Consider the following 62234-nt stretch of genomic DNA (forward strand, 5'->3'; position numbering starts at 1 on the left):
CGCGGGCTGCCTTTCCTAAATTACTGCTGGAGTTGGCCAAATGTGGGAAACCTTGAGCTGGGGGCATTGGCTGCTAAAGCGCTAAGAGTTCATTCAATCAGCTGGAGCGTGTGAAGCTGGGGCCTCTGGCCTGCCTGCAGCCACAGCCCAGCAGGCTTTGGCTGGACTTTCCACACTTCTGCCAGAGCTGCCCAGCTTCCGTTCTACCCTCCCCCCGACCCCACCCCACCCACGTGGCCCTCCCAGTTTGCACTTATGCAAAAACTAAGGCTTGGACGAATAAGCAAATCCAACCCTATCAGGAGAAACACAGCCTGACCCAAGGCCGCCCAGCAAGTCACGGATTTCTGACTGTGGGTTCCAAGTTCTACCTTTGCATTCGCCATTCCCTGTGCCCGGAACGCTCTTCCCCCAGATCTTTGCTTGGCTCGCTGCTTCTCACCATGCAGGTCTCAGGTCCAACATCAACTTCCCTGATTACAGCATCCCAAGAACACCTCTACCCGCTTCCCCGGAAGTTCCACCTCCTTCCCTGTTTTATTTCCCAAGGGCACGTGTCATCAGCTGATGTCATCTTGTCTCCCTGCTTCCCATCCGATTCCACTTTTAGACTCTCCGCTGCATGAAGGCAGGGCACCCCTGGCATGCAGTTGCCCCCAATAAATCTTTGTGGGATGAATGAATGAGGGTCTGTGAAGACCCCACTACCTGGAACGTGGGCCTCTTCTTCTGTGGCGATGGCAGGGGGATACCAGGGGACTGGCCCTGCAGGTTGCATCCATCCCACAGCCCAGCTGTGGCTGCAGCCACCTCTGATTAGGCCCCAATTAGCAGAGAGGACTTTCGGCCATCAGCTTCCATTAGTCACTCAGATTTTAGCTGTGAAGTCTGGCTAACAGCCAAGAAGGTGGTCTCCGGAGAGGCAGGCATGGGAGGAAGCTGGGGAGGCCTCAGAGATGTGACTGTCTGAAGCTCCAGCAGAAAGGCTGGGTGCAGTGTGGGGAAGGGGTACAGAGGCTAGGGGCTAGATGGGGCAACACCCCGGGGGTCGCCTAGTCTTCTGTCATAGAGTCTGCAGCCCACTCAACCCCTCCCGTCCTTGCTCTCATTCTGTCTCTGTCACCACCCTGCTGTGTGACCTTGGGCTGGTCACTTGCCTTCTCAGGACCTCACCTCCGTGACTGATAAGTGAGAGGACTGGCCACTTTAGGGGATCTCGCAGTGGAGGGTTCATACATTGTCTGCACGTTCCGGGGCTTCCACAGCCCCCCCTGCCTCCCCTCGCATCTCCCTGACCCAGCCTTCACCCTGCAGCCAGAGTCAGAAATCCGTCTCCTCTGCCGCCTCGTCCCTCCCCACCAGCCCCCCCAGTGGCCACTCTTCCCGCCACCGGGAATGTCCTTCGCCTTCTGCATCCTCCGTACTTGGTTTGTCTGTGATGCTTTTCCCAGCGCCCCCAGGCTTCCTCCTGCTCCCCAGATGCAGACAGACAAAGCAGCTCCCTCCTCTGGGCTCCCAGAGCACCTCGTTTCACCATCCCCCCAACTTGTTACCCTGTTGCTCTTGACTATTATCATGAGCCCATCACAGTCTTGACATAACTCATTTCTGCATCCCCAGGACCCGGCAAAGGGCCTGACAGATGCAGACGATGGTAACAGTAAACTCTGGTTTGTTGGGCATCTACCATGTGCCAAGCACTCTGCTGGGCTCTTTATGCAAAATAGTTCATTCAGCCCTCACAATAACCCTATAAAGGAAGAGTCTTCTTTTTTTTCTCTTTTTTTTTTTTTGTCTTTTGTTTTTTTAGGGCCGCACCCGCAGTATATGGAGGTTCCTAGGCAAAGGGTCCAATCGGAGGAGCTACAGCTGTCGGCCTACGCCAGAGCCGCAGCAACATCAGATCTGAGCCGCATCTGTGACCTACACCACAGCTCATGGCAACACCGGATCCTTCACCCACTGAGCGAGGCCAAGGCTTGAACCCACAACCTCATGGTTCCTAGTCGGAATCGTTTCCGCTGCACCACTGTGGGAGCTCCGAAAGGAAGAGTCTTTAATTACCCCCATTGTACAAAGGAAGCGAGTGGAGCTCAGAGAAGTAACTTGAGCTCAGAGAAGTTAAGTAACTTACCCAAGGTCCTACAGCAAGGGGAGGGCAGAGCCAGGATTTAACCTCCGAAAGGCTGACCATAGGTTAGGATCTCCTCTTGAGAATGCTATAGTCTTCCCTGTGCTCTAAAACAGTTGCTGCCAAAGAGGTTATAGGAAAATTGCGGAGGTTAGTGTGACAAATCTCCATTAGGACAATTGGGTGATGTGCAGCAAAGCCTTAAAAGTGGCCCACGCTCTTTGATCCAGGAATTTTCCTTCTGGGATTCTGTTCCAGAGGATGGGTGTGCCCCGTGGACCCATGACTTATGCACAATGATGTTCATCACAGCCTTATTTATAACAAGACTAGGAGAGAGAATGGTGGAATTAAATATGCTAAAAGGTTATGCAGTCAGTCACCAATAAAGTTTACAGAGAGTTTGCAGTAACACGGGCAGCAAGGGCTAATGTTAAGTGCTGGGTAAAAGATCGGGATTGGGGATGGCACATCAGCACATGGCAAGAGGTTCAGCCTCACTGGTTATTAGAGAAATGCAAGTTAAGACCGTGACCCGATATCATGACATGCCTATGAGAAGAGCTAAAATAAAAAATAGTGACAATACCAAATGTTGGTGACGATGAGGAGAAACTGGAGCTCTCACTTAGGAATGTAAAATGGTATAACCACTCCAGAAAATAGTTTGGCGATTTCTCAAAAGGCCAAACACATACACGCCATGCAATTCAGCAGTTACCATCCTGGACATTTATCCCAGAGAAATAAAAATTGATTCCCACACAAGAACCTGTACTTGAATGTGTATAGCAGCTTTGTGTGTAATAGAGCCAAAGGTTTAAAACAGCCAAGAGGTCCTTCAATCTGTGAATATTTAAACAAATAACAGTACATCCATACTACAGAATAGTACTCAGAGATAAAAAGGAATGAAATATTGATACATCCAACAGCTGGATGAGCCGCTAAAGAATGACGCTCTCTTTAAAAAAAAAAAAAAGACCTCAAAAGGTCACATATTGTATGATTCCATTTCTATAACATTTAAAAAATGGCAGCACCCACAGTCTATGAAAGTTCCCAGCCCAGGGACCGAATCTGAGCCACCTCTGTGACCTGCACTGCAGCTGCAGCAACGCTGGATCCTTTAACCCACTGCATGGGGTTAGGGATTGAACCCATGCCTCTTGCAGCCACCCAAGCCTCTGAAGTTGGATTCTTAACCCACTGCACCATGGTGGGAATGCCACCATTTCTATAACATTCTTAAATGATAAAATCCTGGAGATGGAGAACAGATTCCTGGTTGTCAGGGGTTTGGGCTGGTGGGGGAGAGGAAGGCAGGCATAGCCCAAGGGAGAGCCTTGTGTTCTGTATCTTGACCGCAGTGGTGGTTACACACATCTGCACATGTTATGAAACGGCAGGGAACTAAGTAACACATTGTACCGTATCAATTTCCTGGTGTTGCTATTCCACTACCCTTACAGGAGGAGTAACCATCCCGGGAGACTGGGCAAAGGGTGCACAGAACCTCTCTGTATTATCTTTGCAACTTTCTGCAGATCTCTAATTATTTCAAGATAGAAAGGTCTTTCAAAAGCAGGATTCAAAGTATACACAGCATGATCTTCATGATGGAATGAGAACGGTGGTGGAGCAGAAGCCACCCGTCCATAAAAGCAAGCTGGTAAATTTGACGCCCTCTCACCCCTGCTCAGACATCACCTGAGCCTCATAAATCTTCCCACGACGGTGAAAGGGGTCCTTACCCCCCACTTTACTGAAGAGGAAACTGAGTCACAGAGAACGTGAGTGGCTGTCCCAGGGGCAAAACGGAGGTATGAACCCAGAATATCTATCTGACTTTTGAGTCCTTGCCACTGCCTCCACCTCAGATGGGGTTCATTTTCTTCTTTATGCGTCTCTGTATTTTCTCTAATAACCATGTCTTACTGTAATAATCAGAAGAAAAAATAAGCAAACACTAGAAAGTGTTCCTTGGTGGGTTGCCTGTTTGTTCTGGAGCCCGTGGCACTGCAAGTCTACAGTTTCTGTCTCAAAGACACTCTATCCTGGCTGCTGGTGCACGGAGACCCACCTCCAGGGCGCTGTGGCCCAAGTCCCACCGGCTTCCCCACTGGAGACAATGAGGTCTGCAGGCAGAACCCTAGGGCTGCTCTACCCCAGCCCGGAGCCCTTGGGCGAGACTATAACCTGGGAACCTCGGTTTTCTTGTCTGCAAAATGGGAATCAAAAGCATTTACCAGTTGTCAGGGGAATTACAAAGATCTAGTGGAAGAAGACCAGTTCTTGAGGACCTGCTACCTGAGGGCATTTGGTTGTTTGCGAAGCAAAAGATCCCGAATTGTACAAGCTGAATCAAATCCCGCCCACAGCCTGGAGGGGGAGATGGATACACAGGGCTGGAAATGGCTAAGCAAACAACATCAAGGGCTATTACTCTTATTGTCTCTGTCGAGTTGGCCGCAGCCTTGTGCATCCAGACGGGCGTGGTGCCTTGGGAACTGGGTGGACCCCGACGGAACGGAGCCTTCCTGGGCATGGCGGGCCCCAGGGGACCCAGGGAAGCGGGCCGTAGCCCGCAAGCTCAAAAGACCCCGAAAGACCCTGCTTCACCAGTCGGTTTTCCACACTGAGAATCAATTTTCAAGGGTGTTTCCCAGAAGTGGTCTGGCCTCTTTGGTGGTGGTATGCATTTTTCCCTGGCCACCGGCTGCCTCCCGGCCAAATCCTCTGCTCCCTCACCGCCTCTCGCATTTAGGGCTTCCATCACCACGGAGGCGGGAGGGCAGCTGGGCAGGAGGCTGATTCCCGTAAGTATCCCCCCTGCCACCCCCGCTGGGTCTGGATGCCAGCACCCCACCCACCCACCCGATATCCTGGCCTTCACCAGCAGAGGCCCTTGGCAAGGCTGGGCCAGGAATGCCACACTGGGGCCAGGAGTGCAGTTCCCAGGCTGGGGCTTAGCAGAGAGCGGTCCAGGCCAAGTGGCCCAAGCTGGCAGGGGGAGAGACTTCCTGCCCCCACGGGGGAGAGGAGACCACTGCCAGCTTCCCATGCCCATCCCAGTTGACAGATGTTCCAGGGAGTGTCCAGGGGAAGCGCAAGGATTAAGGGGGGGTGGGGGCAGGGAGACATGCCCTGGGAAGATGGGGTAAGAGCCCTGGAGAGGCCACAGGGGACAATGGGAGAGGTAGGGACAGAGGACACGGGCGCTTCCGGCCCTGACCTGCTGTGTGACCCCAGGTCACACATGGCCCTCTCTGGGCCTCACGCCTCCATCTGCCACCCAAGAGGTTTGAAAAAGATGGTTTATTTCACAGTATTCACTGAGCACCTACTACGTGCTGGGTCCCAGGGACAGAGCAGCACCAGAGACAGGCTCCCTCCCTGCCCTCCGCAGGGAAGGCAGGCACCCAGGACCTCAGTGAGGAATGTGGCACCTGCAGTGAAAGGAAGGCGTGAATGCCAGCAGGCAGGGCCTCCCCCAGGGGACCAGGGCAGGCTCTCCTGAGGAAGCCAAGAACTGGAGGAGTAGGAGGTAGCCCGCTGTCCCGGGCGGGCGACAAAGTGAGCCAGGGGCAGCTGGTGTGCGGTGAGGACCAAAGGCTGCCAGGGACCAGACGCACCCTGTAGGTCAAGGTAAGGACTTTGATCTTTATCTTAAGGACACCCAGTAGCCACTGAAGGGGAAATGGGATATGATCTGCATTTTGAAGTTTCTTCCCAGAAACCAGGTGGATAGATTGGACCAAAGAGGTGCTGCTGAGCCTGAGATGCCCCCTCAGTCCCCCTCTTGTGCCCATAGATGCCTCCATGGAACCCCAGGGTTCCAAGGAACCCAGGTTTGGAGCCACTGGGTTGGCTGGCCTCTAAGGGCCCTTCCTCCACTGACACGGTAGGCCCCAAGAGGGTTTGCGGCATCCCCAAGTGCCTCTCTGCTCCCTGCTAACACTCACAAGCAAGGCTTTGACTAAGTCCTCACCCCACCCACACCAGCCCAGGGGGCAGCTCACCAGCCCTTAGGCCCAAGATCTCCTCTAAGTCTTGAGAGGTGGCGATGGAGAAAGGAGGCTGGGTGGCCCCAGTAAAGGCTGTACTTCCAACTACAGAGCACATCTCCCTGCCCTCCTCTTGGTGACATTGCTGGTCCCTTATTCTCAGATGAACTGGCACCTCTTAGGAAAGCCTAAGGAAGGGAGGAATCCCTCCCTCCCTCAGGCTCCCAGAGCTTTGAGGCCACTCCCGCTACACCTGCTCATCACCTGCCAGTCTGAGGGCCCCCCGAGAAATGGGAATTTGTCTGTGCATTCATTCATCCATCCAGTCATTCAACAGGAGCTGGGAACACTGATATGCAAGCTGGACAAGTTCCCTGCTTTCAGGGGACTCATGGTCTAAAATATGTTTTGTTCATCCCAGTGCATCAGGGGCCCTCCAGAGCCTGGCACCGAGGGTCCCCAGGGGAGTCTTTGCTGAATAAGCGAGTTTGAGAATAAGCAACGGTGGATAGAAAGAGGGAGGGAAACAGGAGGCTCTGAGGGCCCGAAGGAGGGGGCGGGGGCAGGGAAGCCCTGAGAGGAAAGGCTTTGTGACCCCACCTCCCCAATTCTCACTCCACTCCTCGTTGCTTCGTTGCTTCGTTTCTCTTTCCAACCTTGCCAGACACCCCGATCCCCTCCCTCACCGCCCCCCAGACTGGGCAAATGCTTTTTTCCATCCAGGCTGGAGTTTTTCAAAAGGCAAACAAGGAAAGGCAGAGAAAGCCAAATGCCAAAATGCACATGGGTGTCTGCAGAGCACAGACTCCTTAAGGAACTTCTGGCTGGAGCAGCTATGAAGAGTCATCGGCCATGGCCTTTCAGTTTCAGTCCTGCTGGCAGGCCCTGGACCCTGAACACAACAGCATCCCCCCAACAACGACAACACCAGTGACGACATCAGCACCAACACCACCCAGACCAATAAACACGTTAGAACCACCGCCAGGAACAATGTTAGTAACCACGGGACACCAGGAATCACTCTAGCACCACCACCAACAATAACACGGATATCACCATCACATAGGCACCATCACCATCGCCGCCAACACCTGCAATCACGTCAGGACCGATACCAACACCCCAGTAAGAACATCAGCATCACTGCCGCAAACCTCAACACCAGCACCGCCAGTAGCTATGCTGATATCAGGACACCAATACCGACATTATTAAGCGTGTTGGTGCCACCATCCTCAACACCATTAACTCCAGTGATCACATTAGTACCGAGACTACCATCGTCTACACTGCAAGAGGATTAACACCGATACCACCACCCTCCACACCAATAGCACTAATGATAGCATCAACGCTAACATCATTGATACCACCAGGAACCATGTTAACATCACCACCGTCAATGCCAGTAATGCCAGAAATGACACTGGCACCAACACCGCCAACTCCCAATGCGTGAACATGACCTCGCCCAATGGTGATAAAAAGAACAAGCTCAACGCCAACTACTTCCCTATTGCCAAGGGCAACAATACCACCTAGAAGGACCATAAGAGTCCCTACCCCAACCTCCATACCACCATCAAAGCATTAACACTACCACCAACGCCAATGACCTTCTCAACGCCAACACCAATTATTTCCACAGCGCCAATATCAATAAGGCTCTTCCTCTCTAACGACACTGCCACCAATAACAAGCAAATACTTACACTGTCAATGTCAACACCACCGCCCCCACCAATTCCAAGGCCAATAACGAGAGCATCACCATTGCCAAACCCTACCACCAATCACCAACACCGTCTCCAGTAACACATCACCACCATCCACAACAGCAGCATCAAGAATCCCAGCAACAGCCAGGCCGACTGCCTCAGCCCACTACCACCAACCTCTACACTGAGAGAAAAGCCAACAAGGCCATTAAGATCAACAACACAAACTCTCTACCAACACTCCATGACCAGCAGCACTCACTTTGTGCCAGGCACTGTGCCAGATCCCCTACACATGTGACTTCACCTAATGCTCATCCCAGCTCCACGGGGTACCTACTAGCATCACCTCTTCTTTACAAGACTGAGAAGGCTTAAACAATGTGTTAGAACAAGAGCGGTGGCTCCTGCCTCCCAGTCCAGTGCTCTTCCCACTGTCCCTCTGCCTGGAAATCCTCCCTGAGCCTACGCCTGAGCTCCGGGAGGTTGGCCTGAAATCTCCACCCCCTGGCACTTCCGGGCTGTGAAACCTTCAGTGAGTCGCTACAGACCTGAGATCTTTCTTTCCTCACCTGTCAAAACGGGACTGGAAATCATTACAGCCCTGCTTGATGGGCCGACTCTCTAGATAACACATCTAAGTCATCAGGCAGGGGCTCCAACAACCAAAGTCATGATGTGGGTAACGGCTGCTGTGGTTACTAGGAATGGCAAGAGAAAAAGAATGTTCTCATTTCTGTGGATCTGGGCCCCAAGTATCCATGGGTGTTGGTAGCAACAATTGTAATAATAACAGCTAGTGCTCAGGGAAGGCGCGCAGGCTTGCCAGGCAGTGTCTCAAGTGCAGCCCATGAGGAAACTAATGCTCAGGAATGCTAATTGATTAACCGAGCCAGGAAGTGGCAGGGGTGGGATATGAACCCAGGAAGTCAGCCTCCACCTTTGCTCTTAATCACTAGCCTACATCCCCTCCAGTAATGTAATTAGCATTTACTGAGCACCTACTATGTGCTGTGTTTCTCATAGAGTATCTCTAATCTTCACAACGACCTTGCAGAGTAGATAAGACTGACCCTGGGATGAACTTGAACTTGGGCTCCCCGCTTTGGTCAGCTCCGAGGTGGAGCTCTTGCTCTGTCATGGGGCCCCACCTCCCTGTCGCCAGGTCTATGGCACCCTGGCTACCCAGGCGAGAAGTCGGCACCCCAGGGGCAACACCCTCAGGCCCCCACCAGGGCAGGTCTATGCCAGAGGTTGTTCAGACTCAGATGGTGAAAGATTCCACATCTGCTCCCCTGGTCCCCAAGGCTGTTGGGGATCCAAACAGCCCCCTTAACCCTGTCACAGGCCCAGGGGAGCCCAGGGGCTGGGCCAGTTGGGTTTTTGGCATCTTCACGAGCAGCTGCCCAGGCAGAAGGGTTTCGTCTTTCTAGGCTGGATGGGAGACTCCAGCCCCCCTCCTGAGTTCTTGTTCCCAGCGAAAGACCTTGGCAGGACCCCTGATCCTCTCTCCTTCTCTGGGACGGATGGCTTCCAGCTGCCTGCTGCCTGGCCTGGGAAAATTCCTAGGAGCTCCGCAGGGCCCAGGGTCTCTGAAACCTGAGTGGCCCCTCCAGAGCCCCAGCCCCTCTCCCTCCGCCCCACCCAGGGCTTCTTCAGGCACCATTTTCCTTCAATGCCCCAGCAAACCCCCAACAAGGGTTGTCACAGAAATAGAGCAATTCCTACCTGGGAGGGGCTTAATGCAGAAGAAACTCTCCATCCTTGGTCACCTAGTATGTGCCAGGCCTGGTGCTAGGCACCTTTCAAACAGTGAGTTGGTGCCTCCAACTCGCTTGTGAGTTTGGTGCTTTACAAACCAGGACACAGGCTCAGGGAGGTGAGATGCATGTGCCCAGAGCCGATAAATGGCCCAGCTGGGGGTAGCGTGGGTTGGTCCAAACTCCTCCACACATACCTGTCCAACCCCCTCACTACCAGGGTGGGGGGAAATAAGCTAGAGGAGAGGTGGCTTGCCGAGGGGACAATGGCCACGGGTATCCGGATTGGGCGTGAGCCCGGGGGCCTCTGACTCTATAGCCCATTTTCAGTTTCGACCATGTCCCTGCCTGCCAGTGGGAATGTATCTGTGGCCTCATCTCTGTCGCTCAACTCGGTCTCTGCCCTCCTCGGCCACCTTCAATGCCTCCTCCATCCTGGAAGCAGAGAGGTCCTCTGTGGAGTGCAGATCTAAGCACGTCCTCTCCCGCTCTAGAACCCTCGGTAACCTGCATCGCTTTCAGGATCAGTCCAAGTGTGTGGTCCTGGCTCCGTCATAGAGGCTGTTCCTACATTTCCAGCCGAAATTGCCCCCTTCCTGCCTCACACCCTGCACAAAATTCCCCAAATGCACCCTGCCCCGCCGGGCCTCTGGGCCGTCGCAGATGCTGTTCCTTCAGCCTGGCACCCTTCCCTCACTGCCTGTATGCCTCACTGCACCCTAACTGCCAGCCAACTGGTCTACCTCCCCTACCTGGCCAGGGCTGGCTCCCTTCCCTCTGGTGGCACCCTGGGGCCTGCCACCTATTCTGGGAGGAAAAGAGCCGCTGAAAAGCCCAGGCTTCGGACAGACCCTGACTCTCATGGCAGGCACTGTTGGTGGTGCTGAGTCTTCAGTGGTGACAGAAGTCCCCCCAGGGCCCTCCCCCATCACGGCCTCCGCAAAGGGCTGAAACAGCCAGCTTAGGGAGACTGAGAGTAACAGGTGGCACTCCCCGCCCGCGGGTCCTTTCCCACACGCGGCTGCCAGCTGGGGAAGATGGATGGGCCCTCCCCAGCCAGGGCTGCTGAACAGGGGAGCTCATGTCACCAGGGGCTTCATAGCTCTGGCTGGAAAGAGTCATAAAATGTTCTGGAGCCAGACACAGGATTTGGGCCATTTTTCCAAGTTGTAGGAGATCCAGGATTTTTTTTTTTTTTTTTTTTTTTTTAAGGAAGAAAAGAGAAAAAGAGACAGGAGAAAGAGAAAAGACTTTCACAGTCTGTCCCCCATCCCTTTTGCCTGTCCCTGGGCACGGCCAGGAGACACCCACAGCTCCCCACGGTGGCTTCCTGCTCAGGGTTCGTAGTGCCCTGCGCTGTCCCTCCCGGACTCTGTCCGCCCCTGGCCAAGCGGAGGTTTCTGGGCTTTACTTACTCATCTGCCAAATGGATCCATGGGCCACAGACCTCTGAGACAAGCTCCTTCCCGCTCTGTTTTCTGTAAGCCTGGATCTATCAAGGGCAGAGTCAGGTTCCAATGGAGTTGCTGACAAATCTGGTCAAGAGCAGAGAAATTAGGCAGAAAGGGAGGAGGGCTTTTCCCTGCCACATGTGCCACTGAGTCAAGGGCTCAGTTAAAGACTACCTAAATTCTTCTTCCTGGGACTCACTTTTCCCCACTGAGGTATGGGTATGAATGTGCCTTGGATCCTTGAAAGCTTGACCGCTGAGTGCAAAGTGCCCGATCCGATGCCTGTGGAAGGGTTCCACGTGGACCCCTGGACCTCTTGTTCACACCCCCTGTGGGGTCACAGATGGTGTGAAAGGGAGAGGAACAGCTGGCCCCAGGGTCACCCAGAGCGACTGGGCTGGGATTGAAACCTGGGCATCTCGGGCCAGATGCTCTGCCTCCTCCCACCGCCCCGGGAAAGAAGGAACTCAAACACCACCAAAGGCTCTGAGGGAAAGCCGAAGACAGCCCGGGCTGAGTTCCCACCACGCCACTGCGATGCCCATGCGGCTAAAACCCGAGGGGCCGAGAGGCACAGACCACCTTCCCCGCAGCCCATCCCCGGCCTGGTCACTGCTTCAGAATCCAAGTGTTTTGGGAACACAGGACACCCCCACCCCCACCCAACTCTTGGCTCCTTGAAGACAAAAGCCTGTCTTTGCCTTCTTGAGCCTCTCGAGCACCCAGCAGAGGGCCTGCCACTGATTCTTTCCTTCAGCAATCATTGACTGAGGACCTACTATGTGCCAGGCAGGCCCTGGAGACACAGCAGCATCTCCTTTGACCTAGCTCTCTTTCCCCGACAGAGCTTACCTCCTGATGGGAGGGGCGGGCATGGATAAAGTCCCTGGGTCTGTGCTGAGAGCCAGGGAAAAGCCAGCAGGCTGCTGAGGACGAGGGATCTTGGGGACATCATGCCTTAGGGTGGTGGTGGGGCGGGGGGCATTTCTCTAAAGAGATGATGTTGAAGTGGAGACCAGCAGCACAAGGAAGAGCCGGCTCACTGTTTCCTGGGAAGTGGGGGAATTTAGCCCAGTTCCCTCTCTTTACAGATGGGGAAACTGAGGCTCAGAGAGCTCACCCAGCCAATCAGAAGCAGAGATGGGACTAATTCAGGATGGCTGGACCCTCCCTTCAGAACCAGCTTTCTTTTTTTTCCTATCTTTCTGTTTTTGGTCTTTTTAGGACTGCACCCACAGCACACAGAGGTTCCCAAGCTAGGAGTCTAATCAGAGCTCTAGCCGCCAGCCTCTGCCAGAGCCACAGCAACATGGGATCTGAACCACATCTGCAACCTACACCACAGCTCACAGCAACGCCGGATCCTCAACCCACTGATCAAAGCCAAGGATCAAACCCTCATCCTCATGGATACTAGTCAGGTTTGTTACTCGCTGAGCCACAATGGGAACTCCAGAACTGGCTTTCTTTTCCTCCCCAGGAGCCCAGAAGAGGGGGCAGGGGAGCGTCTCTAAGCCTGAAGCTCAGCCCAGTGAAGAGGCAGGGAAAATGACCCCTGGGAGGGCCTGGGGAGCTGCAGGTAGGACTGCACTCCACCTGCTGGACACAGGGGCCCACAGCACATGCCCGTCTGGCGAGGCCCTCCAAAGCCCGCCTGCCCACCCTACTGCCCAGGCTTCTTAAAATTGATTTTCTAACAGCCATCCATCAACCCGGCACGTCCAGCTGTTGGTGTGATACCCGCGTCCCCAGAGCCTCGTCCACCTGAGGAAACTGCCCTTAGAGTCCCCCCCCCCCCCGCCCCCTCCGCAGCACCAAAGTGACCTCTGTGATTCCAGAAGCTGGTAACTGGACACCTGAGAAAGCACCTCCCCTGCCACACACCCCCTGCTTCCATTAGCACTGAAAGGGGCCTTCGGGTCACCTCATTCAGCCCCTCCCCCAAGATGCAACCCCACCTTATAACCACTAGTCTGCTTGAATACCCCTCAGTGACGGGGCGCTCTGTCCCTGTGGGGCAGCCCTGGTGACAACTTAGGGCCCAGCGAGTGGGGAACAAGTGGGAGTGGACATTATTTTAAGCTTCAAAATAACTAGGCAGGTTGATATTATTCTGATTCTATCTACAAATGGGGAGCAGACATGTGGTTGCCGGGAGGAGGGTGGAGGAGTGGGATGGACGGGGATTTTGAGGTTAGTAATGCAAACTAGTCCACTGAGAATGGACAAGCCATGAGGTCCTGCCGTACAACACAGGAAGCTCTAGCCAGTGTCTCGGTTCTACTCCCATGATAGAAGATGGTATGAAAAAAACAGAATGTGTATATATATGTGCGACTGGGTCACTTTGCTGTTTGGTGGAAACTGAAGGAACATTGTAAATCAACTCTAATTTAAAATTAGAAAAATGAGAGGCATTCCCGTTGTGGCGCAGTGGAAACAAATCTGACAAGGAACCATGAGGTTGCAGGTTCAACCCCGGACCTCGCTCAGTGGGTTAAGGATCCGGCGTTGTCGTGAGCTGTGGTCGCAGAGGCGGCTCGGATCCGGTGTTGCTATGGCTGTGGTGTAGGCCGGCAGCTACAGCTCTGATTCAACCCCAAACCTGGGAACCTCCATATGCCGCAGGTGCAGCCCTAAAAAGACAAAAGACTAAATAAATAAATAAATAATAAAAATAAAATTTGAAAAATTAGAAAAAAGAGAGAGAGGGTGAAATTGGGCTCTAAGGTCACCGAGCCAAGGTTCCACTTGAGGACAGGTCACGTCAAAGCCAGGTGTGGGTCTCTCAACAGACCTTCATAATCTGAAAACGCCCCTTCAACCTGGGGTTTCTCCTACCAGCCTCAGTTCATTTTGTTGTTGTTGTTTTTCTTGTTTTTTTTTAGGGCTGCACCGGCGGCATGTGGAATTTCCCCAGGCTAGGGGTCAAATCAGAACTGTAGCTGCCTACCTACACCACAGCCACAGCAACAGCAGATCCTTAATCTACGGAGCAAGGCCAGGAATTGAACCCACATCCTCACGGACACTAGTCGGGTACATTACTGCTAAGCCACAGGGGAACTCCAGCCTTAGTTCTCTGGAATACCACATCAATACTCCCAGATCACTCTGGAGAGTTCTGAGCTGGGGCAGAACCCAGCTAAGATGCAGGCTGATGGAAACTTCTTTCTGGCCTCAGCGTCCCTGTCTGTTATACGGAAACACCAATCCTAAGAGAGCTAAGAGTCTCTTATAATGGATCAACTATTCCCAGTGGGAAGGACCCTCTTATAAAAATGGTGGGGCCCAAGATCAAGAACCAAATTTCACCCCTATTTAATACAATAAGGGAGTTCCCAGTTCCTGCTGTGGCTCAGTAGGTTATGAACCCGACTAGTATCCACAAGGACACAGTTTTGATCCCTGGCCTCGCTCAGTGGGTTAAAGATCCGGTGTTGCCATGAGCTGTGGTGTAGGTCGCAGATGCAGCTTGGATCTGGCATTGCTGTGGCTGTGGTATAGGCCAGCAGCTGCAGCTCTGATTTGACCCCTAGCCTGGGAACCTCCATATGCTGTAGGTACAGCCCTAAAATTGAAAAAAATCAATAAGTAAATGACAATAGGACAATGCCTAGGATGCTGAGCAGGGAGCTGTTGGGATTCACAGACTAGAACTGACAAGGGAGCCCAGAGAGGGGAGGCAACCTCCCTGAGGTCACACAGCTTCCAATGGGCAGACTTTGGGCCAGAACCATTCTCTAAGCCACAGGCCTTCCTGCAAGTCCCTGGGAGTAGTCGAGGCCCCAGAACACCTACCCCCTTTTCCTTAAGTCCCTCCATTACCCAGAGGGACCTGGTTTGGCGGGGTACATGGAAGAGCTGTGCCCACCGCTGGCAGGAACAGGATCACAAAGGGTTAAGGTTCTGCCGGGGTCTGCCTTGATCCTCGCAAGCAGGCAGGACCCCAGGCGGAGTGGGGGCTTGGGTTTCATGCCACTCCCCACCCTGGCCTGGCTATAAAATACGATCGTGTCTTGCCGCTGATTGATGGTCTGGGGGAAACCTTGGGGAGGTGGGCTGGGTGAGATCAGATTTTCAAGGGCTCAGCCACTGATATTCTATCCGAGGCCTTCGGGAGCCCCCCACGGGCCCATAGCCACAAGCCCTGTAAGTCCTGGAGGAGGCTGGGTAGTGTGAAAGCCAGACACATTGTCCTCCATGGCCAAGCCACAATACAAACTGTCCCTGGGCCCAGCACAGTCTCCTCCAGGACCCCTCGGAGGCTTGGCCTGGGTGGCCATCCATTCATCCATCCATCCGTCCTTCTATCTGTCCATCATTCATTCATTTTTGAAGTGCCTACTATGCCTGATAAAGAGGCTCCTGAGATGAGAAGAACCAGACATAGACCCTGGCCTCATGGAGCTTTCAATCTAGAGGCCCAAGAAAGATTCAAGCGTGAAGTACAGCCTGGGGCTTGGGCTCTGCCTCCTGGCTGATCTAGGCTGGAACCCCAGCTCTGCCCCTTAGGAACTAACCTTACCATGCCCATCCGGAGAATGGGCATGATAATAGCATCTGCCGCTTGAAGTCCTGATGCGAAGCCAATGAGGTAATGAATGTAGCTCTTACCATTGCACCTGACATTGAGTCGTTAAGTAATTAATGTTGCCCATGATGCTCTCAGATCCTGGAAGAGTGCCTGGCGCCCTGTGTGAATGAATTAATGCATGAGGGAAGGAAGGAATGCACGTGGGAAGCTGGTGAGCCCGGCTGCATGAGGGGCTTTCTACCAGAGATCTCACTTAACTCTCACCGTGATGGTGTGATGCAGAGAAAATGAGCCTCCCTGCCTTCTCAGTCCTCAGCTAGAGACTTAGCATCCTCGTAAGTGAGGTCCCCTTCCCGGCCAATCGGGAGTTTCCTGGGGACAGAGGTGGTGCCCATTTGTGCCTGGGCCTTTGGGCACTCATTCAGCACCAAGCCTGCAGGAGGCATGAAAGGAAAGGAGGAGAAAGGAACAGGGTAGGGGAGAGGAAAGGAGAGCGCCTCAAGGCTTGGCAGCTCAAGGGATACTCCAGGCGCAGCTCAGAGACAAACATTCTTTGCAGACCGTGGTGGGTCCTCTTTTCACTCCCGCCCCCCCGCGGATGTCAGCCATGGATGCTTAGGACCCAGCTTAGGACACCAAGGTCAGCGCCTGAAAAGCAAGGCTTGGTCTTCAGAGTGGGCCCTGCTCAGGTCTGCCTCCGAGGAACCGCACTGGGAAAGAGCTCTTCCCACAAACCCTTTACTGAGCTCAGGGAGCTCAAGCCACCATCTTATAATAAACTATAATGGAAAAGAACCAGGGGGTCCCTCCTGGGCCTCATGGACCCCCCCATCACACGGCCTCCTTCATAGCCCGGGCCACACCCCTCTGGTGGTGTCCATCACGCTTGGATTCTGCCCTCAGTGCGGGTCCATGTGAGCACATGTGAGTTAAATGTGCAGGCTTGAGAGTCTGGCTCCCTGGATTCAAATCCCACCATTCCCTCACAGCCTCGGGTGACCCTCCTCCCCTCTCGGAGCCTCATTCTCCCCTCTCTGTTACTTGGGGACAATAACGGTGAGATTGCAAACTGTCCATTTCCTGGTTCCCCTGGCACATAGTAGGCGCTCAGTCAGCATCTGTTGGCTCTGTGATTTTTATCCCCAAGATCCAGTCTGCTCATCTGAATACACCCCCCACAAAGGCACTAAGAAGGAAGAAGAGCCCCCAGCCAGCAGCTGGTCCTCAGCCTTGCCCCAAACTCCCCTCTTCTCAGCACCCCCAATCCCCTGGCCCCAGGGTCCCTAATCCACCCCAGAGTGACACAGAGCAAATGCGCCATCCCAGTGTCTGCCTGCTGCGAGGGGCCAGAGGATCACACAGGCCAGCAGAAACCCAAGCCCCTAGACCCAGTGGAATGTCAACAGCAGATTAGACCTCCCGCTGTTTCCAGGATCCATGAAGGGAGGCGGGGCTCTGTCTCCTGGGTTCTCCCCCACCTTTTGCTGGAGGGGGAGACCAGGTGCCCACCCCAACAAAGCCGGGAAAGCTAGGTCATTCACTCATGTTATGGAGGCTCAGAGAGGGTGATGAGGTTGCCTAAGGTCACACAGAAATTTGGTCCACAGCCAAGGTCAGATCCCGGCTTTCTGCTCCCATGCCTCATCATCGCCTTTCTTTTTCTTTTTTTCTCTTTCTTTCTTTCTTTCTTTCTTTCTTTCTTCCTCTCTCCCTCTCTTACTTTCTGTCTTCTTTTTTCTGTCTTTAGGGCCACACCTGCAGCACGTGGACATTCCCAGGCTAGGGGGCAAATTGGACATGCAGCTGCCGACCTATGCCACAGCCACAGCAGTGCCAGATCTGAGCTACATCTGCAACCTACACCAGATTTTTAACTGAGTAAGACCAGGGATCAAACCCATCTACATGGTTACTAGTTGGGTTCTTTAACCCACAGGCCACAACGGAAACTCCAGGGTTCATTGTCTTTCAATATCACTTCATGATTTGCTCTGGCCGTGACCTTGACCAGGTCAATGAAGTTTTCTCCCTCATTGACTTGTCAGTTGACAGTCTTCTCTACTTCCAACGCCCTGGACTGATCCATCCTCCACCCCAACCTCAGAAGTTTCTCCCAAGTCTCAGGAGCTCAGAGAGGGTTTGCAGACTGGCAGGCCCGAGACCCGTGGGCATTTGGGGAGGAGAGGGGTTCTTGCACTGTAGCTGTGGGAGATTTCACACTAAAATCTGTATTTGTAGCCTCTCTTGAAAAAAAAAAAATTGTTTCGGGTTCATAGTTCCCCAGAGTCCCGCATCCTGGCTGATCAGGCTGCTGGCCACACCTCGAAGTCAGGGTTTCCCGAGGGCGAGGGCGGGGGAGAGAACTGGGGGAGGGGAGAGACTTAGAAAGTGATCACTAGTGAGTGTCTAAACGCCACTGTTCTGGGCACATCACATGCGTTAAGACCTTTAGTCCTCGTAATAATGCGAATTCCTGTATTCTCTTAATGAAGATTCCAGACTCAGCCGTCTGACACACAAAGACCCCCGTCCTGAAATGGCAGAACTGGAACTCAAGGCCTCGCCTTTCCTCCTCACTCCCCCAAACCCCCCGGAGGGACACTGATCTTAGAGAAGACCACCCACCCACCCACCGCCAGGGCGATGAAAGCTGATGCATAAAATACAAGGCTCTCAGAGTTCCTGTCATGGCTCAGCAGGTTAAGAACCCGACTAGTATCCATGAGGATGCAGGTTCCATCCCTGGCCTCGATCAGTGGGTTAAGAATCTGGCCTTGCCATGAGCTGTGGTGCAGGTCGCAGACACGGTTTGGATCTCGAGTTGCTCTGGCTGTGGTGTAGGCCAGCAGCTGTAGCCGGAGAACTTCCATATGCTGCAGGTGCGGTCCCCAAAATAATTAAAATAAAAATTTTAAAATGCAAGGGTCTAGCCCTGGCCATCTCTCCCCCCCCCCCATCTCTCTCCCTTCCTCCTCATGCTGTCCTTTGTCCCCCAGGAAAACCACTCCCTTTGCCATGACTGAGCCATGCATCCCTCCCTCCAACCCCAGCTCCTGGCACCTCCTGCCAGAAACTCCCTCCCTTCCTGCTCCCCCTGGTCGACTCCTCCCCTCCTCCTAGACTCTGCTCAATTGCCTCTTCCGCATCCCAATCAGCAGGACCTCCCACTCTCTCACAGACAGAGATTTCAGAGTCAGATGGACCTGAATCGGAATCCAGCTCTGCCATTTACCAGCTGGGTGCCTTGCGCCAAGTTACCCTCCACTGCCTACCTCAGCCTCCCCAGCCGTAACTCGGAGGCAGAGCCCCCAGTGCTGGGATTTTATGACGAGGTATCCCACCCCCCAAACAGTTATGGATTCCCCGTCGATTCAATGTAACAATGTTAGCAACGCACCTACCACGTAGCAGTTGCTCACTAAAAGCTGCCCAGCTAGGGGCCAAGTTTTGGGAAACGGGTGGCTGGCATCACTCACTGACTCCCGAATGAAATGTGGGGGTGCAGGGGTAGGAGAAGTGAAGGACCATTCCCACAGGGCCGGCAGGGGTACCGGGTCTATGGAGCCTGGATTCCACAAATGTCTACAAAAGTTTGCTGCGTGGAGTTCCCCTTGTCGCTCAGCGGGTTAAGAACCCACCATTGTCTACATGAGGTTGCAGGTACAATCCCTGGCCTCGATCAGTGGGTTAAGGATCCAGCGTTACCACAAGCTGTGGTGTAGATCACAGATGCAGCTCGGATCTGGTGTTGCTGTGGCTGTGGTGTAGGCGGGCAGTGGCAGCTCCGATTCAACCCCTAGCCTGGGAACTTCCAATATGCTGCGAGTGCAGCCATAAAAAGGAAAAAAAGTTCACTGCTGTTGTCTTTTATTTATTTATTTGTCTTTTTGTCTTTTCAGGGTCGCACCCACAGCATATGGAGTTTCCCAGGCTAGGGGTGTAATCGGAGCTGTAGCCGCCAGCCTACGCCACAGCCACAGCCACGTGGGATCCAACTGCACCTGCAACCTACACTACAGCTCATGGCAACCTCAGATCCTTAACCCACTGAGCGTGGCCAGGGATCGAACCCGCAACCTCATGGTTCCTAGTCGGATTCGTTAACCACTGAGCCACGACTGCTGTTATTATTTACCGTGTGACTCTGGCAGGCACTTCCATTCTGAGGCTCAGTGCCCACACCTGTAAAGAACCCACGTGAGATCAGTTCCTCACGGGGAGCATGGTGAGGGCTGCACAAGATAAAAGAGGGGAGGGACTTGGTCAACTATAAAATACTATAAAATAGAAACTAGAAAAACTAGAAACTGTTGAACAAAATTAAAAAAAAAAAAAAAACACAAAATACTTTCAGTACCATCATAGCTACTCTTCCGTGCCTCCCTGCTCCTGCCAGAAATGCCCCCTACCCCCCGCCCACTTGCTCTGGTCCACACCCCTCCTCCTTCTAGACTCAGCTCAACTCTGGTGGACTCCTGACACTGCGGGAGGCACCCTTAGTGCAGCTCAGATGGATCTAAGGATTCTGCATCCAGTCTCCAGTTAAACCCCTGCCCCGTGGCAGGACGGAGGGATCAGGTGGGGCGTGGGCAGTAGGGAACTGCCCGGCTTTGGAGCCAGGAGGGCCTATGCCCTGCTCAGTCACTGAGTCCTGTGTGACTTTGAGCTAGTTGCTACCCCTCTCTGGGCCTCAGTTTCCCCTTCAGTAAAGAGAGGGGTTTGGACGAGATGACCCCCAGTGGCCCTTCTGGCTGTGACCCCATTAAGTTCATTCCCTCCTTCTTTGTCACACTGAGAAGTTCAGTGTCCCAGTGCCGCCCTGGGAGGGCCAGCTGGCCACACCTGGGGAACAGACCTATGTCAGACCTGCCAATTCCCCCACCACCTCGAGCCCTCATCTCGCTTCCTCTCCCACCTCCTGGCTCCAGCTCTGCCAGAGTTAATGGGCCTGTAGCCTCCACCCCGGCAGGAAAAGCAGAGAGGGGGGCCCAGGTTCCTGGAGCTCCACCCCCACCCCCGCTCTACCGGGCACAGCTGTCTCCCCGCATCCCCGCCATCCCCAGGATTACCAGGCTCCCAGGGGCCCCAGAGGAAGCGGAGCACATTCTTGAGGGGGTTATGTCAGGCTCACGGCTTCCCACTCTCGTCACCAGACCCCCCCACCCCCACCAGCTCTCCAGACCCTCCCCTGCATGTCCCTTTGCCAAGGCAGCTCAGGGGACGGGGAGCCAGCTAGACCTGGAGCCAGTGGGACCTGGAGCCAACTGCACCTGAAGCCAACTGCACCTGGAGCCAGCCACACCTGGAGCCAGCCACACCTGGAGCCAGCCACATCTGGGCACGATCTTTCCACCTCCCTTCTCTAAGCCTCAGTTTTCTTACCTGTAAAGTAGGGATGGGGGTGGTAAAAGAGGCAAGTCCGATTCTCGGAAGTGCCAGGCTCACAACAATAGCCACTTTTACCACTGGGCAGCCCTAGGAGCTACATAAAAACTTATTTATTTATTATTTATTTATTCATTGTTTTTTAGGGCCACATTCGTGGCATATGGAAGTTCCCAGGCTACGGGTTGAATCGGAGCTGTAGCTGCTGGCCTACGCCACAGCCACAGCCACGCCAGATCCTAGCCGAGTCTGTGACCTACACCACAGCTCATGGCAACACCGGATCCTTAACCCACTGAGCAAGGTCAGGGATCGAACCTGCATCCTCATGGATACTAGTCAGGTTTGTTCCCGCTGAGCCACAACTGGAATTCCCAAACTATTCCATCCCTGTAAGAATCCTCAGAGATGGGTAGGTCCCATCAGTATTGTTTCCATTTACAGACAAGGAAACTGAGGCTCAGAGAGGCTGAGTGGGATGCCTGAGGTCACACAGCCAGTCTATGGGATTCAAACCCAGGCCTTTCTGGCTCTGGAGTCCAGGCTTCATTACACTAAATTGTCTGCTAGATCAAGGTTAGTCCCCCTTGTCCCTATTTCCCTGGTCTTCACCTGCTCCTTGCCCTTGTGGTCAGTCCAGTGTGGGGAGAGCCTTGGATAAGGTGGGGTTCACACCATGGCTTTCACCTGTGCTCCTTAGGCCACTGCTCAGCCTCTCCCAGTTGTATGGCTTTGGGCAAGGCACAGCCCTTTCTGGTTGTGACTCATATCTTAGACACAAACATCAGAATGGGAGGCGCTGGTGTGCAGAGGCCAGCAGGTGTACTTTTGGGGGCTCATGTGCATACAGAAAGCTCAGCCCCCAGAGATGCAGGCCGAGCAGGGAGGGAGGCTGGCAACCCAAGATGCATCAGCAGATACATTTTAAACATGCAAATGGGAGGAAGGGAAGGATGCTCAAACATCCTGGTGCAATTCCTTGCAAATCTGCTCAACATAACACATACGAGCTTGGAACCCCAAGGATGTCTTCTGCAAGTTCACCTCTTGCTTTGTAAAGTGAGCGTCCAAATGTACCCAGTGTGTCCATCTCTAAAATGAGAGCTAAATCCCCGGGGATTATTTCAATGGAAAGAATGGGTCCAGGGTCACACAGAGGCTCATGGCAGAAGCTGAGACTGGAACCAAGATTCCAGACTGGAGTCCAGGGTTTTCATGTGGCACCTGGTACCGCATGGGGGCACAAGTCACCCTTCGCACCTTGGCCATGGTTCCTGTGTCTCCAGCCTTCTCCCTCTTTATCCCTCTCCTCCTTGCCTCTTACCCTTCCCTGAGCCTCTGAGCATCACGCCTTTCCTGCCCGGGAGGCTCTTCCCACTTGGTGCCCCCCTTGAGCCTCTAATCCCTGCCTCTCCTCTGAGGCAAAACCCCCACTTGGCATCTGGTCACCTGCCACCTTGTTTTACACCTTGTGAGTATGTGTGTGTGTGTGTGTGTGTACTTGCCATTTGATTGATGCTTCCTGAAAACCAAGGGTTCTATTGATTTTTCCCCCAAAGGTGCTGGCACAAAGCACATTGCCATTTCTTTAAGGAGAGATTGAATTAATAAATTGTAATCCCTTCTGTCACCATCACCGACCACCGTCACTTCACCACCATAACTACACCTGTAGCAGGAAGGGTGTCAGCAGTGCCATCTTCATCACTTTCAACGTAAATGCGACCATCAGCATCCTCAGCAACGGCAACCCCCCAGAGGCCGACGCCACAAAGCTGTCAGTGCCATGACGTCCTTCCACACGTTTCCCCAAAACCTCATGTGGGCCAAGCCCTGCGCTAAGAGTTTTCCACACATCCCCTCATGTAATCCTCACAACGCCCCTCGTCCTGGCCCCGCCCCTATGGGGGAATGAGCTCTTGTCGTACCCATTCTACAGATGAGGAAACTGAGACACCGAAGGGCTTCTTGAATCTCTAAAGTGGTAGCTACGGCGGAGGAACCCAGGCTTGTCTGACTCCAAAGTCTGTCTTATTAAATGTGCTTTATACCATCCTCCTACGACCACAGCAAAATTGCCGTGGTTTTCACTGCCAGAAGAGCAATCAGCATCAGGATCAGAATATATCCTTACTGCCACCGCCAGCACCATGGCCATCACTGCCAAGAGCTGTCAGTATTAACCTCCCCATCCTCACCACCACCATCAATAGCAGCCCCATCATTAGTTTCTACATTCAGCTCAGGAGAGAGTAGCCTAAGACAGAGGAGTGAGCCTGGACCCTGGCTTCAGGGAGCTGTGTCCACACCCATCATCAGGACCGCTTCTCCCTGCCCTAGTCTTGCCACCTCATTATACTAAGGATGGCTGGAGGGGATTATGGAAAGGAAATTTTCATGGCCAAAGATTCAGACCTTTGACTGCCTTCAATAAGCATTCATTCAATCATTTTTTCAATTCGGTCAGCATTTATTGAGCACCACCGTGTGAGCCAAAGCAATACAGAAGCAAACAGAACAGAGGCAAGGCCCCCTCAAATGGAGTGGGGAGGACCGTGTCAAATCAATCCTTACGGGAGGGACGGAGCACCAAGGAAATGATCTCAGTGAAAAAAGCAGTGGAATGGAGCCAGTTCAGCAGGTTAGGAATCCGATGCAGCCTCCGTGAGGATGCAGGTTCAATCCCTGGCCTCTCTCAGTGGGTTAAGGATCCAGTGTTGCCACAAGCTGCAACGTAGGTCACAGATGTGACTCCGATCTGGTGTTGCCTTGGCTGTGGCCTAGGGCTCAGTTGCAGCTCGGATTCGACCCCTAGTCTAGGAGCTTCCATAGCTGCTGGTGTGGCTGTTAAACGGAAATAAATAAACAATAAAAAGCAATGGAATGGAATAACCTAATCTAGCCCAGGAACTCCAAGAGGGCTTCCTGAAAGAAGTAACAGTTAAGCTGAAACCTGAATGCCAAGTGGGAGTGAGCAAGGCAAAAAGGAGATCTTGCTGGGGCTGCTGGGAAGGAGTTCGGGTGAAGGACCCAGCATGTGCAAAGGTCCTGAGGTGAGAAGCCACCTCCTCTTAGAGGCATTGAAGTGAACACAATGTGGCTGGTACAAGATGACAAGGACCCAGCATGTGCAAAGGTCCTGAGGTGGGAAGCCACCTCCTCCTAGAGGCATTGAAGTGAACACAGTGTGGCTGGTACAAGATGACACAAGGTGGAGGTGATCAGAAATTGATGCAGACCTCATGAGGAGTAGAAACAACAGGGTAGGAAGCACGGGTGGTTCTTTCTAGAATTTGGAAAGACAGCACCCAGTCCCAGAAGAGAGGTCATGGGCCACCCAGCGGGAGGCCCAGAGGAAGCAGCCTGAAGGGCTGGTGGGGGCTGCGGAAGTGCCGTGGAAGGTGCTTGGCAATAATGCAGAAGGAGAATTGGTGGCTCGGGCCACCAGCGGCTTTGTAAAGTGAGAGTCCAGATGTAGCCAGTGTGTCCATCCCTAAAATGAGGGTTAAATCCCTGCAGCTGTGGCGTAGGTCGCAACTCCAGCTCAGGTTTGATCCCTGGCTGGGAACTCCATAAGCCACAGGGTGGCCAAAACAAGCAGAACCACACACACACACACACACACACACACACACACACACACACACACACACACACACACACACAGAAGCATCATCATCCCCATTTTACAGACAGGAAACCGGGGCTCTCAGAGAAGTAACTTGGCCAAAGTCCTCCTGCCATTCAGAAACGAGCTGGGATTTGAACTCGTACCTGGAGTTCCTCACTCCCAAGATCCATAGTGGTGAAGAAAACAACTCCAGGCCTAAGAAAATTTCCACCCGAGAGAAAAAGCTGGAAGTCACAGGACACACGGGACCAACAAGAGAGAAGGGGCCAGAAGGAGCATTTGCTCCAGAATCCAGATTTCAAACCACGGCCTCGCAGGCCTCCTGTGCCCCCAAAGCTGCCAGCATGGGGCGGCTCTGCCGAATCTCCACCACACGTGTGCAAGTCCCGTTCTGCAGGACCCTCAGGCCCTGGGGAATATTCTCTGCCTGGCATTCGGGCCAGCTTTACAGGCCAAACCAGGTCTGGCCTGTGTAAATCTTTCCGTGGCTTCCCCTTTGCTCTAACATCGCAAGTGCTCATCACGGCCTGAGAGGCCCTGCTCTTTGCTCCTGCCACCTCGCCTATCAAGCACCTGCTGTGTCCTCGGCCCCTCCTGGTCCCCCAGGCCCCAGCCCAGGGCTGTCCCCTGAAGACACCCTCCCTGCCCACACCGCGCTGAGCAGCCCAGGCCTCCCTGTCACATCACCCATTCCTTTCTTCCCACTGCTTATCTCAGTCCAAAAGGGTCTCATTTGTGCTGTCTTATTTTGTTTCATTTCTTATTTCTCCTGTGTACTGGAGGTTAGCTTTCATGAGTGCAAGGACCATGTCTTTTCTATTCTCTGCTGTGTCTCCAGCATCTAGGACCACGCCTGGCACATGGCAGGTGCTCAATAAACTGCTGAATGAATGGGGGTGGGCCGTGTCCCCCGAGTCTTCTAGCACCAGGTCAGGCTCAGCATGCAGGGACACGGAGGCTCCCAGAGGCTGACCCCAGGCTGTGGGCAGAGGCCGGTGCTCCCAGGCTGCTCTTGCTGCAGAACCAGGATTTTTCCACTGCCCTGAGTGCCACCTTTGACACCAGGAGTCATGGTCCTTTCCCTCATCCCGCCCTTGACCTTGAACCTGTCCTCCCATCCTATCCCCGGCGCAGATTCTGACACTGACCAACATCACAATCCCGTGGCCAGGTCTGCTTGGGGTGGAGGGGACTTAGGGACAAGTCTTGGGGCTGGACTTTTGCTCGAGACCCAGCTCCCCCAGCCCTTGCTGGCTGACCACAGCCAAGTTCCTCTACCTCCCTGATCCTCAGTTTCCTCATCTGTAAAATGGGTACACTAGGAGGACGTTAGGTGAGACAGGGTGCGTAAAGGGCCTGGCACATTCATGACACACAATCATAGCAACAGCACCAGCCCCTCCCCCAACCTGCAGACTCTCTGGGTCACTCCCCACCGGGTCTGGGTCTCTGGGCACCAGGTCAGCCCCATTCTCCTAACAAAGTTAATTCATTTTTGCAGCCTGTCCATCTCTACCCTCCCTGTCCCTCAAGCCACTTATTATTCCTTCTGCTTCTCCTCTGTCAGCCCAGCCCAGAGGTTGCCAGGAGTTTGTGACTCCCACACCAGCACACATGCACAACCGAACACGTGTGCACAGATGTGTATAGGGGCGGCCGCAGACACACACGTCTCCCAGATACACAGATGAACAGTCATGCCCAGAAGGACAGGGCGCTGGAGGGCTTACACGCACACACAACACCCACTCACACACGTGCACACACAAATTTGTGCACCTATGCCCACATGCTACACCTCTCACACGGGCACACGCAGACCACAGACACAAGCATTTGTGCACCCACGCTGACACATAGGGACCCACGCACACGTCCCCTCCCATGAGCCCTCCTCCCCCTCACACACCCGCAGCCCGGCAACCCCCACCCCCTCTGTCATGTGAATACAGCCAGGCTGGGCGTTTGGCACTGGGCAGACAGATGTGAACAGCCTAGCATATCTCTGTGTGTCCTATTGTGCATGTGTATGAGTCTGCACGGCTGTGCCCCCAGGCCTCATCTCCAACCAGGGGCCCTTCCCCAGAGGCAAGTGAAGGGCCACAGAGGGTGTGCCCAAAAGTCTGGCCTCCCAGGAGAGGGGACCCCAGGCCCCACCAGCACTGCCAGGCCCTGGAACTGGGAACCCCTGAGACTCCAGGGGCGGCTGCTCCCGGCCCGCCCCTTGCCCAGGAACGGGGTCAACAGCACCACCTGCTGTCGACTTCTGGAACCGCCCGTCAGAGAGCTTGCCTGGCCCTCAGCTGGCTTTCCCAAAGTACCTGAGATCCTGAGGACAGCTGGGCCTGCAGGGACACTCCAGTCTCATGGTATAAAATGGGGATGGGGCTGCTGGTCAGAACCTCCTGCAAAGATTCGTACCCAAGTTGGGGCCCTGAGTGAGGAAGTCACGAGATCTACTGGTCACCCCAGGAAGAGGGGCATGGCAATCTCAAATAGTTCTCTCAAACTCTTGGGGTGCAGCAACAGGAGACACACAGGACAGGAGGCCCCACTGGACAGGTGATGTTTTCTCCCACAGGGATGTGCGCACCTGACACCCGGCAAAAGGGGCTGCAGAGGTTGGGAAGCCCAGGCAAGAATCTGCAAAGGGATGAGGGCTGTGAGGAAGGCTGGCCTCAGGCAGATGGCAAGACCCGTCTGCCGTTTTCTAGAGAAGCAGGTGGATGAGGAGGAGCTGAAAAGGAACACGGCTTTGTCTGCCAGACTCCATCCCCGCTCCACTCCAGCCAGAACCTGGGTGGATCCCCAAGTGACCCAGATCTGACAAAGAGTAAGATCTACTTATTGCTGGTATCAGAAAAGACAAGTGACCTTGGATTTGGGCTCCTAAATCAGGGACATAATGAAGGCATTCGGCTGGAAAGGAAAGAACCAGCGTTAACATCCTCATCACCAGCACCACCAGCACCACTACCACCAGCACCAAAACAGCCAACACCATCAGTACCCCAGCACCAACATCACCACCAGCAGCACCCATCACCACCACCGACACCATCACCACAACCACCATCACCAATACAACCAACACTGTTAGCATCCCAACACCAACATCACCACCACCAGCACCCATCACCACCAACAACACCATCAACACCACCACAAGCAGCACCACCATCACCACCAATATGACCTCCACCAGTGCAAACACCGCCACCATTGTCATGACTGCCACCATCATGACCATCACTACCATCCACACCTCTTCCACCAAGTTTTCCACCATCACTCCTGGGCCAGATCTAGGTTGGTTTACATTAGGAAGCAAAGCAGACCCCCTTACAGCTGACGCTGAACTCAAAAATCTTGCTGGAGAGACTGAGGCTGGGTCTCAGCCACGAAGGAAAGTCAAATGGCTCACGAAGTCATCAGAGAAGTAGAGCTAGGAGGACTAGATGGACCTATAGCAGTGAGCAGGGCTCCATCCAGGGCAGGGTAATTCTCAAGGCTGGCTGGGAGAAAGAGGAACTAGGGAGTCTGAGAGCAAGAAAGCAGGCTGACCATCATCCAGATGGAATGTCAGAGAGAGGAAGAAAGCACCTCCTACAGGAGCCCGATCATGAGGTGAAGGTCAGGAGGCAGCAGCTTCTCAGAGCTGGGGTCTATCGGACAGGTAAGCCTGCCCCAGGTGAAACAATACCAAGGTTGTAACCTATGGATTCTGTACATTGGCCATGACCTCCATCTTCATGACAACCAGCCTCACATATAATACCTTCATTATAGCTGACAACACACTCAGCTCCCCACAATTAGCCTCGCCATGATCCCACCATTCCTGAAGCAGGTTTCTACTGCCATCTGTAAGCCTTCTCCCCTACTGCCCTTACAGCAGAGCTCCCAAGCCTATTTGATGGGTGCTATTGCAGGTTGGGTTCTCCCAGAAGCAGACCCTGAGGTTAGTGGGCAGGTTTATTAGGGATTGCCCTTGGGGTTGACACCTGTGGAAAGGAAGCAAAAGAAGTGAGATGGGGCAGAGGGAAAAGCTGGATGCAAAGCCAGCTCAACAAAGGCTTTGGCTGATCCCCAAAAGACCTCTGAATGGCTCTCTGCAGCTGTCCTCTCTTACACCCAAGAGACTGGATTTGACATTCCTTAAGATTCTTGCAGGATCCAGTCATTGCCTGGAAGCTGCCCCACTGGAAGCGGGGGGGATAACCTTAGTAGGACAGCTGTCTCCTGCCAAGAGACATTTCTAGGGAGGCCTGAGGACTATCACCCAGCAGCCCTCTCAGCAGTAGGGTGGGAGGTCCTTCAGCCCTGAGGGGGACCTGGGTGATGCATTACACGTCCACCACAGATGCCACTTAATACCACAGTCTCACCCTCCCTTGTAGCTGTGTGTGGCCAGATGGCTAAATTCTGGCCAATGACATATAAGACAAAATTATGTCTCCCACCTTCTGGTTGTGTCTGAAAAGGAGTGGGCATGTACTCTCCTCCCCATTTTCCTTTTCACTAACTAGGATGCAGATGTGATGGTGGGAGCTGGAGCAGCCACATTGGGTCCAGATTTGGATGTACATGTAGAGTGTGGCAGAGTTGCCCACCAGTTCTCCGCTGCACACTTCCAGATTGTTACATGGCAGAGAAACAGCTTTCTGCCATGTAAAAATTTGGGGGGGGTCTCTTTGTTGTAGCTTATTCTCCTTTACCCTAGTTGACCAGCAACCACCTACATTACTATTCTGACAATGGTATGGTCATTGTGTCCACCATCATCAATACCAAGTTCAACTCCAGATTCAGTCCTGGTTCCACCACCCACTTGCTCTAAAACCTTGGACAAGTCACTATACCTTTCTAAACCTCAATTTCCTCTTCAGAAAATACATATTGTAATAAACAGTTTTGCATACATTGCAAGGGTATCATAAGGATGAAACAAAATGATGTATGGATGACAGGAGCCACATGAATTAACACACACAGTTTCCCCTCCTCCACCTCTCCCTACCAGCTCTGAATCCAGAGCTGTCTCCTTGGTGATGGCTATTGTTTGTACTGCTATTGTGGTACATGGCAACGCAGAATCTTTACGAAGCCCACTACGCTGCTATCCCCACCCTACCCCCTGGAAGCTTCACTTCCACTTTTATTTTAGCTTCAAAAGACCTGGATCCTAATCCCAACTCCATTCATTACCAAATGAGTGACAAAGGACTCCCCTGAGCCTCAGTTCTCTCATCTATATAAGGGGGATAATAACGACCCCCAAGTGGTGACTGTGAGGATGAAATGGGATGATGGGTGTAAAATGCCATGCATAGCAGCTGGGTCACAGAAAACACTCGTAAACAGCACGTCTTGTCACTGTTATGGCTGCAATTTACCTTCATCAAACACCTTCAGTTCACAACACAATAAAGCCATGAGCCAGATCCTCCATGGGAAGGGGAGACACCCCCACTCATGGAGGCTCATGACACATTCCGGGAATCTGCCCTGGCACCATGTCCGGCAGGAGCCCCAGGCCTGGGAGCTGGGACCAGGTAGGACCAGCACGGTCCAGAACTTATGGGTGGGCAAACCTGCCCCTCCCCAGGAGCCTGTGATTCCGGGCCACAGGGAATGAACTCATGGCTACATTTCGGAGCTCCTCGCAAAGGCAAGTCTTGAAGGTCTCTGGTTGGGACAGTCCAGTTCATGGAGCAAAGCAAAGTCAAGAGGGTGACCCTTCAAATCAGACCTCACCTTTGCTGATAGCTCAGCTCCAAGGCTAAGCACTGCACTGGGTGTTACCAGGCTCAGTCAGTCCTCTTCAGGGAGTTCCCTTGGTGGCTCAGTGGTGAACAAACCGGATTAGTATCCATGAGAATGCAGGTTCGATCCCTGGCCTCACTCAGTGGGTTAAGGATCTGACATTGCTGTGAGCTGTGGTGTAGGTCGAAGACGCAGCTTGGATCTGGCGTTGCTATGGCTGTGGCATAGGCCGGCAGCTGCAGCTCTGATTGGACCCTTAGCCTGGGAACCTCCACATGCCGCAGATGTAGCCCTAAAAAAATTTTAAAAAGCAAAACAAAAACAAAAACAAATCCTCTTTAGGCCTGTACTTCCACCCAGGAGCTGGGAAGTCCTCCTGGCTGTCACCTGACTGTCACCCTCAGCATTCCTTTCAAATACTGACTTTCACCTTTTGTGAATTTATTGGGTCAAGGTTTTCCCTATAGCAGAAGGGATCGGGAGGGATCTGACAGACTGGGTGAGGATATCAAGGTGAGGGGAGGGGTTCTCTGGCGACCTAGTGGTTAAAGGATTTGGCATTGTCCCTGCTGTGGTGGAGGTTTGATCCCTGGCCCGGGAACTTCCACAGGCCTCGGGTGTGCCCCCCCACCAAAAAAAAAAGGAAGCAGGGGCACATTTACAACAAAGTTTGAAAAACTCACACTTGGCCGAAGTCTGAACTGAACTGAGACCAAAATATCTGAGTAATGACATCCCCACCACCACTTGCCAGTGGCCCCTGCGTTAACTGCCGTCACGACAGTGGTCCATCACCTTGCCCATCCTCACCTTTACAGCCCTGCCCCCCAGGAGGATTTATCTCCCCACCCATCAACATCAGGCAAGGGCATGTGACTTGCTTTGACCAATGAAATGTGAGCACAAGAAACATGTGCAACTCCAAGCAGAAGGAAGCCTCAGAAGCTTTTTGCCATCCTTCTGTTCCCTCTGCTAGGAGAGTAGCATGTTTCAATGCCAGCCTGCGCTTTCAGCCTGAATCCCAGAAAGAAGACACATGGAAGAGAGCTGGGGCCAGTTGCCTCATAATGCAAGAAAGAAATCTTTGCTTCAGGGTTCCCACTGTGGCTCAGCAGGTTAAGAACTCATTGAGTATCCATGAGGGTACGGGGTCGATCCCTGGCCTCACTCAATGGGTTAAGGATTCGGTGCCACTGGAAGATACAGTGTAGGTCCCAGATGCACCTCAGATCCCAAGTTGCTGTAGCTATGGCACAGGCCAGCTGCTGCAGCTCCAATTCGACCTCTAGCCTGGGAAATTCCACATGCTGCACATGCAGCCCTAAAAATAAAAAAAGAAAGAAAAGAAATATTTGCTTCTGTAAATCACTGTTTGTCACAGCAGCATAACCTTGCAAATGCTGACTAATACAACAGCTGGCATTTACACAGCATTTCTCATGGGCCGAGTGCCATCCTAATACTTTACCTGTGTTATCTAATTTGACCCTCACAGCAACCTTGATAAGGTGATTTCTGTTATTAACTCCGTTTTACTGATGGTGGTCGTGAGCTATGACAGGTTTAATTATCGTGTCCAAGTTAGTGACAAGCCAAGCTGGGATCTAAACCAAATCCATCCACCTTAAATGAGGCAGGATAGCTTTTCCCCATTTTGCAGATGGGGAAGCTGAGTGCAGAGGTAATACCACTTGCCCCCCAGTCACACAGCTAGACCCAGACCCTTTATGTCGTGTGACCCACAGCAGGTCACACAGGTAGTGACAACCAAGGCCTTCCTTCTTTGAATCCGTAGCTTTCCGCTGTGTCTTGCCCGGCCAGGACCCACTGGCTCTCAGATGTCCCCAGCCACAGCCAGCATCAGGACGCCACCCTCGGAGAGCCCTTCCCTCCTCCTGGAAGTTCAAGCTTAAGTTTCGGGATCCCGGGCGCCCCTCCTCGGCGCAGGGGCAGAGGCGCAGCCGCCTCTGCCTGGGCTCTTCAAAGCCTTTTGACACTTGTTAATATCCTGCCGCTTCCGTGCATGAGGGTCTGGTTTGCATTAACACCCCAGGCCCCGAGGTGGTCAACACAGGGCTTGGGCTCCATCCAAAAAGTGTCAGCCCCTGCTGAGGCCGTTCTAACTACTTATCTAACGTGGAACATCGAATGGTTTGATCTGCCAATTAGGCTCACCCAGAGCTGCTAACTGGAAGCAGATGGGCCGATACGTTATCGGAGAGAAAAGCCCGAACTCCCATCTTCCTGGCAGCGGGGGAGGTGGTGCCCAGCCCTTCTCCCCTGGCCCACCTGGGACCGCCCCCTCCACCCCCGACGGTGGTGGCAGGTCTGAACACCTCCTGGGGGGGTCTCATGGGGGAGGTTTGAGGCCCAAGGAGAACCCGGCTCACTTCCTCTTCCCAGAGCGATGGAGGAAAGGCTGGCTTCCAGTCACGCAGTGAGGCAGGTGCGAATCCACCAGAGTGGTCCTGGGTTCCCACAATGTCACCGTTTCTGCCTGGTCCCTGCATCTAGCACTCCTGGGCCAGCCCGGGAGACCCAAATAAAGCAGGTCAGCACTGGCCTCTAGACTGGGCCCCAGGCCTGCCCCGAAGCAAGGGGGTGGTGTGACGGGCCTCTGGGGCCCTCCTGACTCCTAGCTGGCCTGAACCCATCCACCTGTGGGGCAGCTTTCCCAGCCATCAGCCCCCCCAAACCAGGAGCTTCTCACGCCAGGGCCTCTCTCTCATCCAGGCCTAGTGATGCTGCCCCAAGTCCATGGCCGCTGCTGGACCACGCTGTGCCCTCACTCACCTGGACCTGGTGCCCAAGGGGACCCCCTCCTCTCTTCAGAAACCCTGCATGTTTTCCTCTTAGGACAAATCATCGTAGCCAACACCTGCCAAGAACTCGCTCTGCGCTAGGCACCCTGCTGAGTGCTTCACAGGGGCCACTCTGCCAGCCTCACCACAGCCCGCACAGACGGCACGGTGCCCATCGCCCCACTTCATGGAAGAGGACACTGCAGCACAGGGTCTGAGCACACTGTCCCAGGCCCGGCGGCTGGACAGGTGCCCTTGCTCTGTGTCTCTGTCTCGCAGTCCTTCTCTCTTTCTCTCATTTCTGTCTGTCTTTCTCTGCCTCTCTGTCTCTCTATTTCTGTCTCTCTGTCTCTATTTTTCTCTCTCTGTCTCTCTCTCTGTCTCTGTGTCCCTCTCTTTTTCCTCTCTCTCTCTGTCTCTCTCTCTTTTCCTCTCGCCTACATTCTCTCCCTCCCTCTCTCTCATCCCCTGTGTCCCTCTATCTCACCCCCGCCCCCCTCCTCCCTGCCCTCCTCCCCGCCCCCACCTCATCCACCCTCGCTCTGCAGTTCAGCTCCACATCCCTTCCTGTTATGTAGACACAGGTCCTCCTGCTCAGGCCTCTGCCGGGCACACCCTCCAAGCCCACCTCGCTCACCGACACCAGCACACTCCTCAGGCCTTGGCTGATGTCACCTCCTTGGGGTATTGTCCTCAGTCTCCCAAGGCGAGGTGCCCACGCTGAGCGACCCCACACCTAGAGCCCACCCTCACACAGTGTCACACGGTGTCCTGGGTCCCTCCCCCACTAGATAGAACACCTGTGCGAGGATTGATATCTGGGGCAGCCTCACCTCGGGAACACATAGGGCCTGACCCTAGGGGTCCTTTATAAGCATTTGTTGGGTGAATAAATGAATGAATGAGCAAGACGGGGTGCAAGAGAGAACGAGCCTCACTTGTCGACCTGAACTGCTCGGCTCCACCCGCCTCACTTCCGCACCTGCCCCTGGTTCTCCCTTCTGACCTCACAACCCATGGTGGTTCTGTTTCAGGCATTCACTTCGTCGCTCACCCAGCATTTCCTGGGCACCTGCTCTGTGCCAGGCACTTGCCTAGATGCTTGAGATGCATCCGTAAACAAAACAGACCAAACTCCCCACCCTCGTACAGTGTAGCGTCGTTGAGAAGAAACGTAATAAACAAGACAAAGAAGTAAGATGGAGAATGCGTTAGACAGCGGTTGGGAGTTTCCGTTGGAGCTCAGCAGGTTAAGGATCCAGTGTTATCTCTGTGAGAATGCAGGTTCAATCTCTGGCCTTGCTCAGTGGGTTAAGGATCCGGCGTTGCCATAACCTGCAGTGCAGGTCACAGATGCAGCTCAGATCTGTCATTGTGTGGCTGTGGCATAGGCCTCAGCTGCAGCTCCAAATCAACCCCAGCCCAGGAACGTCCATACGCCGCAGGTGCAGCTGTAAAAAGACCAAAAAAATAAAGACAATGGTCAATATTAAAGAAAAAAAGTTGAACAGGAAGAGAAAATACATGAGGGAACAAGCCATGTGACTCCTGGGAAGAGCATTTTGAAAAGAGGGAACAGCCAGTGCAAAGGCCCTGAGGCAGAAATGACAGTTTTGGGGGATGGAGAGGAGAACAGGGTGGCTGCAGAGGAGTGTAGGGAGAGAGAAGGATCTAAAAAGAGGTGGGAGAGGTGCAAGGGGTGGGAGGGCTGTGGGTCTGACGCAAACGTAAGGACTGAGGTTCTTCCTCTGAGAGAGATGGGGAGAAGCCATAGGGACAAGGGCAGAAGTAATTAGGGGGCTGGCGAAAGAACCTTGGTTTGAAATGGGATATATTTTGAAGGTAGAGCCAAGAGTTTTGCTGACAGGTAGGATGTAGGACGAGAGATAAAAATAAGTCTAAGAGCTGGCATTGTCCTCAAGGAGCCTCCCATCCCTGGAGGTGAACAAGAAAGAACTTGGATCTCAGCTCAGGGTGGCTAAAGAAAGGACAGTGGAGCCGGTTCCTCGGAGGTCGGTGGGATTCCGGGATTCTCTCTCTAATGGTGGGCTGTGAGGCAGAACCAGGAAAATGAGGTCATTATCTCCTTTAAAAAATGTTTAAACCAAGGCGTCAGAAGCAGGCAAGAAAAGAGAATTAAGAGCTTAAAACTCCCTGAGCCTCTGACAAGCTGGTCCCGAGGGCGAGGGCGACAGGACACCAGCACATCCAGGAACAGACTGTGCGGAGCTGCTCCCCAGAAGTTCAAGGCCAGACGGGGTCTCAGCCGAGGCTCTGGGCTCCCCTGGGAAGCCAGCGGAGGGGACAGAGAAGAGACGGTCACACCAACAGCGCAGCCTTGGGGTCTTTCCCCAGCAGTCCCCAGCCCATAAGGCCAGGCCAGTGCCCAAGACTGTGGGGAGAGGAGGGAGCCAGAGAGGAGGCTGGTTACAGAGGTGAGGGACAGCGAGGAATAGAGCCTCCGGTGACCCCAGGGGAGGGGCAAACCAGCCTGTGCAGGGGATGCTGGCGGTGGCCACCAGGAAAGACAAGGTCCCGATACCTCGGTCAGTGTCCCTGCTCCCAGCCTAGCCCCAGCTATCCTTCCAAGTCCGGTTCTCACCACCAGGCCACCCTCAGCCACCTGCTCCCACTGGCCTCCCTCTGCACTGCCTGTGCTCTGGTGCCCTCCCCGTTCCTCCCGCCACCCCCAACACTCAAACATCCTGCCTCCCAAACTTCTCTGTCCTTCAAGGCTCTTTTCAAATGCCAGCTTCCCCCAAAGTCTTCCCTCATCTCTGCATCCACCAGCCATCTTCTGAAAATCTGATGCTTCATGGTGCCCTGGTGGGGACAATGAGTCCTCCCCCTGCAACACACACTGTGACTGTGGTTCCCTCGCACCAGCTTTCCAGGCAGGGCCATCTGGGTCTCACTCCACAGAAGGTCATGGTTCTGGGGGTGAGCTGTGCGGGGCTGGGGATGTGTCATAATCCCTCTGAGTCTCTTTTTTTCCCACCTGCAAAATAAGGGCCCTAACTGTGCCCAAATAACGGAGTCCAATACGTAAGGAATAGATGGATAGAGTCGTAGACTTCTTAGAAAGGGTACTGAATGTTCGCTGAGGTCCTCAACGATTGTTAAGTACAGTTATTGTGTCTTTCTGAATATCTCTCCAGACTAGCACCCAAGCTTATGAAGGAAGAACTGAATTAATGATGTGATGGTTGGAGTTCCTGCTGTGGTGCAGTGGGTTAAGAATCTGACCGCAGCAGCAGTGGGTTAAGAATCTGACCGCAGCAGGAGTTCCTACTGTGGCTCAGCGGTAAAAAATCCGACTAGTGTCCACGAGGATGTAGGTTCAATCCCTGGCCTCACTCATGGGATTAAGGATCTGGCATTGCCGTGGCTATGGTGTAGATTGGCAGCTATAGCTCCAACTCAACCCATAGCCTGGGAACCTCCATATGCCACAGGTGCAGCCCTAAAAAGCAAAGCAAAATAAAAGAATCTGACGGCAGTGCCTTGGATCTCAGTGTGAGTTCAATCTCCAGTCCAGGGCAGTGGGTTAAGGATCTGGTGTTGCTGCAGCTCAGATTCAATCCCTGGCTCAGGAACTTCTATATGTCATGGGTGTAGCCGTAACATTTTTTAAAATGATGCAGTGGTTTGGAGAACAGGTGGTGGAGGACATGATGGAAGAAGCTGTTTGTCAATAATCAGGGAGCCCCTGCTCTGTACCAGGCTCCAAAGAGAGTCTGGGAAGAGAAAGAGGGACAGTCCCCACCATTAGGGATAAGTAGCCCCAAAATATGAGCTGTGGCCTCAAATCCCAGACGATTCCAGATCCTGCCCCCCGCCGCCTTGAAGAGCGAAAGAGGTAAATTCAGGACGTGGAGGACCTGGTCCAGTCCTCCCAGCAGCAGAGATGCTTAAGAAAGTTCCTGCCAGGGTTGGTGCTGGCCAAGCTCTCAGTCACTCCCAGGGGAGTTCTGAGAAGCCACCCTGTCACTGTAGTAACTGAATCTTCAGGGCGCCTGTCCCTCTGCCTGAGTGTGCCAGGTTCTGACGCTCCCTCTCCCTCTTTCCAGCTGGGTGCCCCTGAGCCGGTCATTCAGCCTCTCTGGGCAGCAATTTGGAGGCCTCAGCACTGATGCTCTGGCTCCCCAGTGAGCACCAAAGGCCAGGTTTGATCCCCGGACAGGAAGGTCAGGGCCCTTCTGCTGCTGGAGGCCACCACCGGGGGTGGTTGACATGGGCACCATCATACCCAGCAGGGCGGGCTCTCTCAGGTTTGGCAGTGCTACAGTGGCAGTGCCATGGCAGACGGTGATTCCATAGCACCCCTGAGGTTCAAACACCCCCACAACAACACTCAGAACTTGCTGGTAGAATCTAGTTTCCCATAAAACCCAGTACTGTGAACAGGAGTATAGACCGTGGACATTGGGGTACAGAAAGGAAACACAACCTTATTTTGTCCCTGATGGTTCCAGGATGTGTGGATGTGCAGTGGTTGGCATTTACTGAGTACCTACTGTATGCACTCTACACCCATTATCTCTGATCCTTTGATGTTCCCATTTTAGAGACAGGGATGTGGAGGTTCAGGGGCAGGAAAGAATCGGCCCCAAATACACTGCTCGGAAGGGGCAATACTGAGATGGAACCAAAGTCGCCCATGCCACATCTTCATTCTCAGGGGACCTCTGGGAATCAAGAAGAAAACCCATTCGTTTCACCCAAGTGAACTTTATTCATGAGCCCTTATGCACTCAGCCATACTCGGAGACAGCAGAGAAGCTGGAGGTTCGTGCTCTGGGGAAATCTGGGGGGGCGAGCCTCGGACACATGGGCCACTAGTGAATGAGGCTGAGCAGCATTATTTGAGCTCACATCTTCCCATGCCAACCCCAGCCCCGTCCACCCGCATAGCATCCCTTCACCCTGAACAGAAGCGCAGGAGCCAGAACCTGCAGGTACCCATGGTGACCACCAGATGGCGGCTGTAGGCTGCCAAGCTGGACTCTTGTCCTTGGAGGCCCATGGGCCACTTTGGGTTGTTTTTCTAGCATGCGGCGTCTGGCCAGCTAAATAGCTTGAGGGAAAGGAATAAAAGGCAGACGTTTTTAGGCATTCATCACTAGGTTGGGTAAAGACAGCCAAGGATGCAGAGAACCTCAGAGCGACACCAATCAGAGAGCAGGGCGAGGTGGTAATAGCAGTGGCTTCCCTGCATCCATCTGGAGTTGGACCAGCAAGCCCCACTCACCCTCACCCCCCACCCTGGCTTCCATCTCCCAAAGCTGAGGCCCTCGTCCCAGTGGGCAGCTGATAGGAGGGCTAGTCCCTCCTCATGGTGTAGCCCTGGATCACGCTGTTGAAGTAAGCTTGTGTGTTGCGCTCCGGGTAGAAAAGAATCATGTAGCACTTGGGGCCGAAGTAGCCCAGGCTGATGCCCATGAGGTTGAGCACCGTGACCAAGAGGTCCAGGATGGTAACCAGCACCCCCTCGTAGACCGACATGAAGGTGCAGAGGAAGACGGAGGAGGTGAAGTAGAAGGTCATGCAGAAGGTGATGAACTTGGCCTCGTTGTAGTTGGTGGGCAGCTCCTTGCCGACGTAGGCAAAGCCAAAGCCCAGCACAGAGAGGAACAGGTCCAGGCTGGTGTTGATCAGCAGTCCCCGGTGGTAGTTGGGGCTGCAGGACAGGATCATGATGCTGGGGTCATCAGGGTCGGCGCGGGCGGTGGGGTTGGGGGTGGTGGCCAGGATGCCGCTCCCCACAATGACCACCTTGAGCACCGTGATGGATGCCACGAAGACGTAAGGCCCGTGGTAGCGGACCCAGTAGCGGTAGGCGCTCGGGAGGCGGCTGGCCATCTTGAAGATGCAGACAATCTGGAAAGAGCGCACCGTGATACAGGAGATGCAGATGGTGAAGCAGATGGTGAAGAAGGCCTGGCGGCAGAGGCACGTGGAGACGGTGGGCAGCCCTACATACACGGGGGTCACCGTGTAGGCCATCAGCAGCGGCATCAGCATCAGGAAGCACATGGGCCCCCCCGCCGAGCGAACTATGGGCGTCTGCAAGTGTCTCCAGAAGACGATGGCGACGGCCAGGGTGCTGAGGAAGCCCAGGGCAGCCAGCATGGCCACGACGATGGTGGGCGCCTCACGCCATTCGAGGAAGGCCAGGCGCCGCTTGAAGCAGGAGGTGTCATTCTTGTGGGACCACTGGTAACTCAGGCAGGGCTGGCATTCATATTCGTCTGCAAGAGCCCACAGCAAGTCCCGTCCGCCAAAGCCACCTTGTCAGCCTCCTCCAGGCCTCCTCTGGGCCAGGTCCCAGCGGGAGGGAGAGCTAAGGGCAACCCCTACCGTCATAGCCAGCGCTCACGAAGTCCCTGCCACCCACCGGCTCTTCAGATCCTCACAGCAACCCCATCTCCCAGATGAGGAAACTGAGGCTCACTCAGCCAGGAAAAGTCACCAGGCCAGGAAGTGACCGAGGCCGGATCTGAATGGAGGTTTCCTTGACTCAGAGCCCTAACAACTATAATTCCTTCCTCCCAAGCCCTCACCTGCTGGTGGGAAAGACATGGTCCCTGGCCTTTGGACACTTACGTCCCCTGGGGAAGACCCCAGAGATGCTGCCCAAGGTGAAGGGCACAGGAGACGCTCCCAGGGCAGGGCAGGGGCAGGGCAAGCATGTGGGTCTGTGAATTGTACCTGCAGTTTGGTTGAGGAAGGTGCCAGGGAGACAGTCAATGCACTCAAAGCAGCAGGGGTGGGTGCCCACTGGCTTCTTCTTTTGCCCAGGCTGGCAGTCTTTGGAACATGTAGACACAGGGACCTGGAGGGAGGAGGGCAAAAGACCCTGAGTCCTCATTCCCACACTCTGGGGGCCTCCCTTCCCTCCCCAGCTCATCCCAGCAGGATGCTCGGGGGAGGGAAACTGGCCCCTCTCTAGGAGGGAGCGTGGTGCTGGGATGGTCCCTAGAACTGGACTCAGGACTTCCTGTCATGGCTCAGCAGTAACGAACCCGCCTAGTAACCATGAGGATGCAGGTGCGATCTCTGGCCTCGATCAGTGGGTTAAGGATCCGGCGTTGCCATGAACTGCCGTGTAGGTCACAGACGTGACTTGGATCTAGAGTTGCTGTGGCTGCCGTGTGCAGCTCCGATGTGCCCCCTAGCCTAGGAACGTCCATATGCCGTGGGTGCGGCCCTAAAAATAAATAAATAATAAGAATGAAAATGAAAATGAAAAAAAAAGACTTGAATACACATTTCTCCCAAGAAGATACACAAATGGTTAATAAGATCATAAGAAGATGCCCAATATCAGACATGATTAGGAAAGAACACATCTCAACCCCAATGAGAGACCACTTCACTCGCATTTGGATGGCGACTATCAAACAGCCAGAAAATAACAGGTGTTGGTGAGGATATCGAGAAAGTGCAACAGCAGACTTTGGTGTGCTGCTGGGAATGTAAACTGGTACAGCCACCGTAGAAACATGGCAGTTCCTCAAAAAGCTAAAAATAGAATTACTATATAATCCAGTGATTACATTTCTGGATATACCCTCAAAGAAACGTAAGCAGAGTCTTGAAGAGATATTTGTACGTTCTTGTTCATAGCAGTATTAATTCGCAATAGCTAAAATGTGGAAACAAACCAAGGGTTCATTTATGGATGAATGGAGAAGCAAAATGTGAGATATACATGCAATGGAATATTATTCGGTCTTAAAAAGGAAGGAGGAGGAGTTCCCGTCGTGGCGCAGTGGTTAACGAATCCGACTAGGAACCATGAGGTTGCGGGTTCGGTCCCTGCCCTTGCTCAGTGGGTTAACAATCCGGCGTTGCCGTGAGCTGTGGTGTAGGTTGCAGACGCGGCTCGGATCCCGAGTTGCTGTGGCTCTGGCGTAGGCCGGTGGCTACAGCTCCGATTCAACCCCTAGCCTGGGAACCTCCATATGCCGCAGGAGCGGCCCAAGAAATAGCAACAACAACAACAACAACAACAAAAGACAAAAAAAAAAAAAAAAAGGAAGGAGGAGCTCCCATCGTGGTGCAGTGTTAGCGAACCCGACTAGCATCCATGAAGATGCCAGTTCGATCCCTGGCCTCGCTCAGTGGGTTAAGGATCCGGCATTGCTGTGAGCTGTGGTGTAGGTGGCAGATGTGGCTCAGATCCCACGATGCTGTGACTGTGGTGTAGGCTGACAGCTATAGCTCCAATTCGACCCCTAGCCAGGGAACTTCTATATGCCACAGATGAGGCTCTAAAAAGCAAAAAGAAAAAGAAAAAAAAGAAAGATGTCAATTCACTCACATTCACTACTTGCAGCAGAGTTAAGTTTACTCTTCTAGTCTCTGTCATGACACAAACCACATGGAACTTGATCATTCTCGCATATGTGGGTCCAGAGTTCCCTGGTGGCTCAGCAGGTTAAGGATCCAACCTTGTTACTGCAGCAGCTCTGGTCGCTGCTGTGGCTCAGGTTCGATCCCTGGCCCAGAAACTTCTGAATGCTGCAGCCCCAAGCAAGAAAAAAAAAAAAAAAAAAAAAAAAGATAGACTACGTGAGTTCAACAACCACAGTGTGGAAAAAGGATTGGCCACAATCACCATTCTTCCCAAGGACCCATTGTCAAACTGGAGCTTCTTGCCCCCCCCATCTTACAAATCTGCTAGAATAGAGGTTCTGGTCTCCAAAGGGGGAAACTCCCATCAGCAGACATGACAGGGTTCTGTGGTTACCACCTGGTCATTGAGGGGGTCTCAGGCCAGCGAACAAGAAGGTCAAGAAAGGAGTTCCCGTCGTGGAGCAGTGGTTAACAAATCCGACTAGGAACCATGAGGTTGCGGGTTCGATCCCTGCCCCTGCTCAGTGGGTTAACGATCCGGCGTTGCTGTGAGCTGTGGTGTAGGTTGCAGACTCGACTCAGATCCCGCGTTGCTGTGGCTCTGGTGTAGGCCGGCGGCTACAGCTCCGATTAGACCCCTAGCCTGGGAACCTCCATATGCCGCAGGAGTGGCCCAAGAAATAGCAAAAAAGACCGGGGGGAAAAAAAAAAAAAAGGTCAAGAAAGGAAAGGTGAGTGCCATGGACTAGCGGGAGCTGGGGGGGCCGTCTGCCATCCTGGGGGATGAACGGTTCTCCATCAGGGACCCCAGGAAGCACCCCCACAAACAGAGACCCGGCTGGCGCCCCATCAGGAATCCCGGATCAAAGGGCCCTTGCCACCCAGCATGAGCCCTGACTGCCGGCCTCAGAGAGCTGACCGTGTTGTTGGGGGTGTGCCAGGAGATGTCTCGGATGCACTTCAGCTTCCGCTTCAATGGGTAGTAGGAGGCGACACTCCGGAAAGGGTTCTGCTTCAGGTCCCACAGCCACTGGATGACCTCCAGTTGTATGGACATGTCCCCCTGCTGGTTGAAGGAGATCTGGTGACCCAGAAGGGTGAAGTTGACCTTCCGAATCTCTGGAAGCAGCTGGAGGGGGCAGAGGGAAGGGAAGTGGAGCTGGCATCAGAGCATGGTCCTGAGAGACAGGCTACTAGCCTATGGGCCTTGATTACCATGTCTGTAAAATGGGGCCAAACTTTGAAAATGTATCAGTTTGGAGGCAGTGGCCGAAAGCTCTGGCTTTAGAGCCAGAGAGATGTGGGTTTAGGCATCCGCACTACCCCCTGCTGGGAGGCCTTGGACCTGTCACCTAACCTCTATAAACCCCAGATTCCTCTTTTGCAAGTTGGGAGCAACAGAAGCCTGATCTTCTGGGCTCTGATGCAGTAAAGGAGTCCATCTATGTCAGCGGCTCAGCACAGTGCCTGGTAAACAGCCAGCACTCACCTCCCACTGAAGCATCCTTCTGGGACTCAATCCCTGGGGCCCTGTTCCATCCCACACTTTAGAGCCAACTCTCTTTTTTTTACTCTCTTCCCACCTCATTCCCTATCATTCTGACTATATGGAAGCCGGTGTGAACTAGAACATGCTTTGGACTGGACGTCATTTGGCCTGAATTCCAGTCCTAGCTCTGTCCTCGATGTGCTGTGTGACTTTGGGCTAGTCACTGAACCTCTCTGGGCTGATCCACAAAGGGCTTCCAGCTTAGAGATCCCATCAGTCAGGCTCCTAGAGCATGCCTCCATAAATGAGAGCATCTATTGAACTCCACCTTGGGGGCTCACCTCACCTCAAGAACTAACAGATGAATAGCCAAGAGAGCTGATCCCCAGCCTTCTCCCTGCCCTGCCAGGAGAGGGAGGTCCTGGTTCTAGAAGCCTTTTGGATATGCACAGCTTGGTGGGTCTGAGACCAATGGTCCTGGGAGCTGAGAGGAGGGAGCCTCCACCCCAGAGGTTGCCTGAGGATAGGGATCAGGATGGTGGTGCCCCCTGGCGAGCTGGTGCTGGGGTCTACGTGACCCCCCTGCAGTCACCTGGCCAAACTGGGCTGAGCAACCTGGGATTCCAGGGGTTCAAGGTATGGAGCCAGAATTTTCCCTACGACTCTCCTGAGGGAGTGTGGCCTATAACTGGTAGGTGTCTGGACCTCTCCCGGCTCCCTTTACGGATCTGAGCCTTGGCTCCCCTTCCTCATGTAGCCCCACCCCCACCTCCAGCAGTGGCTCTGTCCCCAAGCCCCATCCTCCTCTCTCAGGCCAGACCCTGGGGTCAGAAATGGAGGCAGAGATGCTCAGCCTCCACTCTGCACCAGGAATGCGCATACATCACAGTCCATCCTCGCAGCAACTCAGCAGCATACGTGTTATTCCTTCTATTTAATAGATGAGAACACTGAGGCTCAGAGAGATTAAATAACTGGCCCAAAGTTGCACAGCTAATGGTGGCAGAACTCAAACCCATGTCTGTCTGATTCCAAAGCTCTGCTCCGTTCACCACCACCTGCCTCCTAAGAGGTGGGCTGTATGGGAGATGCCTAAAGGAGGCAAGGGGAGGATAAAGACAGGATACTGAGCCATAGATGGGGCAGCTGCCTCCAAACTCTGAAAAAAAAACAGTGAACTGTTTAAGCAGAGCTGCCTGGCAGCAGGTAGAAAATGTACATCTCTGTCGTATGTCCCCTCTGCTCCTCCAAATCATCAGTAAAGTCTTCTCCACCTTCCAAAGGCTTCATGGTAGAGTGTGTGTGTGTGTGTGTGTGTGTGTGTGTGTGTGTGTGTAAACCAGGAAATGCAGGAGTTCCCTAGTGGCCTAATGGTTAAGGATCTGGTGTTGTCACTGCTATAACTCAGGTCACTGCTGTGGCTCAGGTTCGATCCTTGGCCCAGGAACTTCCACATGATGGTGAGACAAACAAACAAACAAACAACAACAAAAACAAAAACAACAGGAAAACGCAGATTCAAATTTCAGGTCTGAGTTAAAGTGATGCAGAACTGGGGCAGGGAGGAGATCCATAAATCTGAGAGCTGATGGGAGCACACAGGCCCATCCCAGGGCCTCCATGCTGAGAACTGGGACTCCCACTGCCTGCGGGGCCTCTTTCCAGGGAATTTCAGCCAAACTTCCGAGGACAGGCGTCTTGAATGCTGATGATTAAACTGTTTATTTATTTACTTTTTGTTTTAGGGCCACAACCACAGCATAAGAAAGTTCCCAGGCTAGGCGTCGAATCTGAGCTACAGCGGCGGGCCTACGCCACAGCCACAGCAACAGGATTGGAACCCAATCTTCAACCTACAACATAGCTCATGGCAATGCCTGGATCCTTAACTCACTGATCCAGGCCGGGGTTCCAATCCACATCCTCATGGATCCCAGTTGGGTTCAATTGGCTGAGCCATGACAGGAACTCCCTAAACTAATTTTTTTTAAAGGAATTTTGTTTGGTCACCGGGAGGGATTCCTATGTGTCTGGAGGCAGGGCATGTCCCATGGCCTCCCCAACCTGTTGGCCCAAAACCCACCAAAGGAAGGGGAGGCTAGAGTAAAGGGCTTGGGCCGTCTCCATGGCAACCACAGACTCCGCGCCTGCGCCTGCGCCTGCTCGGAGGGGCCATGTTTCCATGCGCGGGGCCTCACCTGCCAAGGGTACACCACCTCCTTGCGGCAGCTGATCTGGTTGCAACCCAGGAGGTTGTGGAGCGCGTGGGCCACCGCGTAGACCGCGGAGTACACGCTGAAGACCGTGCGCTCACCCGAGAGCGTGAGCATGGTGTTGAAGGACTCGGTGGTGTTCATGCAGGAGTCACATTCCTGGTTGCAGGTGGCCCCCTGGCTGCTCCTGTTGAGCGCGGGCCGCACACCCTGAGAGCGGCGCACGCGGAACTCGCTGAAGCCCGGGACAGACACAGCCTGGGTGGCGATGCCGAGGAAGGTGCCCGTGCGCTGCAGCTCGGTGACATTGTGCAGGACGAGGTCGATGGCCCAGGACTCGGACGCGATCCACACGGCGCCAGTGAAGTTCTGGCGCAGCACCTCGCGGAAGAAGTTGTATAGGGACAGGTCTGGGGAGAACACGACCACCACGCGCGCGGTGCTCCGCCGCAGCTTGCCCACGACGGCCTCCAGGTGCTCGCGCTCCAGCTGCGTCATATTCCGGTTGGGCTGCGTCATGGGCAGGGTCTCCTGGAAGGCGATGCAGATGTCATGGTGCGCCAGGCGTTGGCTGAGCAGCCGGCTGTTGTCGCGGCCGTAATCGTCGTTGCTCATCAGCACGATGATCCAGTTCCAGCGGAAGTACAGCATTAGCTGCACCATGGCCTCGATCTGGTGATCTGCACCTGGCACCGTGCGCAGCACCCCTGGGAAATGCAGCTTGTTGCTGAGGTCCTCACTGATGGCACTGTAGCTGATCTGCCAGAGGGGAGGGGCCATGGACATTAGCAAGAGTCTCAGCGCCCTCCCCCCTACTCAGGGCAGTTCCACTTGCTCTCCTCACCCCGGTGGCATCTGGGGAGCCCATAGTGCCAGTGGTTTGTGGTCATCACCATGATGACAATGAATTAGAACCTGCTATGTGCTGGACCCCGAACTAGGGGGTTACGCTGTCATCATCATGGTCACTGTGGTCTCTCTATGTCTCTTTTTTTTCTTTTTACAGCTGCGCCCACAGCATATGGAAGCTCCTGGGGATAGGGGCGGAATCGGAACTGAAGCTGAGGCCCAGACCACAGCCATAGCAACACCAGATCCCAGGCGCATTTGCGAGCTCTGCTGCAGCTTGCAGCAACGCCAGATCCTTAACCCACTGAGCGACGCCAGGGATTAAACCTGCATCCTCACGGAGACGACGCCAGGTTCTTAACCCACTGAGCCACAATGGGAACTCCCGATGGTCATTATGGTAGTAACATTTCGCAAGAATCTATCACGTGCCAGGCCCTCGGTTAGGCGCTTTACATTAGCATCGTCAGGATTCTCCTTATTGTAACACGTACCAAGCACCTACTGTGCGCCAAGCCGAAGGCTAGGTGATGTCCATCATTATCATTCTCATGATCTAGTAGCACTGATTGGGTGCCTCCTGCGTATCCCTGCGCAGGGTCCTTTCCTTCTCACCATCATCCTCACATTAGTCACATTTCCTGCCTCAGCCTCTGGGATGGCACCGTCTCTGTTTCCTTCCCCACCCGCTGGTTGCTCCATCTCCTTCCCTCTTCTCTGATCTCTTGACCTTGGAGCACCCTGGGGCTCAGCCTTCAGGCCTTGTTTCTTCTCTATCTGCTCTCCCCCTCCCTTGGTGATCCCATTCAGGATCCTGGCTTTTTTTTTTTTTTTTTTTTTTTTTGGGCTACACCCTTGGCATATGGAAGTTCCCAGGCTAGGGGTCCAATTGGAGCTATAGTTGCCAGCCTACACCACAGCCATGCAAGATCTGAGCCACATCTGCGAACCTGCATCACAGTTCACAGCAACGCTAAACCCACTGAGCGGAGGCCAGGGATCAAAGCTGCAACTTCATTGTTCCTAGTTGGATTCGTTTCCACTGCACCACAAAGGGAACTCCCAAGCTCCTGGCTTTATTTATTTATTTATTTATTTATTTATTTTGTCTTTTGTCTTTTTAGGGCAGCACCCACAGCATATGGAGGTTCCCAATCAGAGCTATAGCTGCCGGCCTACACCAGAGCCACAGCAATGCCAGATCCAAGCCATGTGTGGGACCTACACCACAGCTCGTGGCAATGCCGGATCCTCAACCCACTGAGCGAGACCAGGGATTGAACCTGCAACCTCATGGTTCCTAGTCAGATTCATTTCCACTGTGCCATGACGGGAACTCCCAGGCTCCTGATTTAAATTCCACTTCCTGCCAACAATCCCAGGAGCCCTGGCCTGGACCTCTCTGTTAAACTTCTGACTCCTATTTGCAACTGCCTACCCGACATCTCTAACTTAACGCAGGCAAAACTGAACTCCTGTCTCCCCTGAACCTGCTTCACCCACAATCTCCTCCATCTTCATTGATAGTGACTCTGTCCTTCCAGTTGCTCAGGCCAAAAACTGTAGGCCTCCTTGGTTCATCTCCCCCAAATGTGCCACACTCAATCCATTAGCAAATCCCATTGGATCTACCTTCAAAATGTGTCTCTCCCGTGTCTATACCACCTGCCCAAGCCATCCTAGTCCAGCCACCATTATTCCCGTTGTAAGTTGCCACCATATCCTCTTCCCCTCCCTTCTACAATCTGTACTTAAGGGGGCCTCCAGGGCGACCCTGCTCACGTACACCAGTCACATCACTTCTCTGCTTAAAACACCCCAACGGAAAAGGGAACCCTCTTACACTATTGGTGGGAATGTGAATCAGTGCAGCCACGATGAAGAACCCTATGAAAGTTCCTCAAAAAACCGAAAGTAGAGTTGCCATGTGATCCGGCAATCTCACTGCTGGACAAAATATACCCAGACAAAACTATAATTCAAAAAGAAATATGCACCCCTGTGTTCATAGCAGCATTATGCACAATAGCTAAGACGTGGAAACCACCTAAATGTCCACTGACAGAGGAATGGATAAAGAAGACGTGGTACTATATACAATAGAATACCACTCAGCCCTAAAAAAGGAATGAAATAATGCCATTTGCTGCAACATAGATGGACCTAGAGATGATCATACTGAGTGAAGTAAGTCAGAAAGAGAAAGAAAAATACTCTATGATATCATTTCTGGGTGAAATCTAAAATATAACACAAAGGAACATATCTACAAACAGAAACAGATGCATAGTCATAGAGAACAGACCTGTGGTTGCCAAGGAGGAGGGGGAGAGGGGAGGGATGGATTGAGAGTTTAGGATTAGCAGATGCAAACTATTATATATAGAATGGATAGGAAATGAATCTGACTAGTATCCATGAGGACGCAGGTTTGGTCCCTGGCCTCACTTGGTGGGTTAAGGACCTGGCATTGCCGTGAGCTGTGGTATAGGTCACAGAGGCAGCTTGGATCTGGCGTTGCTGTGGCTGTGGTGTAGGACAGTGGCTACAGCTCCAAATCTACCCCTAGCCTGGGAACCTCCATATGTCACAGGTGCGGCCCTAAAAAAAAAAAAGAATGGATAAATGGATAGATCCTATTGTACAGCATAGGAAACTATACTCAATATCCTGTGATAAATCATCATGGAAGAGAATATGAAAAAGAATATACACATATATGTGTATAACTGGATCACTTTGCTGTACAGCAGAAATCAACACAACATTGTAAATCAACTGTACTTCAATAACATAAAATCTTTTTTTTTTTTTTTGTCTTTTTGCCTTTTCTAGGGCCGCTTCTGAGGCATATGGAGGTTCCCAGGCTAGGGGTCTAATCGGAGCTGTAGCCATGGGTCTACACCAGAGCCACAGCAATGCAGGATCCGAGCTGTGTCTGCAGACTACACCACAGCTCACAGCAACGCCGGATCCTTAACCCACTGAGCAAGGCTAGGGATTGAACCCGCAACCTCATGGTTCCTAGTCGGATTCATTAACCACTGCGCCACGATGGGAACTCTCAATAACATAAAATCTTAAAAAGCCCTCCCACAGCTGCTAATATCACGCAGGAAAAGTCAGAGTCCGTCAGTGGTCCTTAAGGGGCTCCATCATTGGCGCCAGCCCTCACCACTCTGATTTCATGTGCTCCTTCTCTCCCACTAGTCCCGATTCCGCTCAACCAGTTCCACCAACAGTCAGGCACCTCCCGGCCTCGGCATTTGCTGATGCCTCGTCCTGCATCCTCCTCTCCTAGATGCCCACAGAGCTCCCTCCCTCCTGCACCCTCCTCAAGTCTCTGTCCCATCTCCCGGTACCCACTCCTCCTGCCCCATGGGCTCCACTTCCCTGCACCTGCTGGGCTTTCCTCCATCACCTTCTTTCTCTCATTCATTCTATATCACATACTTTTTTACATGGATCATCTGTCTGGCCTCACTAGAAGATAGGCTATATGAGGGCAGATTTCTGTTTTACCTGCTGAATCCTCCGCACCAACAACTGTGCCTGACATAGTTGGTGCTCAATAAATGTTTGTTAAAGGAATGAAAGAATGAGCTCAGTCCTGGACTAGACACTTCACAGAAGAATATTAACACTTAGGGAGTTCTCTAGTAGCACAGGGTTAAGGATCTGGCATTGTTACTGCAGTGGCTTGAGTTACTGCTGTGGCTCAGGTTCAATCCCTGGCCTGGGAAATTCCACATGTCACTGGCTCGGGCACAAAAAAACATATATATGTGTGTGTGTATATATATATAATGTACACATACATTTATTGAGCACCTATTACAAGTTAGATCCTTGGTGCCTGATATAATAAATAACAGCAAAATTTACAGTATTTGTAATTACCTGTAGTTACAAAGACTAGTGCACCAGGTCTTGTGCTAGCTGCTCTTTAATGAACAGATGTTTATGTTCGTTCCAGCCTATCCCCTTTCAATCATGATGATGATAATAGAATAGCAGCAGAGGAGTTCCTGTCATGGCGCAGTGATTAACGAATCTGACTAGAAACCATGAGGTTGTGGGTTCGGTCCCTGGCCTCGCTCAGTGGGTTAAGGATCCGGTGTTGCCGTGAGCTTGGTGTAGGTCACAGACGCGGCTCAGATCCGGCGTTGCTGTGGCTCTGGCGTAGGCTGGCGGCTACAGCTCCCATTCGACCCCTAGCCCGGGAACCTCCACATGCTGTGGGAGCGGCCCTAGAAAAGGCAAAAAAAGAAAAAAAATAAAAGAAATAAAATATTTCCTTAGAAAGAAAGAAAGAAAGAAAGAAAGAAAGAAAGAAAGAAAGAAAGAAAGAAAGAAAGAAAGAAAGAAAGAAAGAAAGAAAGAAAAGCATCTTGAAAAAAAAAAGAATAGCAGTAGAAATACTATAGCACTTTTTTGAGGACTAGCTGTGAGGCAGATGCTGTGCTAGGCAACTATACAGGATAATACTGAGTGCTTTCTGTGTTTTCATTCTCACGCAAGATACATTCCCAGAACAGTGACATTACTGACTAGCTACTTTGCGCTACAAACTCTTACGTTGATTGAACACTTTAATCTTCAGGCAGTTCAAGGATGGACCTCTTATCATTCCATTTTAGAGATGGGAAAACCGAGGCTCAGGAGAGTGAAGAGATGGGCTCGAGGTCTCGCCATGGCAAGATGCACACCCAAGTCTGCCTCCAAAGCCTGAGCACGTAACCGATAGGTTGGCTGGCTTGGCAGGACGAGGGTGGATGCTCTGACCTTGCTTCAGCTCCTCCATCCACCCCACTCCAGGACTGGTGGATGTGGTGAGCCCTCTGGACGAGCACTTGGCTGCCCCCCTCCCCAGCTCCTTTTCCCAGGGCCCCAGGGTGGAGGGATGCTCACCTGGGGAAGGAGGAAGAGGGAGAGGAAGTGGGCCACGGTCATGGTGGCCTCGGAGTTGTCAGGACCAATGACGGCCACCACGCGGGGCAGGTAGTGGCTGTAGTCGTCCTGGATGGGCAAGAAGTAGTCGTCCTGTGACAGGAAGTAGAGCACAGGCTGGACGTTGTTGGACATGTAGCAGGTGTCCACCATCTCGTAGCCCAGCAGCACGCCCGGCAGCAGGCGGCTGTCATTGTTGATCTCCTCCACCGCAAAGCGCATGGCCTGCATGAGGTTGTAGCCCAGCATCTTCGTCTCGTACCTGGTGGGGCCACAGGGGCAGGGCGGGGGGAGAGCGGAGGTGGAGTGAGCACCGGGTCCAGAGTGCGGAGGGGCAGTGAGGCGGGAAGACAGCTTGTCCCTCCAGCCTGCGATAGCAAAGCCAAGGCTTCACCCAAGAACCACTCCAGAAGCTTCTGGCATCTTTACCACATCGTTTTCACACCATCACAGCTCTAAGATCACCATCATGCCCATGGCCACCTCTGGTGCTCCGATCTCCGTGACCGCCATCTGTCACTACCACTGCCACCAGGGGTTCCATCCCTATGATCTGTCGCCATCCCATCTGTCACCCCTATCATCACGCCCATCACCCTATAGGTGTCCACCAGTGTGACCCCATAACCTCCATCACCACTCCTGCCACTGTGACTATCAGCGCCTGCTGTTCCTATGCCTGATGGCACCACCAAGGCCATCGCAGTCACCCCACATCTGTGGCCATCGTCATCAATACCACTACCATCATCAGCACCCTCGTCACCACACCACCATCCCTGCTGTCACCACCACCACCATTACCGATATCACTACCACCACCATCACTACCAGCACCACTAGCACCACCACCACCATCATGACTATCACCGCTGTCACCACCACCATTACCAATATCACTACCACCACCACCTCCACCTCCACTATCACCACCATCACTACCAGCACCAGCACCACCAGCACCACCACCATCACGACTATCACCACCGTCACCACCACCATTACCAATATCACTACCACCACCATCACTATTATCACCACCAGCACCACCACCATTACCAATTTTACTACCACCACCATCACTACCAGCACCAGCACCACTAGCACCACTACCACCACCTCCACTATCACCACAGTCAGTACATATCACCACCATTCCCAATAGCACTACCACCTCCACCTTCACCGTCACTACCATTACCACCAGCACTACCTCCGTCACTATCACATGACCACCAACATCATCACCATCTTCACTGTCATCAGTATGACTGCTATCAACACGAGCAGCATCACCACGATCACTCTATCACCATCACGTCACTGGACTCTCCACCATCATCACAAGCATCAAAATATCCAACGTCATGCTTAGCACCATCCCTGGCACCATCGCCCTCTCCATTCTCAGGCCAGCATGTAATCTTCCCCAACATCATATAAATGGTGTGTTTCTCAGAGTCAGACTTTAATCACCTTTGCACTCTTCCTCCTCTCTCCCTCTTTCCCAGATTTTTATAATCCCAGGCTGGCTCCAGCATCCTGGCCTCCAGGCTTGCACGCAGGTGGCCCACTCTATCTCTGAAAGATGCTCACAAGGAAGAGGGTACAGGAGGAAACCCCTCCCGTCCTAAAAACACCCCTGCTCACCCAACCACAGCCCTGGGAAAATGCAAACCCTCCTTCCAGTCTGAGAACCTGCTACAGAAAAATCACAGACTGTCCCTCAAAGGAATTACACCTGAGCCCTGGCATGGACCCATTGGGAGGGCAAGTGGGGGTGGTTTTGATGTTCTCTAAGACCCCTCTAGGCTCAGACATCTTATGACTCTTTATTAAGAGATGTGACATTGGAAAAACCGGGTCTCAGAGTTTCAGAACGCAATTGTAAGAGTTTGATAACACGGACTCTGTGGGGTCTCCCTGGGAGCCAGTGGGGCACATCCAGGATGGGGGTTTGGTGAATGAGGAGAGGCTTTCTGACCCTTTGGTCCTGACCTGGGCTCCCCGGGACCACAGGACCAGCCCGCCTCCCACCCCACCTCCACCGCCACTTCCAGCCTCACACTGGAGACTCACTCCTTGCACTTGGGCACCTGCAGGAAGTTGAGATGGACGATGCCCTTCATGTTGGCATGGAGGGTGAAGAGGCCACCCAGGAGGTAATCCCCAGGCAGGTAGAACTCCGAGTTCTCAGCAAGGGCCCGCAGCAGGAAGAGCAGGGAGCAGATCACCCTGCCCTGGGGTCCCATGGCTGGCAAGTGGGGGTCCCAGAGATGACTCTGCCTTCCCGGAGGGTTGGCAACCTAAGGCCAGGGGATTTGCACATATATTTACATACCGGTCCTGTCGCTGTCCACAGGGCGGAAAAGCACCTGGGGAGGTAGAGAGGTTTGAGGGCTCTGGGGGAAGGGGAGGAGGCTGGAATTAGGAGGATCCCTTCGGCAGGGACGGCAGGACCTGGGTGGTCTGGCAGAACCTCATTTGGCCATAGCGAGAGTAGCCCTGCTAACGTAGAGAATGGCTCACAGCTTCTGCCACTTGGATGAGGTCAGGTCACATCCTCTTGAGGTTTCAAACACTTGGGCATAAAGGACATAGGTACCCCCATGGGGGGGATAGACGTGGGGGGCAAATGGAGCCCACATCTCAGAGCCTGACCCAGCTGGGTCTGGCACGTGGCAATGTCCTTGGCCCCTGACCTGCAGCAGATGTTCCAAATCAGCAGCCACCGATCCTAAGAACCAGGCAACGCGCTGCGTGCGTGTCATTCACCGTCTCATTTAGAACTTGTGATCACTGGGACTATCACTAACCCCACTTCACAGATGAGGAGACTGAGGCACAGAGAAGTTAAGATAACTCCCCTTCAGTGGCACAACCAGCAGAGCGAGGATTCAAATCACACAGCCAGACTTCAGGACCCAGCCCTTAACCTCCCTATGACAGCACGAGGCGATGGCTTTTGATCCAAGCAGCAAAACAGCAGCAAAGTGGTAAGGAGGTGGAAGGGGGGCAGGGGGGCCTCTCCCTCTGACAGCTGCCACCTGCCAGCCCAACCATCAGCTCTGCAGAGGGACACCCCGCCCCCGGGTGTCCGCCCCCCCCCCCCAACTCCCGATCCAGCACACAAGGCCGGGGGCTGTTGGCAGAAAATTGAAAATTCCTAACATTGACAGTTTCTACCCCTGATGAGGGGAGGCAGGGGGATACTCTGGCAAATTCGGGACCTGTTTGAATCAGAGACCCTTGTTCACGGAATGCTGGTCCTTTCCAGCCCCAGCAATGTGTGACTCAGGGTCCTGAGTCTGTCACAGGCCCCCTCCCTCACCCCTGACCCTCCCTGGGGTGGAGTCAACCCACAAACGTTTAGAACAACAGGGAGAGGCGTTCCCAGTGAGGCTCAGTGTTAACAAACCCAACTAGGATCGATGAGAACGCAGGTTCGAGCCCTGGCCTCGCTCAGTGGGTCGGGGGACTGGCGTTGCTGTGAGCTATGCTGTAGGTCACAGACATGGCTCAGATCTGGCGTCGCTGTGGGCAGTGGCATAGGCCAGCAGCTGTGGCTCCTATTCGACCCCTCACCTGGGAACTTCCATATGCTGCAGGTGCAGCCCTAAAAAGCAAAAATAAATAAATAAATACATACATACAACAGGGCGAGGCTCCCTGGTGCTGTGGAAAGACACAGGATCTGCTGTGTGATCTTGGGCTTGTTCCTGCACCTCTCTGGGTGTATATAAACCAGTCAGGGGAGAGGGAAACCCAACCCATGGAATGAAAGGGAGAGCCCTGCCAGGGCGTCTGAGGAATGGGTTCTGGGCCTGGCTTTCCTCTCTCCTGGCCTCTGTTTCCTCATCCATACAATGGGGAGGCCGGCTTTGGGCCGCCCTTATCTACCCTCCGTGTCTGCAGGTCAAAAGCTCCAGCGCTGACTCATCCTCTGTCCCCTGGGTTCTTTCCAGACCCCTCCACCTTTTCGTCACACCCCAAGCGCAGCCCTCATCACCTCCTCTCTGGCCCTCTTTGTCTGCCTCAAGGTGACAGTTAAGTCCCTGAAAGACAGCTCCGTGTCTATCACTCCCCGACTCTAACACCTCCTAGGGCTCCGCATTGCTGCAGGGTCATGGCTGAGCTCCCATAACCTTGGGGTTCAAGGCCTCCCCAGCCTGGCCCCAATTCACCCACCCTTTCCCCCGGCTCTCTCAGGCATTATATGCCCAAATGACAGCCACGCTGGCCTCCTTGGACCAGTCCCTGGTGGCATTCTAAGAGCCAGCAAGAATGCAGTCACCTGCCCTATTAGAAACATAGGGAGTCATGAGGCTAATAACTTAATAGGGCATTTTCTAGGGCACGTTATATGCCAGGCATGGGGATGGTAGAGAAAAAGAACGTCTCAGTTGACCAGAGACCCCGCTGTGGGGTGTGGAGGACAAGAGTGACTGAGAACGCTGTGGATCTAGAGGGCACTGACAAGCCCACATGCGGCAGGGCTGGGTGTGGGACACAGCCAGGACACACAAGGGACACGGCTTGCAGCTCGAAGACAGAAACCAGGGCCTCCATGAGGGCAGCACATGCTGGAAGATGCCAGGGCCACCGGGGCCATGCATAGTGTGGTATATTGGGTCAGAGCTAAGAGGGCCTGCAAAGCTCCACAAACCTACCCATTATACAGATGGGGAAACCAAGGCCTGGAGAGGGGCAGTTGCCGAAGGGCCAGCAAACCAGAATTCATGAATTCCCCTTGTGGTTCACCAGTAATAAACCCCACCAGTATCCAGGAGGATGTGCGTTCAATCCCTGACCTCACTCAGTGGGTTAAGGATCCTGCATTGCCATGAGCTGTGGTGTAAGTTGCAGACACTGTCCGGATCCTGTGTTGCCGTGGCTGTGGTGTAGGCTGGCAGCTGCAGCTCTGATTCAACCCCTAGCCTGGGAACCTCCATAAGCCGTAGGTGTGGCCCTAAAAAGACCAAAAAAAAAAAAAAAAAAAAAAGGCAGGACTCCAATCTGGTTAAAAACATGTTGGGACAGCTCTGCCCCACGCTGCGCCCACTGGCAAGATGGGTTAAGGATGAAGAAAGGCATGGACCAGCCAAGGGCTCCATGGGGGAGGCAGCGTCTGTGCTACCAAGCACAGGAGGAGGATGGGATAATGAGCACTTGTCATTTCTGTCGTTGATGTGTTTGAAGGGCCCACTACGCACCAGGCACCGGGCTGAGCACTCGCCGGGCTCCCATCCCACTTTATTCTCATTACCTTTTGAGGTGCTGCTCTCCTTTCTCCATGTTTCAGATGATGAGACTAAGGTTCAGAGCAGGACAGTAACTCATGTGGATTAATGGGGGCTCATGCGACACCAGGGGGCTCCAGTGAGGAAGAATGAGGGGGTCCCTTTAGACAGGGAGAGCTGCTTCGACTGGGCTCAGTCTGGACAGGTGACCTCTCTGAAGACCAAAAGCTGGCGAAGGAGACCTGGATGGAGAGTCAGAAGGCCCAGCTTCTGGTCCAGCTCTGCCCCAACTTGACGGCACCCTTGGATGAGTGCCTTCTATTCTCTGGACCTCAGTTTCCCCACCTCTAAAATGGACCCTTTTAAGATTCTGGCGAAAGCTCCAGACACTAATACACACGCTGACAGATGCAGCCGTGTGCCCAGGCCCAGGATGCCAGGATGTCACGAGCTCAGTCTGTGACCCTTGAGATGCCCTGCACCGAATGGTCTCCTCTCTAGGCTTGACATCACCCAAGAAGGACAAGCGGGTGAGGCTGGGACACCGGCTGCCCTGGGGACAAATGCTGGGAACACAAGGCACTGTGGTTTTCCTACGAGGTTGCACACGCGGCGCAAGCCCCGTGGAGGCCCTGGCCTGACCCAACTGCCACCCCTATGGCCCAGTCCAGGGCCTGAGCTTCCCATGCTCGCACCTGTGTGGCCACTGGTTGCCAAGGTGATGGAGAACCGTGACTGACTCATGCAAAGTACATGGGGCAGGGGCGAGCCGTGGAAATGGGGGCCCAGGAGAAGCTGCCCGTTTGCCTCCCATCTGCTTCCCTGGGTGCTTACGGAAAGGAACTGGCAGTGTTTGCTTTGGGCTTGGGTGGGGGCTGTCCTTGAACTTTCTTCCTCACCCTGCCATGATGGTTGGAGAGGGGCCGGACCACAGGGAGAGCCCCCAAGAGGGGCCTGAGCCCAGGGACTGCAGTAGCTCCTCTCCCCCCACCCCAAACCCCCCAGTCTCTGCCCCTCTACCATCTGGTACATCATCAGCTTGCTCTCTGCCCCACCCACACCCCCATTCCCCCTCCATCTCTTTCCTGCCAGTACTGCCAGCCTCCTTCAGGACAAAATCGGGCAGTTGAAACCCTAACTCCAATCGGACTGAGAATGGGGCGGGGATGGGCAGGCAGGGCTTCTCCAAGGAGGGTCTGGGAGATGGGTGGCCCCTGAGCCAGCTGGCTTGGTTCAGAGACATCTTGAAGGAGGTGTCACACAGAAGGCACAGGGGAGACCTCGGAGCCAGGGCTCAACTCTATCAGGCTCTCAGCCCCTCTAAGAATTTAGATATCAAAAGTGGAGTGGGGGAGTTCCTGCTGTGGCGCAGCAGGTTAAGTACCCAGACTTGTCTCTGGGTCACACAGGCTCAATCCCTGGCCTGGCTCAGTGGGTCAAGCTGTAGCAATGGCGTAGTTTGTAGCTGCAGCCTGGATTCAACCCCTCACTTGGGAACTTCCATATGCTGAGGGTGTGGACAAAAAAAACAAAAACAAAGTGGAGTGGGTGGCGTGACCCCTGGAGGCTGGGGACCTAGGGGTCAGCTACAGCCTGAGGGAAGGACCCCGGTGTGGTTAGGACACCTTCTTGAGTCCAGAGAGCCACACAAGGCTGCTCACTAAACTTTGCTGGGTGACATTAAGCAGGCTGTGTCTCACCCAGAAAGAGATCTGAAGATGCCCAATGACCACCAGCTTGGTAAGAGCCATAGTCACAGGGTCATAGTCACTAAAGCGAGCATCAAGGGCTGGGGCTGGGGTGGGGAAGAGGGCTGGCCCTGTTCTGTGGGGCTCCGTGGGGCCCAGGCTGGACCAGGGAACAGAGTCCAGCCAGCAGGCTCTGACTCCACTCAGCTTTCCTCACCTGCAAAATGGGCACAGCCCTCTTCAAGCAAGGGCGGTTAAATGAGATTAATACATCAAGCACCTGCTCCGTAAGTGAGAGTTTTACACAACAGTGTGGATGACTTCGTTCCTAGCATGGAAGTGGGAGCCTCGACTTTAGTCCCGTTAAAGGGATGGGATCTGTGACTCTGTGTGACACTCCTTCCCCTGAAGACTCAGATCTGACTGATGTGGGTTCCCTTCCCGCATCTGCCGCTTGCTGGTGTGACCTCTTCCAGGCATTTCCCTCTCCTGAGCCTCGTTCTCCTCCTAACAACGCCTTTCCAGATGCCCATCACAGAGCAGGTGCCCAACAGAACACCAGCTCCCTGGTTTGCCCAGCCTCTGTGTGCCACGTGCTTGCGAGGCTGAGGGGAAGCTGCCTGGCACCAGGTCTGGAGGGAGGGCATGGAGGAGCCCTGGGAGAAAATGCTATTGGACTTCAGGCCCCAGAGGGTCCTATGGTACCTGCTCCTCTGTCCAGGGTGGCTGTCAACAACCCAGATGAGAGGGACAAAGCCGGCTGCTTGTGTCTGGAGTCAGGGTCAGCCGGGCTTCCTCTTGCTCACCCACCCAAATGGATGGCTCCCACCCAGGAGCCGCTGGATTTCTGCAAATGACCAGGACAAGGGGGTGCCAGTACAGCCATTAGGAATGGGTTCTGAGAGTTCCTGTTGTGGCTCAGCGGGTTAAGAACCCGACTAGTATCCATGAGGATGCAGGTTCGAAATCAAGACTTGCTCAGTGGGTCAAAGGATCCAGCATTGCCACGAGTTGCAGCGTTAAGTCTCAGATGCAGCTCAGATCTGGCGTTGCTGTGGCTGTGGCACAGGCCGGCGGCTATGGCTCCAAGTCAACCCCTAGACTAGGAACCTCCATATGCTCTGAGCAGGTTTCTCCTCACCTCCCTGAGCCTCAGTTTCCTCATTTGTGAAATAGGGCCAAAACAGCACCACCTCCCTCACAGGTGGAAGTGGGGCTGAGATGATTAGGACATTAGCAGGAGCGCTTGCCCAAGGATGGTGCCCAGGGAAGCCCAGCTTCGTCGCCTTCCTGGGCACAGGCATCCAGGATGAAGGGAGCAAGGGAAGGTAACAGGTTCTCATTCGCCAAGCCTCTCACTCTGCGCAGGGCACGGAACCTGGCACTTAGTTCTAAGACACATCATTCGATCCTCAGCTCCCAGAGAAATGTCAGATCTGAGGATGAAGAGGCCGAGGCGCAGGTGCGAGGGGCTGAGGCAGGACATCAGGGCTGTGCTCTGAGGCCAGGCAGGCAGAGATGGGACAGAAACCCAGGCAGTCAGCTCCTCCTTGGTGCTGCTTACTTTAGCCACCTGTGCCTCAGGCTCCTCACGTGAAATGGGAGTAACAGGATCACCTTCCAAGGATCTGGGGATGCGATGCCTAAAGTGCTTAGCACAAAGCCTGGCACACAGCCTGTGTGCAAGCAATGGTGGCCCAAACTGCTCCCGACAGCACCTCCAGGCAGAGTGTACAGGGCTGTGATGACGAATGCGTGGGCAGGTGAAATAATGAAACTGAAGATGTGACCCAGTGGAGAAGGTGGGTCTGAACCTTGCTGCTTCTTCTGCCCCGCCCCTCCCCCCCAGGAGCTCCGGGTCTGCCTGGCAACCAGGGCACTGGTGGCCCCTCATTTGCTAAGCGTGCACGCCCCACTGGCAGCCCCCAGGATGATGGTGGCAGGGACATCCGGCCTCAGTCAAATGGTTCACGCTCCAAGCGCAGTCCTGCGGCTGGGCCCCCGGCCACAGCAGGGAAATGAAGAGGCTCCTTGGGCCACCGTGGACACGGGGACTTATTGTGGTGACTATGCAAAGAAGCTCTGGGCACCCAGGTGGGCACTTGGCCCTCAGGAGCCACCAACCCCGAGCCTGGGGGACAAAGGAGGACAGAGTGAGCAATGGCTTTGAGCCACCCCTGGCCTCAGTGGAGTCAAAGGCACCAGGCTGGGGGAGGACGGGGTGAAATGACAATGGCAGAGGCACAGCTGGGTATGGGGGACCTGATGGAGGGGGGTGACAGAGTGTGGGCTGTGGCACCCACAGACCTAGGTTCAAACCCGGCCCTCCTACTAACCAGCTGTGCGACCTTGGGCTCATCACTACCTCTGCTCTCCACTAGTCCTTCCATAGAATGTGGCATGAGTTACCTGGTAAGGTCAATGTCAAGGCTCCATGAGACAAGGTAGGTACAGCCCTCGGCCGGTAATCAGCCAACTAACTCTGCGGCTCGGTGTGACCTCGAGCAAGTCACTCTGTTCATTCAGAAACATGAACAGGGCCCACGTACCCCCAACTACAAACTGCAGTTGCCTCCCTTCCCTTCCGTGGGCTCCACCTGGGCCACTCCGGGCCCTGTGCTTCGTCCATGGCTCAAGACCCCTTTTGCACAAATCTGCTGCAGCCCCTAGGTGAGCCAGGGCCGGGGTTGGGGGGACGGTTTCTGCCAAGGGTGGAGTTCCCTCCCCTCCTGACAGCTCTGGGCTCCTTCAGCCAACAGCCCTAACCGATGGATGCTCGGATGGGGGGTGGGTAACCAAGTGACTTAGAAATAGCTCCTCTCTCACATTATCTGCGGGTGGAGACAGGCCAGCACACACGTCTTCCCCTCCAAGTCAGCTGGCCCAGGTGGGTTTGGACCCATGGATTCCAGTCCAGGCTCATGGTTTGTCCCTATCATGTCACTCGGCCAGCTGAGTGGGTCTCTGCAAGCCATGTGTAGACATCTGAGTTGAGGAGAAAGAATGGGTTTTGGTTTTTATTTTTTATCTTATTTTATTTTGTCCTTTTACGGCCGCACCCACGGCATATGGAAGTTCCCAGGCTAGTGGGCAAATCAGAGCTACAGCTGCCAGCCTGCACCACAGCCACAGCAAAGCGGGATCCAGGCTGCGTCTGTGACCTACACCACAGCTCACAGCAATGCAGGATCCTTAACCCACTAAGCGAGGCCAGGGATCGAACCCGCATCGTCATGGATATTAGTCAGGTTTGTTACCTCTGAGCCGCAATGGGAACTCCAAGAATGGGTTTTAGAATCAGACAGGCCTGGGTTTACGTCCTGGTGATATCATACCCTTGGCTAATCTCTGCATCCCCGTGTCTTCATCTGCAAAATGGGAGCATAGCAGGACTTGGTGAGTGAAAGACATGCAAAGTCTTTGGCCCTTGTGTGAGTCAGGGTTCTGAAGCAGAACCCCCAGGAGGCATAGAGAGACAGAGATATATTCTAAGGAATTCGCTCATGCGATCAAGGAGGCTGTTAAGTCCAAAATTTGAAACGCAGGCCGGCAGGCTGGAGACCAAGCGAGCTGCAGCTGAGTCTAAAGTCAGGTCCTGGCCGAATTCCCTCTTGCTCTGGGAGGTCAGTTCTGGTTCTGTCAAGGCCTCTGCTGATGGGAGGAGGCCCCCACTCATGTGATGGAGGGTGATGTTTTACTCAAAACCCACTGATCTAAAAGTTAATCACATTTTTTTTTTTTTTTTTTTTTTTTTGTCTTTTTGCCTTTTTCTTGAGCCGCTCCTGTGGCATATGGAGGCTCCCAGGCTAGGGGTCTAATCGGAGGTATAGCTACCGGCCTACACCAGAGCCACAGCAACGTGGGATCTGAGCCTTGTCTACAACCTACACCACAGCTCATGGCAAAGCCAGATCCTTAACCCACTGAGCAAGGCCAAGGATCAAACCCGCAACCTCATGGTTCCTAGTCGGATTCGTTAACCACTGTACCACAACGGGAACTCCAAAAGTTAATCTCATTTAAAAAATACTTTCATAGAAACATCCAGAATAATGCTTAAATATCTGAGCAGTGAAGCCCAGCGAAGTGGACCCACAAACTTAACCATCACAGCACATAGCGGTGGTTGTTACAATTGGCAAATGGGCAACACTGTTGTATCATTAACCCCATATCTGTTCTAAGCACTTATATGAATCAGCTTATTGAATTCTCATGACAACCTGTGTGTGTCTGTGTGTGTGAGTGTGTGTT

The 62234-nt window shown here is 53.6% G+C and overlaps 1 protein-coding gene across 2 annotated transcripts; it reads right to left on the bottom strand.

Moving 5' to 3' along the window:
- Positions 1 to 38384: 38384 nt before the first annotated feature.
- TAS1R2 (taste 1 receptor member 2) lies at positions 38385 to 53304 on the bottom strand. Of its 2 annotated transcripts, none has more exons than XM_021093444.2 (6): positions 53132 to 53304; positions 51014 to 51314; positions 45239 to 46012; positions 42471 to 42680; positions 39902 to 40025; positions 38385 to 39441 (listed from the first exon to the last, which is right to left on the bottom strand). In XM_021093444.2, exons 1-6 carry the CDS (start codon positions 53302 to 53304, stop codon positions 38513 to 38515), a joined length of 2511 nt encoding a protein of 836 aa, XP_020949103.2. In that variant the 3' UTR covers positions 38385 to 38512.
- Positions 53305 to 62234: the final 8930 nt, after the last annotated feature.

Source organism: Sus scrofa, chromosome 6 (assembly GCF_054392235.1).
Source record: "Sus scrofa isolate SSC_HxYL_T2T_F1_AM1 chromosome 6, Sscrofa_HxYL_maternal_Yorkshire_Landrace_v2.0, whole genome shotgun sequence".
Classification (NCBI taxonomy): domain Eukaryota; kingdom Metazoa; phylum Chordata; class Mammalia; order Artiodactyla; family Suidae; genus Sus; species Sus scrofa.

What these genes read in the sequence shown, in the direction of transcription:
- TAS1R2 (XM_021093444.2), bottom strand. Translation starts at nt 53,304, where the DNA reads ATGGGACCCCAGGGCAGGGTGATCTGCTCCCTGCTCTTCCTGCTGCGG. An exon ending in CAGGTGCCCAAGTGCAAGGA is followed by an intron (nt 51,315 to 53,131) that starts GTGAGTCTCCAG and finishes TGGCCCCACCAG; the next exon opens with GTACGAGACGAAGATGCTGG. An exon ending in CCCTCTTCCTCCTTCCCCAG is followed by an intron (nt 46,013 to 51,013) that starts GTGAGCATCCCT and finishes CCCCTCTGGCAG; the next exon opens with ATCAGCTACAGTGCCATCAG.